The sequence below is a fragment of the Hibiscus syriacus genome, unplaced genomic scaffold, assembly GCF_006381635.1.
Source record: "Hibiscus syriacus cultivar Baekdansim isolate YM2019G1 unplaced genomic scaffold, ASM638163v2 tig00109978_pilon, whole genome shotgun sequence".
Lineage (NCBI taxonomy): Eukaryota > Viridiplantae > Streptophyta > Magnoliopsida > Malvales > Malvaceae > Hibiscus > Hibiscus syriacus.
Window position 1 is genome coordinate 55,180 of NW_024062545.1, and position 60,948 is coordinate 116,127.

The following is a 60,948-nucleotide window of genomic DNA, read 5'->3' on the forward strand; positions in this document are numbered from 1 at the left end:
TGTTATTGCTGTTACATTTTAGCTATTTAACTATTTTTTCTAAAATCATACATAATATTACGTTTTGGTTAGGCATCGTTAAAAAAATAAACAAAATTAATGATGTGATTTTTTTTTATTTTTTTAATGACAAATTGATATTACTTTATGCTGACTGTTATTCTTTTTAAAGACCATTGACCAAAACGTAGCATTTTGTATGATTTTTAAAAAAATAGAATAACCAAAACAGAATTGAGGGAATAAGGTGGCTGACTAAATTCATAGTTTACCCTAAAATGTTTTTTAATGTTTTCCCTTTATCCTTTATCATTAACTTTGTTACGTGTTTTAGAACCAACATTTTAAATTTTAAAAAGAAAATGTAAACTACAAGTTTAGTACCTCAATTATCAATTCTATTATGTTTTAGTCATTTAATTATTTTTTAAAATTATGCCTAATATTTAATTTTGGTCATTAACCTTTAAAAAATTAATGATGATACTGACATGTCATCGTAAGGTAGTGTCACATCATCATTGAAAAAAAATAAAAAAAGCCACGTTAATAATTATGTTAGTTTTTAACAATAAATGATCAAAATGAAACCAAAATGTAATATTATATATAATTTTAAAAAATATGAAGGTTGTAGAAGGCTGAGACGGTGACAACAACATAAGAGAAAAGCTTGAGATAGGAGACTCAATGAAGAGAGAACGTATTGAAGAAATCAGACAAAGTGGTTAGCAGATAAGCTATTAACGAGCCAGATAAATTTTATTATTATCATTTATAACGATCAGTGATTTATTATAAATAAATAATATTAATAATTGATTTATTATTTTTAAAATTTTAATAAAAAATAAATATTTATTCAAATATTTAATAATCATTTATATTAATAATAATTTATGTAGTTTATCTGTTCTTTTATCTCGCTCGATTTTATGGAAACTTTTCGCTCACAATGAGAAGGGTTTGCTGGATTGGGCTAATTGGATCATAAATGAACAAACTCGGAGAAGGCATCAATGGGTTTCAAAGTTGGGTTTCAGTTTTCGAAGACTGCGCATTTTGGGATGATCCTCTTTCTTCGTTGCTCGAAGGGTTTTGATTTCGAATTTTTTCCGCTCCTCCCTCTTCCATTTCGTTATCATCTACCTGCCTTTTAGGGAGAAAACTAAGAAAAAGTCTCTGTTTCTCTAAAACTAAGAAAAAGTCTCTGTTTCTCTACAACGATGGAGTCTTTGGCTATCCTACAGTGCCGTCCCCGCCATCTCCGCTTATCTTCCAATCACCACCGTCCGTATTTCCCGAAACCCATCTTTTCCCTTTCCTTCAGGACTTCGTCTTCATCGTCGCCGTTCAAATTACCCTCCATCAGGGCTTCATCTTCGTCCTATGAGCCCCCGAAGCCTTCGGTTTTCCAAACGGTGGCGCCTCTCCTCAAGGCTACTTGCATTTCTTTCACCGCTGCCGCCGCTCTCTTCTTCGCGCGCTTCCACGTCAAACCCGCGCTCGCCTCGCTGACCGCAATGCCCACCATGGGGACCTCCTCGACAGACACGGGTGTGTCCTTACAAGATCAAGAAAAAACCCTCCAACAAAAGTTAGGGAAGAACCCGAATGATGTTGAAAGTCTACGGTCTCTCATGGAAGTCCGTATCAAATTGAAGAAACTCCAACAAGCTACCGAAGTTATCAACCGTTTGATCCAGCTTGAACCCGAAGACCCCGAATGGCCAATGTTAAAGGCCCAAATTCACAGCTTCGCCGGCGATTTCGAGCTGGCCAAGAAGGAGTTCGAGGAAATATTAGCTAAAGACCCGAATCGTGTCGAGGCATTTCATGGCCTTGTAATGGCTTATTCGGATTCGGGTCAAAAATTGAAAGAACTCGAAAAGAGAATTGAAGGGGCGATGGACAAGTGCAAGAAAGAGAACAAAAAGAAGGATTATAGGGATTTTAAGTTATTAATTGCGCAAATTCGGGTCATTGAAGGGAGACATTCGGAAGCTCTGAAGGTTTATGAAGCTTTGGTTAAGGAAGATCCAAAGGATTTCAGGCCATATTTGTGCATGGGGATTATCTACACTTTATTGAAGAAGAAGAATGAAGCTGAAAAACAGTTTGACATGTTCAGGAAACTTGTTCCTAAAAATCATCCTTACAGGGAGTACTTTGTTGATAACATGCTGGCCACTAAGCTGTTCGCCGAAAAAGCCGAAAGGGAAGGCGCAGGGAAGCGTTGAGAGACCTTGGTTTTGTTTTGTTCATTCAAAGAGGTCTTTTCTGTTTAAAATTATTTCCTCGTATTTTTCCCTTTTAATTCTCTTTCAGTTTTATTGCAACAGTTGAGCTTTTGGCCTTCTTCTTTATTCAATGTTGCATTATATAAGTCTTTGGGTTTAGTATAAAGTTAAACATTGCTTAGTTGAGCTAATCTTTATCTAATATGGAAGTTAACTTCAGGCTTCTGTTATCCTTTCTAGTTGGTTTACAATCATGTATATAAATGTTTCTTCATCACTGGTAATTGCCCTTAGAAAAATGACAGTTTATAATCATGAATGATAATTACAAATCAGAAAACCTGCTTTTATTACTATCTTCACTACCGATCCTTGAATTCCCGGCTTTGTTAAAGTAATTACTTTCAAGTAAGGTTTCCCTGAATGTATGAAACTACCTTGCTCTCACTACATTTTAAATTAAGTATGATGATACTGATGCCTTTTGTTACATAACCTTCTTTGTTGATTATGTATGGCCATAGTAAAGATTTGATCAGTCATTTAGTGAGTGATTTCTGGTTCCCTTCTTCGGTGTGGTACTTATGGTCGTAAATGAAGTGATAAAGCTGCAGTTCATGAACAATATGAGAGTAATTCATAAGAGTTGCAGTGGCTAATGGAAGATATATAGATGTCTTTACATTGGGTTTTAATGGAAGGTTTGCAGTTAGCATGTGTGTATGTATTGGGGTCAATATTTTGTTGAGCATGATTAGAATGGTTAACACGGTAGAGATTGCTTTATGATAGCCATTTAAACTGATGTTACATCATAGTGGCTTTATCGTGAGGTTGCTGTGATTAGTGAGAATTTACCAGAAGTGATTTTGTTTAGATAAGAGGGCAGCGGGAATACACAAAATTTGGAATTCTTCCTGAAGAAGAAAAATGGAGGTTAGAAAATAATTGTTAATTGGCTGTGTTCATCTTACAGATTGTAGGAATTTTGAAATAATTCTGTTTATTTTTTGTGGTAAATGGCTCTTCATCTATCTTCCAGACTGCGATCCCTTTACCATTGCCATTGTGGCATTTTAGCGAACCTGTTGGTTAAAACCCTATTGATAACCTCGGATTAGGTTCAATTAAGCATGGTTTAGATATATGCAGGACATTCAGAAAATAGATTTATAAGGCCAATTTTCTTCTCTTTTCTTTTCCTGGTGAATGATGAGCAACATGAGGCTATGATAATTCTTGCTTCATGCATAATCTGAGAATCTTTGTGACACTTAATTGGTAATTCATTTTGTTTCCACATCAGTTTTCCTTGCATGCTAAAGGTTGCACTAAACTAACCAATTGCCTCAATATTCAATATTTCGTTCTTGTTGTTTTCCAGTTCGAAGATGTCATGTACAATGAGTGGAGGTTGCCAAATCTTAATCGCAGAATATATAGTTGTGTATGTTCACAGATTAGCTTGATTTCCGTGCGTTGCTAGATTATTGGTCGACCAAGGGAAATGCTCGATTTGCTCGACTGGTTTGAGTCCAACTTAGCTGTCACATATTCCCATCAAGTCCGTGCTCGATTAACCATTAGAACCGGCACATTCAACTCCGTAGATGTTAATCTTGTTTCTATTTCAATGCTGTGCATTTTAATGGACACAACATTCATACTTTGATTAATTCATGTTTGCTTGTTCGGAGCTAATATTTTTCTGCCTGTGCATGCTTTAATTGTTTGGTGTAAGGTTAGCCTTTTAGTTAGGTGGCGGGATGTGAGCGTTCAGTGCTGAATAAGGTACTATTAACTGCTTTTGTAAGTTGAATACAACAGCATTGGCATTACCCTCTACTTTTAGTGCTGCTTTTGATTTTCAGACAGATGTCTGTGACATGGCAGACTTATCTGAATTCTGAACCATACGAAGACAAATGATGTCTGATACGGACTGTAATTGGTACAAATATTCCCCTGTTTGCTTCAACATTTTCTTCTGCTATTTTTTTCCCTGCCCTCCTCTTTAGTTTAGACTTCATTCTGAAACAAAAGCATTGTTGCATGTAAGTACCGAGTTTTGTTGAAAAACTATCAATGTCTTCCCACAGTGAGCTGATTAAACTATTGTAGGTGACCGGGAAAGTAGGAGTGAACAAAACTCGATTCGACTCGAAAAATCATTTTTTTTCAATTTTGAGTTATTCGATTCAACTCGAATTATCGATTTGGTTTTAGAGTTTGAGGCGAGTTAAAATTTAAAAATTTTGAGTTACTCGAAAAACTAAAAATTTGACTGATTATTTTGACAGTTTTGTGATTTAATCCTTGATTTTTTTATTCCTTCAATTCCTCCTTCATTTTAAGTTTATTTTTTATCAAATTTGAATCACATGCTCCTAAATCATTGTAGAATACCTATGTGCTTTCAATTCTTCTTTTTGATAACAAAATTTTATTTTTCAATTTAGTCCCTCAACTTTTCATGATTTTTTTATTTCTTCAATTTATCCTTCATTTTAAGTCATTTTTTTACCAAATTTGAATCACATGCTCTCATATCACTATAGAATACCTATATAACTTCAGTTCTTATTTTTTACTAAAAATATACTCTCTTTTCTTATTTAGTCTCTTAATTTTGCATTTACTCAATTTGGTCTTTTGATTGCAATTGTTTGTAAATTCTTTCTTCACATCTATTCACCGACTCTTTTATACTCTCATCAATACTTTACCCTCAAAATATTTTCTTTAAAATATAATATTATAAATATATTTTATAATTTTAGATTGTATTTGATATATTAAATAATATTATATTGTTTAAAGAATATATATATATATATATATATATATATGGTTAGAGAAAAAATAAAAAAACTAGAATCAATCTTTTACTATAATACTATGAATAATTATAATAAAATTTGTACAGAAACTAGAATAACTCGACTCGACTTGAAAAATTTCAAATTAAGTTCAAGTCACAAAATATGGCTCATCAACTCGAATAACTTGAATTTTTTTGACTTGACTAGGCTGAATGCTCACCCCTACGTGGAAGGTACAATTTACAAAATCTACCATAATTTCGACCTCTAAATTGAAGGTAATTACGTTTAAGCGCTCTCAAACTTACGATCTTTTGAATGTTGCGACGACGACAACAATGTTAACCAAGTTAACAGGGAATGTCTCAGGAAAGGTGGGTTAATATACGGCTAATATACAGCATTACCGGATATATTAAAATGTATTTAATAAATTCGGTTTAGCGGTACCTATTATGTTGACAACTAATAATGTTTTAGGTAGAAAATATGAAAAACTATTAAAAAATTTGGTAACCGGTAAACTTTGGTTATCGGTAAGTATCTATCCTTTTTATAAAAGTGTCCATACTTTTAACATATCAAGTAAATTTTACCGGTTTTGTCATAATGAATCTGGTTTTGTCATATTTTTACCTGTTATATTGTAAATTATCTATCCTTTTTATAAAAGTGTCCATACTTATTTCACTGTGAAAATATATTTATTATTATCTTTAGTTAATATTGTTAAATTTAAAATCTAAATAATATTTTATAAAATATCAAAACAATCAAATAATTTTTTGTGTAAATGAAATTATTAAATTAATATTGTAGGTGGAAAACATGAAACACTATTAAAAAAATTGAAACATAAATTACATAACTTTCAAAAAAGTATATATCATTTTTATAAAAGTGTCCATACTTATTTCACTGTTGAAAACATATTTATTATTATATTTGGTTAATATTGTTAAATTTAAATTCTAAATAATATTTTATAAAATATCAAAACAATCAAATAAAATTTTGTGTAAATTAAATTATTAAATTAATATTGTAGGTGGAAAACATGAAACACTATTAAATAAATTGAAACATAAATTACATAACTTTAAAAGCAGTTTTAAATCCTAAAAAGTGTCGATACTTTTAAAAATATATCGATCCAAAACGATATACCAGGTAAAAATATGATAAAACCGGTAACAAATGATAAAACCGGTAAATTTAAAAGTGTCGATACGTTATATAAGGATCGACACTTTGTGAATTTAAAAGAGAAGCAGTTATAGCGCCTATAATGTGTCGATACTTTAAAAAAATATATCGATCCACAACGATATAACAGGTAAAAATATGATAAAACCTGTATCAAAATGATAAAACCGGTAAAATGATACCGGATATATTGAAAGTGTCGATACTTTCGTAAGTACGTGTAATAAATTATCGACACTTTCAAAGAAATAGGTAATTATCCTTTCGAAAGTATCGACACCTGACATAAAAGTATCGACACTTTTGTATTTGTATCGATTAAATATAAATAACATATCCGATGAAAATATAAAGGCCATAGCTAAATATCCTCTGAAAAAAGATAGAACGGACGAGTTTTTGAAATCGAAGAGTAATTGTTGCTGCATTTCAGAAGGCGTTTCTAAATCGAAGTTTGTTTGTTTGTTGCTGCAGTCGAATCGAAAAGTATGTTGTCGAAACCCTAATTTTTTATTATTACAGTAATCGCGATAGGGTTTTTTATGTGTTGTTTGGGGTTTTGGAGTAAGGAAGCATTTGGGACCGATTGCAGGTAGAAATAGATATTCAAGGAAAAATATAAATGCCGATACTTTTATTAAATATTATAGGTAGAAAATGATATTATAGGTTGTATAAATGTGCCGACACATTTTGGTGTGGCCATTCAAATTCTTTTGAAGAAAACCGTTTTACCACAAGAGTAGTTATCTATATTTGTATATTGAAAAGTGTATGTAACAAAATAATTTGATTTGCGTAAACTGATATATGAAGGAAAAATGGAGTCAATGGGTTGGAAAATTGTTGGTGGAGCAGATGACTTTGAAATTGAGGCCGAGACTCGAAAGCAACCAAAGGGTGGATATATGTACTTCTAGTAAGTATCAATGTCTTTTTGTTATTATTGTTGAAATGGTAATTGGATTAAAGTATCGATAAACTTTAAATTGATTACAAATTTTAAATGTTAACAGTATGGCCGAATGCAAAAGGATGAAGGGAGATGGCACACAGAGCGGTTCGGTATGTAAAATGAAATTGACATTGAGTAGTATTAGTATTTAGTGTTAATGTATTGATTAAGAAACGTTTATGTTTAATATTAGGTGAAAAAAGATGTGAGGTCCAAATGGAATTCAATGAGTGATGCTGAAAGGAACCTTACATCACACAGTCAAGGAATGATAGTAAAGAATACAAAGAACGGAGGAAAGCACATGAAAATAAGGTATTCATTAAACTTGTAAATACGTTGATACAAAATATATAAGAACTATAACATTATATATTGTTAAAAAATGTAGGAAGTGTCGACAAGATGCAGCATTAAAAGGGTGAATTTATTAATTAAACACCTTAAGGAGAAGGGTCAGTTGAATGTGCTGGGAGAAATAGGTTTTGGATCGTTGATCGGAGTAAGGGATCGACCTATTCGGAGGGAATTGTGTCGATCCTTGATGGCACAATTTGACGTCAGTCAATGTATGGCTAAGTATGGTGATTATTCATTCCCTCTGGGGGTATCGACTGCTGCAGCCGTATTGGGGGTACAAAACAAAGGCAAAAGTGTTATAGAAGTCTGTAGGAGTAAGAACTGGAAAGCACTTGCCTCCAAATATGGTTTGAATCATAAGGTGACATATGCTGAAGTTGAAGAGGATATCAAAAGTGGATCTTACTGGGGGGATGAGCTGAAGGCCCGAGTTCTATTGTACCTTGTCGGGATATTTCTTTGTCCAACGGGTGATACGTCAACGAACAAGGAATATATGAAGCTCATTTGCGATGAAGGCTTGAAGGGTGAATTCAATTGGGCTGAATATATCCATTCGAGATTGATTGAATCAATAATCACCTTTAAAAAGGGCAGCCAGAGATACCTCAAAGGGTGCATAGCAATCTTAGAGGTAAATGAGTTGAATCACTTTTTTGTGTTTTTATATAAAATATAAATTTTATTATAAATGCAGGTTGCACTGTTCGATTTTTGGTCGGGCTGTGAGGCAGTGCCGGCTTATGAAAGAACCGGAGTGGCACGCATCCGTGCATGGGGGAAGGAAGAGGTGGTTAGAGTGATGGTGAAGTTGAAGTTGGATAGAGGGAAGAAGCAAGAAATGGTAATAAATGTAATTAAATAATATTAAGAATATAATCAATGTCTTAATATTGTAATTTAATTTGAAGGTTATTGGCAAGGATGTAGAGGAGGCAGTGGAGGCAGAGGAGAAGAAAGGAGGGATGGTTGTATTGGGGGATGACGGTGAGTGGGACGACGGTGAAGCAAAATAGAGTAACTTCGACATTTTGATGTCTGAATTGGCTGATATCAAAAAAATCCAATTTGAAATCATGCAAAGACAATCAAGAGTCGAAGAGAAACTTGATCAAGTCGTAGAGAAACTCGAGAGAGTCGAAGATACACTCGAGAGGCATAAGGGGTAGTGGAAGGAAAAATAGATGGAGTGGTGAAAGAAGTAGAGGTGTTGAGGGGTGAAGTGGTGAAAGAAGTTGGGGTGTTAAGGGGTGATATTAAGATGGTGACGGGAGAAAAATTTGAGGGAGTGGTGAAGGAGGTTGTGGATTTGAGGAGTGAACTTACGGGGGTGAAGGGGGTGGTTGATAAATACTCGGATGAAGGAGCTCAATTGAAGGGTGAAATAAAAGAGATGAAGAGCTATGTAGAAAAAAAGTACGATGAACTGAAAAAATATGAAGAAGAAAACAGGGAGGAGGAAGAAGAAGAGATGGAAGAAATGAGGAGGAAGGAAGTCGATGTCATTTATACACCGGAGAGTGTTATAGCAACAGTTTTGGATTCGGAATGTCCTGCACCCCAGAAGAAGAAGCAGAAGGTAAGTTTAATAAAAGAATACTTAATTTGATTTTTATTATGTTGTTGTGACAAAAATTTGTATGCAAAATTGTAGGTTGAAAAAGCGGATATTCCAAGCGGAATTGATGACATCGAAGCTGCAATTTGTGATTATTTATGGAATAGCGAGTTAGAATCGGGGTAAGTGAAATATATTGTTTTGTGAGTGATATTTAAATATTTCATGACAACATATTACTCCTAATGATTCATACAGATATTCTGTAATCTCAATGGGAAATCAATTCGCTACTGTATACGACGTTGCAACGTTGAAGCCTACGGAATGGGTTGGCGGTGTGGTAAGTAGAAAGTAGAAAATGTTAAAACTTATTGAATATGTTCTGATTGTGTAATTAATTTTGTTAGGTTATCGATTTGCTCGCCTGGACCATATGCTACGATTCTCAAAAGTCACTCCGGAGGATTGGCTACCTTCCATACCTCTTAGTGGTGAGTTAAATTAATAAATATTGAAAAGTAGTGTTATAGACGGTAAATTAATAATGTTTGTTGCGTAATTACAGCAACAGGCGTTGGAAGCCAACAACAAAGAAAGTGTTGAGAGTATTTCTACCTTCTGGGGTGTCATATTGGATAACTATGTGAAATTCATCGACTGTGAGAAGGTAAGACACCATGCCAATTGCAAATGATGTTTTCGGATATAGAATGTTGAATTTTGTCAAATTGGGTGTGAAATTTGTTGCAGATCATGATCACAATAAACTACCATAATTCACATTGGTATCTGTTGGTGTTGGATATGGTAGATCATGTTGTAACAATATATGATAGTATGTTTACAACTGAAGCAGCTAAACAGAGAGTGAAGGATGCTAAGAGATTGGTATGTATGTTAGTTTGTTATGAAAGGACGTTATGTAAATTATAATGCATAATTTTTTTGGTGCATAACTTCTTCTATTTTAATGCAGATTAAAATATTAGATTCTTATAATAAGAAACGCATTTGGGTTGAGTCCTGTGGATCTCTAGGAAAGTATCCCTTGAAAAATTTCAAATTTGTGGAGCATAAGAAGAATAAGCAATTGAATGGGTATGAGATGTTATCACAAATAGAAAGCTTAATTTATGCAGTATTCATCATAATTGACATGTGTGGTTTTCAAATTTTGTAACAGATATGATTGCGGCATGTATGTGATGATGTGGATGGAATCGATCGGTTCTACAGGGGCAACTGGTGATTTTGTAAGTGGATAGAAAAAATCGTTTGTGGTAAAATTGTTAAAAGTCGTAGATTGAATGTTGTAGTTGACAATATTTAACGTTCTGACAATTTAAATATAGGTTGTTGGAGACTGGGATCGATCGCGAGTATTAAACGATCTCGTAAGCCACAATCAAAATGAACGAAGACAGGAGATAACAAAAGCTGCAATATTACATAAGAATAACAAAAGGATGCAATGATGTAAATGTAGGGTTAATTTTGTATAAGATTTATAATTTTGTATACGATTTATATTTTTGTATGTGAATATAATTATGAATGAGATGAGAAAAGTTAGCAGTATGTTGTTGTACATGTTTCTTATACACATTAAGGGTCATGTTGATACTTGGAAGTAAAAGGCAAATTTACAATATGGCCAACAGGGTGCACCCATAAAGTGTCGATCCATATATAAAAAAGTGTCAATCCCAAAAACATCGAAAACCAAAAGTATAATGTAATATGTAATTTTTCAATCTAACCGGTACAATTATACCGGTTTTATGAGAGAATATGTCTAAATAATGTGTCGACACTAATATAGTTTGTGTCGATATTTTTTTTCCAGAATGAATGGAAAACAGGGTGCACCCACAAAGTGTCGATCCATATATAAAAAGTGTCGATCCCAAAATCATCGAACCCAAAAGTATAATGTAATATGTAATTTTTCAATCTAACCGGTACAATTATACCGGTTTTATGAGAGAATATGTATAAATAATGTGTCGACACTAATATAGTTTGTGTCGATATTTTTTTCCAGAATGAATGGAAAACAGGGTGCACCCATAAAGTGTCGATCCATATATAAAAAGTGTCAATCCCAAAATCATCGAACCCAAAAGTATAATGTAATATGTAATTTTTCAATCTAACCGGTACAATTATACCGGTTTTATGAGAGAATATGTCTAAATAATGTGTCGACACTAATATAGTTTGTGTCGATATTTTTTTCCAGAATGAATGGAAAACATGGTGCACCCATAAAGTGTCGATCCATATATAAAAAGTGTCGATCCCAAAATCATCGAACCCAAAAGTATAATGTAATATGTAATTTTTCAATCTAACCGGTACAATTATACCGGTTTTATGAGAGAATATGTCTAAATAATGTGTCGACACTAATATAGTTTGTGTCGATATTTTTTTCCATAATGAATGGAAAACAGGGTGCACCCATAAAGTGTCGATCCATATATAAAAAGTGTCGATCCCAAAATCATCGAACCCAAAAGTATAATGTAATATGTAATTTTTCAATCTAACCGGTACAATTATACCGGTTTTATGAGAGAATATGTCTAAATAATGTGTCGACACTAATATAGTTTGTGTCGATACTAATTTAAATATCAAGTGTTTTCCACCGTTTACGATATATAGTACTCTTAATCGAGAAACCCTAAACATAAAGGCAAGCAGGCAGATCTTCCTCTTTCTTCTACCGTTATCATAAGTGACGATCAGATATTCAGGTAAATTTATCGATATTTTATGGGTTTGATTGATTTCTATATTGGAGTTTTTATCCTGAATGTGTTTGTGTTCCATTGTAATAGGGGTAGCATCCAACCAAAATGGCTCCAAAACGTCAGCGTCAGAAGCGAGGTTTTTCTCAAAGCTCTTCTCAACCCAGTTCTTCTCAACCACCTCCTTCTGTAACAAACGATTCTTCTGAGGAAATCAGGTCCTTCGAAACTCTGAACTTTAGATCCGACATGGAGAAACAAAGATGGCAGACGAGTTTTAAAGTAAGGAAGATTCGTCCCGAACGTGTCATTGACCTGGGTTTCTTGTTTGATGATAAATATGCATTTAGTTTTAAATCCACATTTACATCTTGGGGTTGGCTTGAATTCCTTGGTGTAGAACCAAGATATTATCCCAACCTAGTTAGAGTCTTCTACAACAATGCTTCCTTACAACACGAGCCTAATAAGACTAATATAATAGGAATTAATACACATGTCATGGGGAAGGATATATATATATCTCCATAAACTATTGCGGAGGGTTTAGGTGTAGCGAATACAGGGGATTCAGATGAAAATGGTGTAGATTGGTCTACAATTAAACGGGTTACTAGAAATAGCCCAATTCACCTCGATGTAGAGTCGAGAGTGTTTCACAAAATGCTCACATGGTATATCCGGCCTAGTGGGGGAAAACATTCAACGCTTCGAGACAGCGATTATTGGTGGATAGCAAAGTATAAATCCAAAACGGATCCAAACATTGCAAAACTCATATTTAATACAATTGTATATATGGTCACAAAGGGAGCAACAATTTCAACTACACTACCATATGGATGTGTCATCACCCATCTGTTGAAGAAGAAGGAAGTTGATTTTTCGCATGACGCCCCTGTTCGATTAACCCGCAAGATTGACATGGTATTTATTAAAAAAGCGGGATATGATTTTGTTGAAAAACTCGGTTGGAAGCGTGTCAAGGAGTTCGGATTAGATCAAGAGAGGGAGGAAATGGACCCCGTTGGCCATGAAGAAGAGCAACCAAGTGGAGACGCAATGATGGAAGAAGCTCCAGTTGCAGAGGATGTCACAATTAAGACCGTGATGGAATACATGGTCAATTTTCGGGAGCATATTGATTCCCTTGTGAGTGGAATGCGATCCGATATTTCATCATTGCAATGTGAAGTCTCCATGTTGCGTAACGAATTACGTCAACGACATCAAACGAGTTAGGTAATTCATTATCTATGTTTCTTAACATTTACACGTTCTAAACTTTATTTTATTTTCTTTTAACAGATGTGGACAACCAAGCGGTCGCAGAAGATGAAGCTGACGATGAAGATGACGATGATGATGACGATGAAGCTGGCGATGAAGATGATGACGATGATGATGATGATGATGAAGATGATGATCCAAACAAGTATATCGTGTCTGCAACGCCGCCTTCAAGAAAACTTTTAATTTTTGATCTCAATGGTGTCCTTGCCTACATCCCAAGACTGCCGGCAGGTTTTAATTCTATTCTTTTGTATCCATTATTTTAACATATAAGCGTAGAACTTTAATCTCATTTTCTTCATGTTGTAGATGTTGTCCTCAGAAGAGGATTATTTGAATTTATGCAATTTTGTGTCGACAATTTTGTTGTTGCCCTTTGGTCTTCAAAGATGAGGTTAGAACATGTTTGAGGCAATTGAATTACTGTAGTCAAAATCGTTAATATACATTTGAATGTTAACATTCAAACTTGATTACAATCTCAGGCATAACGTCGACCGTGTACTTGAGAAACTACCTGTATTTTCCGAGCATTTTCTATTCGTGTGGGTAAGATGAATGTCATTACAGTTTGCTGACTTTTCGTTGTCTATGATTCCTACATATTTATGTTCGACTGTTTGTGAACAGGATCAAAAAAATGCAAAACATACGATTCTGTTACCTACTGTAAAGATCTCAATGATGTTTGGAACGCGTGTCCAGATTTTAACGAGCTAAATACACTTTTGGTCGATGATTCAGCGGAAAAAATGATTTATAATCCGGTAAGTTGCATTTATGCAATATGTTTTTCTAGTTGAACAGGTGTTCAGACATTGATTATTTTAACAACTTATGTGTTTATATAGAAATACAATTACATATGTCCACATACCTTTGACGCTGCTTCCCATTCGAACGACAAAGCTCTAGGTATGACACAAATTTATTCATGCTTATGCGAATTTAATTTATTGTTAGTAAAATTGCACCTCATTAGTTTGATAATTGAAATTATTTATGTATGTCCTCAAAAAAAGGCGGAAACATACGAGAGTATTTGGAAAATTTGTTGAAGGCCTCTAATGTTCCGGACTTCGTTAGAAACAACCCTTTTTCATCGGATTAATTTTGTTTGTCGGTACATTATTTGAACATTCTTGTGTATTTATATTTTGGTGTGATTATATTGTGTATATACATTTGAGTGTCTATATTTTTTTAATATATTGTAAAGTATCTATCCTTTTTATAAAAGTGTCTATACTTTTTCCACTGTGGAAAACATTAATTTAAGGTTATCTTTTGAGTAAGTTTTAAGATATTAATTTAGTAATTATAGGCGTCTAATGATTTATTTTTTACGTTACGGTATATATTATTATTAAATTAAAAATTCTTAATATTATTTTATAAAATATCAAAACAATCAACTAATTTTTTGTGCAAATGAAATTATTAAATTAATATTGTAGGTGGAAAACATGAAACATACTTAAAAAATATTGAAACATAAATTACATATCTTTAAAAAAAGTATCGATCCTTTTTATAAAAAGTATGGACACTTTCAACATATTATAATAAAATAGGTAAATTTGCAATATAACCGGTATAAATATACCGATTTTATGCTCGAATAGGTCTACAACCTATATCGACACTTTTTAATATTGTGTCGGTACTTTATGTCCATATTGGAAGAAAAATGTGTCGATACGATTTAAAAAAGTGTCGACATTTACACATCGGAACCCATAATTATAATGTAATAGATAATTTAGTAATATAACCGGTATAAATATACCGGTTTTATGCGCGAATAGGTCTACAACCTATATCGACACTTTTTAATATTGTGTCGGTACTTTATGTCCATATTGGAAGAAAAATGTGTCGATACGATTTAAAAAAGTGTCGACATTTACACATCGGAACCCATAATTATAATGTAATAGATAATTTTGTAATATAACCGGTATAAATATACCGGTTTTATGCGCGAATAGGTCTACAACCTATATCGACACTTTTTAATATTGTGTCGGTACTTTATGTCCATATTGGAAGAAAAATGTGTCGATACGATTTAAAAAAGTGTCGACATTTACACATCGGAACCCATAATTATAATGTAATAGATAATTTTGTAATATAACCGGTATAAATATACCGGTTTTATGCGCGAATAGGTCTACAACCTATATCGACACTTTTTAATATTGTGTCGGTACTTTATGTCCATATTGGAAGAAAAATGTGTCGATACGATTTAAAAAAGTATCGACATTTACACATCGGAACCCAGATTTATAATGTAATAGATAATTTTGTAATATAACCGGTATAAATATACCGGTTTTATGAGCGAATAGGTCTACAACCTATATCGACACTTTATAATATTGTGTCGGTACTTTATGTCCAGATTGGAAGAAAAATGTGTCGATACCATTTAAAAAAGTGTCGGTAATTTTAAGTAACGCGGTTTTTCTTCCTTCATTCAAAATATTTATATGTACATACAATAGGAGTCATGTTGATACTTACGATATATTATATGGAGATCGTTGTCATTCCATTCCGTCTTCGAAAAATCAGTTGATGTAGGCTGTGTGCTTGTACTCAAACTGAGCTTGACTTGAGGACATGTTAGTTTGTTATGCCCCTCACCGTTGCAGTACCCACATCGCCTAATTTTCTTCTCGACCTTGTTCTTCGGCACTTCTTTTCGCTTGCGTTGTTTTCGTTGAGGGTCACGAACATTGTTTACTACAATGCTCTGGTTGACTGAATGATTCAAACCAAACGAGTTTTCTAATTCTTCTATTAGTTTTTTCATCTCATCTCTTGCGGTTTTGAAAGACTCGTCTGTCTTTGATGCAATGTAGCATAACCTACTTGACGTTGAACGTATAGCAGCGAACCTTGCCATTTGCATCACTTCTGGAGACACATTCAAATCAACATAGCTGGGTGCAGAAGCCTTCGCATCATTAGTCCACCTACTTTGAATCAAAGTCCCGGGCAAATATGTGTAGTCCAATTGCTTCAAAATGTGAAGTTGATGGTGACACGGAAGTCCAACGGTCTCGAATTTTTTGCAGGAGCAAATTAGAGTTTTCGTACGAGAATCAAAACTAATTTCAAATTTCCTATTTTTTTCTGCGTACTTTGACAAAATATAATGTTGACATTCATCTGATAAGGACTTAATCTCTGCCTCAATCCGGTACAATGTCTCCCGTATAAGTTCATCTTGGAACACACGAAAAGATTCGCGGGTAAAAATCGCAGCGGCATGGCTTTCAAGGTCGACCAGTTTTGTGATCTGGAAGGGCTTCATATGGGAACTTAAGTAATCCGCTTTCAACTCGTTCATACGCATTCTACTAATTCCATCTTCAATTGCACGAACAACATCTAAATATGTCTTCTTGTGTTTCAGTGCAATAGCTAGTGAAGCATTCATAGACTCGCACCTTTGTGTTGAGCGAATATTGGCAAAGAAATGACCGGTTAGATATGCTTGTGCACATAAGTGTCGTGTATTTCCCTTCTCAATCACCCATGGATGCTTTTGGACGTTGAATTCTGAAACAATCGAACGCCATTGAATATCAAATTCCTTGGTTGTCCACCAGGAAGCCATGCATTTTGAGAATGCTGTTGTAAACTTTGGGTCACCAATGTTAGCTTGTGCATTGCGAGAAAGATGCCAAGAACATAATCTGTGCTTAGCATAAGGGATAACAGATTTGATAGCCCTCTGCGTTGCCCTATCCCCATCGGTTACAACAGAAATTTCGTTTTTGTGGGTACATTATTTGAACATTGTTATATATAAATTTGTTGTGTAAGTATGTTTTGGTTTGATTATATTGTATGTATATTTTCATTCAGTTGAGATGGGTTATGTATAACAAAACAATCTATCTCGCATGTGAGTACTTTATTCCAACCATGTGACAAGTGTGACAACTCCATCAACTCACAACTCAGCTTTGAACTCAATCAATATTGCCTTTTAGCTTGATGGTTCATAAAGCATGTTACTTGAACAGTATGAATCAATTATGCAATTTTCATGTTCAATTTAACACTGCATTTCAAATTCATTTCATATGTAATTGGAGTTTGAATTTAAATTTCAATTTGAGTTTGAATTTCAATATATATTTCGGCTCCACTATAAATATTAGCCCAAGCCAATATGCATGTTATCATTGATTATTCCTAATTTCCATTGTTTTTTTTCCAACGTATAAACGCGAGGGAAATCCCGACCATTTTATTTTTTGGTCAACTTTAAAGCGTCAGAAACGTTTTGGGCGTATGATCTGGGTGGTATACAAGAAATGTAACAAATAGCAACTAAAATCATAAGTTGAGTACCACCCAAATCATAAGTCTGAAATACTTCCGATGCTCATCAAAATCCAAAGCTCATATGGTGCCAAGCAAAAGGAAATCAAAATCCAAATCTCATATGATGCCAAGCAAAAGGAAATCAAAATCTACAACTTGAGTTTGAACATTGATATGATATGTTCAGTTGTTATCATGTTGGGATTTTCTCGTTTTTGATTGCTTGGATAGTTGTTCTCTTGCTTCTTCAAGTGTTCTTAAGGTTATCCTTTGAGTGAGTTTTAAGATATTAATTTAGTAATTATAGGCGTCTAATGATTTATTTTTTACGTTACGATATATATTATTATTAAATTAAAAATTCTAAATAATATTTTATAAAATATCAAAACAATCAAATAAGTTTTTGTGTAAATGAAATTATTAAATTAATATTGTAGGTGGAAAACATGAAACACTGTTAAAAAAATTGAAACATAAATTACATAACTTTTAAAAAAAAGTATCGATCATTTTTATAAAAAGTATGGACACTTTCAATATAATAGGTAAACATATGATGTAATAGGTAGCGCTTATATAATGTAATAGGTATCGTTTATATAATGTAATAGGTAGTGGTTATATTGTAAAGTGTCTATCCTTTTTATAAAAGTGTCCATACTTTTTTCACTGTGGAAAACATTAATTTAAGGTTATCTTTTGAGTGAGTTTTAAGATATTAATTTAGTAATTATAGGCGTCTAATGATTTATTTTTTTCGTTACGATATATATTATTATTAAATTAAAAATTCTAAATATTATTTTATAAAATATCAAAATAATCAAATAATTTTTTGTGCAAATGAAATTATTAAATTAATATTGTAAGTGGAAAACATGAAACACTATTAAAAAAATTGAAACATAACTTACATAACTTTAAAAGAAGTATCGATCCTTTTTATAAAAAGTATGGACACTTTCAATATAATATAATGTAATAGGTAAATTTGCAATGCTCACTGTGGAAAACATTAATTTAAGGTTATCTTTTGAGTGAGTTTTAAGATATTAATTTAGTAATTATAGGCGTCTAATGATTTATTTTTTTCGTTACGATATATATTATTATTAAATTAAAAATTCTAAATAATATTTTATAAAATATCAAAAACAATCAAATAATTTTTTGTGCAAATGAAATTATTAAATTAATATTGTAGGTGGAAAACATGAAACACTATTAAAAAAAATTGAAACATAAATTACATAACTTTAAAAGAAATATCGATCCTTTTTATAAAAAGTATGGACACTTTCAATATAATATAATGTAATAGGTAAATTTGCAATGCTATCGGTATAAATATACCGGTTTACTTATAAAATAGGTAAATATAAGCGCTACCTATTACATTATATAAGCGCTACCTAGTATGTTATTGTACTTTATAATATTTCCGGTTAAATAATATAACATAACCGATCTAAATTTTAACCGGTCACTTGTTTAACCGGTCACGCCATATATTAACCGTTTTTTAGGCGTCGCACCGCAGAACTACCGAAGTTAACACCAAGTACCAAAAAGAAATCAGTTAAGAGACGGTTGGAAAAGGGTAATCAAGACACTACCTTTTTCATAATTGTGTGGTTGGGAGCTCTTTAAAACGTTTTTTGTTTAATGACGGAGACAACAATTATCTTTTGCTTATTATGGTGCTTTTTTATACACTGAAATAAAGGTATTCAGAGCCAATCATGCCCTTGATGAAATATATGCGTGAGTGGTTGGTGAAATCGAAACATATCATATTTGATTTGACATTTTCCTTACTATTACATAACACCAAATTCATCTTATTATATTACCTAATCGACATAAAAATGGGCAAAAATATTTGAATATTATGGTCACAAAAATTACTTGCATAAGATGTTTTTTATGATCTAGGGCGATAGTTATAGTAATTGAAGAATTCGTCTGGATTATATGATGATTTCATGATCTTACATTTTTCCTTTTTTGTATTACTTGTTAAGTTCCTTGGGTTCAAACTGCATTGTTTGCATAATGGGGAAGTGGGGAAGTCGTCATGCATGCATGATGAGATCATGAAATCGTCGTGTAATACTAACGAGTTCTTCAATTACTGTAGCAATCATCTTATATCATGAATTTGTTTTGATACACCTTATTTAAATAAATTAAAAAAAAATCATCGTAATATTAAAAAAGTTTTATCTATGAAAATGATACACAATATATGAAAAATAATATAAAAATATAATATTTTAAATGTAAACACTAAAAAGATAAGAGTTGTAGTGATCTGATCACTATTACAATAAATAAAAAATATCAATAAATGTTGAAAATGACCATTGCAAATTTGCTCATATCTTTCAGCTTTCACACTATTTGAATGTTAAACAAATTTGAGGTCTCTTCCTTCTTCGCAGTAACCTGTCCTCCACGCTTTCTAACGGGCCGCTCTTTATTGCTCCTCGCCCTTGTCACGCTCTCCCCCCTCTCTCTCTCTTTCCTTTTTCCTTCATGTTTTGCTTGGATAATTTCTCTCTCTTCACAGCTACATTTCTTCTGCATTATATGTAAAGCGTTTGCTTTTGTTTGTCGAAAGAGCGAAAATGGATATGTTTTGGCAACGAAGCTTCTCCACTTCAACTGCCTCTGCTTCCTATGGAGGTTTCTGTTCTCTTTTCTTCTTCTTCTTCTGTTTTACTTTTCGATTGATTTTGGTTAATTGGTTTCTGATTAATCCTACCTAAAAGGCAATCCTTTAGATTCCGTGTTTGCTTTTGCATTTTCAAAAAGAGAAAGAAAGAAAAGAATGACACACTTTATTCTGTTGCATTTGGCAAGCAGGGGAAAGAAAAAGATAAAAAGTTGATGATTTAAAGCCCTTTTTTCATATTTACTTTTGTTTTCCTACATTTTCTTAGTTACCAAACACAACCCATTTTTTTTTTTACTTTTACTTTTCTGTTCCCGCTTCTATCCTTGGCTTATGCTTTCATTAAAGGCAACTCCTTTTTGCTTTTTCTATCTGAAAATCAACATGATTTTGCTTGTTTTTCTAGGATCATGAGTTGCTTGTTTTAATTTTGTTTTTCTATGTTGCTAGCTGGTCATAATGCTTTTATTGGGATTCATTTCCAGGTAACAAGAAGCGGAAATTTCCAAAACCATCTTCCTACAGTGGTGATACTATAGAGGAAGATCAGGTGAGTCCATTACTGTATTATATTATAAGCTATTCCTCTAAGCATTGTACATTTTTCTCTTTAACTTTCCGAATTTTCATTTGGATACGTCCTGGTTGTTGCAGTTAAGGTTTCAGTTGAGCTGGAGATCATCAAAGCAATCAACTGGAATCCCAATGAAGAAGTTGTTGGCCGAAGAGATGTCGAAAGAGAATGAATCCAGAAGACGATCACCAAGTGTTATAGCAAGATTAATGGGACTTGATGGACTACCACCTAAGAAGCCTCACCACAATCAGCGAAAAAGGACGGAGACCAGTCGACCGAAGGTTCAAAAGAGTGGTGTGTTCTATAGCAGGCGATCTTCTAGGAAAAGATCGAATGATGACCAAGAATTCAAAGATGTTTCTGAAGTATTAGATGCGTCGAAAGTGGAGACCGGTGGTTACTCGTCACAGGGGACTGCGAATTCGATGCTTTCTGATGTTGAAGTGCCCTTTATCCAGCAGAAGTTTATGGAAGCTAAAGGTCTTTCAAAGGATGAAAAGAGTAAGGGTTCTGAGGAATTCAGTGATGCCGACTCGAGCACGGATATTAGGCTGAAATTCCTTCGGAAACCGGATTCATTATTCAGAAAGCATTTGGATGATCTGCAAGGTGCTACACCCCAGTCCCGTTGTGGTCAAATATCAGCTATGAAGTCATCACACACTCTGAAAAATCGAAATGATTGCTTAGGCCAACAAGCAGGGAGAGAAACTCAATTGAAGCACCACAGTAAATGCCCTCAGCAGCATCAAGAAGATTATTTGAGCCAATCTTATGGGAGATATACTGCTCACAGTCGCCTCAAGGTACCTAAGGTTCCATTAGCAGAGAACAACGGACCAGCTATTGTACCCACAACAATTGTTGTCTTGAAACCAAATCTTGCGCAGTCACATAGCACTACCAGAACTACTTCCTCTCCTTGTTCTTCTCATCATTATCCATCCGGTTGTGCTGGAAACTCTGTAGGTTTTGGTATCCGAAATGAGGAGGCAGAACTACTGGGGGAGAAAAATGTTCACCAAGATATTGGTTTTTCAAGGCATAATTCTAGAGAGTCCAGGAAAATTGCCAGAGAGATTACTAGACAAATGAAAAATAGGTTTAGCAATGGCTCAATGAAAATTTCGACCTCCAGGTTTAGAGGATATTTCGCGGATGCGAATTCATGTGATGTATCGGGGTCTAAATCTGAAAATGATTCAGATGTAACAACATGGTCTTACACGGATAGCATTGGCTGGAACAAGCAGCATAGGTGGTCATCATCCCTTTCTAGTGAATCATCTCTTATTAGGGAGGCCAAGAAGAGACTATCTGAGAGGTGGAAACTAACACATCGACCTCACGAGATAGACTTGCTTAGTAATGGAAGCACACTCGGTGAAATGCTTGCCATCTCAGAAAACGAAGTAAGTCCTGTAAGTTCCAGTAGTGGCTTTTGTAAGGAAGGATGCAGTGAGTTTCGTAATCATGTTAGGCCAGCAGTGTGGAATGATCCTTTAGGGATTAGCAGTAGAGATGGTTGGAAGGATGGACGTGTCCATACTTTTTCAAACTTTGGAAGTCCTAGAATAAGCACACTCGATGAAAATTGTTGCCGAGATAAGTATGTGATTCGAAAAGACAGTTCCAAGTGGAGCAAAGGCAAGGCAGCAAAAGGCAATCTTAATCAGCAGGAAGCTCTGTTGCCTAACGATCAACGATTCCATGTTGAGAAGTCTCAATTTCCAATTAGTAGTTGCAGTAGTAATGAGGAAAATAGTGATACTTCACTAGATTTTCATATCACCGCATACCGAGTACAGCAGAACACGGAAGCGGATACTCAATCTGAACACAGCCTTATGGTCTCAGGCTCATCCGCTAACACTGCCATGGATTCAATTTCGGTTCTTACAAATGCTGTGGATGCCAATGATGATGATAAGGTTGTCCTTTCTGAACCTTCTCACTACGAATTATCAGCTCCCACTTCGCTGAATGTTGTTGGTTCTACTGGTGACCTGGAGAATTTGGACTCCCAGGTATTCTACCTCTTTGGTATTTAGCAAAATCTTATATGATATTTGAGCATAATATTTGATGAATATAATTTTCTCTGCTAATTTCTTGCAATTATCTCCAGGAGCCATCAGAGGTACCTTCCAAACAAGCCACATTGCTGCATTGCCCTGTATCGGAACTAGAATCTCAAGTAATCTGTAAAGAAGCAGACCAACCCAGTCCGGTTTCGATTACGGAAGCTCCTTTCACGGAGGATTTTTCATCCGGTTCCGAATGCTTCGAGAGTATCAGTGCTGATCTCCATGGTAATTAGTGGCAGTTGTAGTTTCAATACCTTTATCTATAGCCTTATAGATTGTCATTATTACACTCTTATAAGTTCATCCGATACTTATGCTGCATGAAACATTCTGTTTCTAAATGTACATTGCATGAGATTCTATCTATTCTGTTCAACTTCTAGTTCTGTTTATGTTTTCAGGACTTCGGATGCAACTTCAACTATTAAAACTAGAATCCGAGGCGTATCAAGAGGGAAGCATGCTTCTTTCGAGTGACGATGATGGTGATGAAGCATCTGTCGGGTTTGCCGAGTACCAAGGGATACCCAGGGACGAGGAGAATTGGGAATCTATGTACATGGTTGACATCTTGGTCGATTCTGGAATTAACGGAGTCGACCCAGATACATTCTTAGCAACATGGAATTCTCCAGAATGTCCAGTGAATCCTTTAATATTTGAACAACTCGAGAAAAAATATCGCATTCTAAATCCTTGGTCGAGGGCGGAAAGGCGGTTGATGTTCGATATGATCAATTCAAAGCTACTAGAGATGTATCAGCAATATATGGACCAACACCTACATCCAAGTATGAAGCCTGCAAGAAAAATCGTTTGGAAATGGAACACCGACGAGCTTAAAGAACACCTGCGTAAGTCTCTAGTGATGCAAAACATGGAACTGCATACGGTTGCCGGAAAGATGGTGCTTGCAGGGGAATGGCAATGGCTCGAGTCGAGGGAGGATATTGATGTAATATGTAGGGAAATTGAGAAACTGTTGGTAGATGAACTAGCAGCCGAGGTAGGATTGTAAATGAACTGAACGTTCAGCGAACCGTTCATGAACCGTGCGGCGGGAAGTTCGTTTATGTGCGTTTATTTATTAAATAAACGAACATGAACAAAATTTTGTGTTCGTTTAATTAAACGAACGAACATGAACATAGGTCTCGTTCGTTCATTTACGTTCGTAAACATTCGGTTATGTTCGTTTATGTTCATTCATTTATGTTTAACCCAATCTTCTTAAATCAATTTTGATGACCAATTTGTAAGTGTAGACACTCATTTTCGCCCGGAGTTATTTTGTTCTATAGATATATATATTTATTATATATCTATATAGTAATATAGTTTGTGAAAATGTTTTTGACGAAATATAATATATAATTTCCAGAAAACGATTTTCGAAAATTTATATATTATATAGTTTTTGAAAATATTTTTAAAATATATAATATATAGTTTTGAAAATATTTTGAAAACATGTATATATTATATAGTTTTTAAAATAATTTTGAAAACTTATATAGTATATAGTTTTAAAAACATTTTTGAAATTATATAATATATAGTTTAAAAAAACATATTTTGAAAAATTATATAATATATAGTTTTAAAAATATTTTTTGAAAACCTATATAATATTTTTAAAACATTTTGAAAACTATATAATGTATAGGTTTGAAAACTTTTTTTAAAAAATATAATATTGTTTAAAAATATTTTTTTGAAATATATATTATATAGTATTATTATTATTATTATTTCTATTTACTTGCTTTATTAATTATTTATTAATTTTGCTTATTTTTTTCGTTTTTGTCCAGGTCCAAGAGAGTCCAACGGGTCCAGTCACGTTTGGGTCTGATCTAGCCCAGAGTTCAAGTTAGGGTTTTCAGATGTTCAACAGGCGCCGCGTAAGCCAAGGAGGTCAAGGGTCAGTTACACCGGCCATCGAGATTTCCGGCCGAGGAGATCGGGATTGACCCATCTCGAAATCCCCAGCCAACTAACCACGAGCACGTTACCGTTATCATCGGAGCAGACCACCGGTGGGGTGGGTATAAATATCCCACCACAGTGACAACAGGGGTACCAAACGGGGGGGAACAACAGTATACTGAGAAAAACAATCGGCCAACAACCAAAATACCAACAACAGTTCATAGTAAACAAAACCAGCAAACCCACAACAGAAACAAATAGTAAGCCAAAGACCACAAACAAGATAGCCAAATACACCAACAACCGAACAGAGAACCCAAAGAAAATCGACAAACAGTAAATCATTGAACAACACAACAAGCCAAAACCAAAAGCAGAGCAAAGAAAAAACATCGGAGCACGTATCAAAGAGGCCATCAGAAAAGCGAGAAGTCGCCGGAAAGGTAAAACCCGAAAGGGTTTTCGCTAGATCTACGCCAAAAGGGGTGGCTTTTGGTGTTTTGGGTCTTGGATTTGGGTGTACCAGGTTAAGGGGAGTATTTTGCTGAGGGCTAGGTTTTACTGGTCGCCGTTCGACTGCGTCGACAATCGGCAGTTGGTGACCGGAGTGGCGGTCGTGTTTCCATCAAGGTTTGAGAGAGCTTTGAGAGTTGAGAGAGATAGGTTTTCTGATATATGGTGAGAATAAAGGGAATAGAAGTGTTTTTGGGCATTTATATACGGAGGACCGGAGTGCAAATAAAGGATTTTTAAATCCTCTCCGTAGTCCCTCATACTTTGATTCGCTTTGCAATTCAGTCACCAATTGTAATTTGGCCACTGAATTTTCGATTGATTCAATTCCGTCCCCATTTACATTTCACATTTTTTGCAATTTAATTCCTAAATTCTTATTTTATTTTATTTATTATTATTATCATGCTTTTTTTAATCATTATTTATATTTTTTCTCATATTTTTTTCATTTTTACTTTTAAAATATTTTTTTCTATTTAAAACTTCTTTATTATTTATATATATTTTTTATTTTATTTTATTTCTTTAGTATAAATTTTATTATTATTATTTTTCTTCCTTTGGTTTATTTCTTTTAGTACCATTATATATATATATATATATATATATATATATATATATATATATATATATATATATCATTTTTATTTATTTATTCTTTCTATCTAACATTTTTTTGCATTTTTCAGTAAAAATCTCAACCATTCAAAGGTAAGTAATTAGAATCTGATTTTTAAATTTGAATTTAAATTTTTTAATTTTCGCGATTAAAGATAACCGGAAAATTAATTGGTACCGAAAGGGCGGGTCAAGAGTGCTAGTCATTCCTTGACCGTAACCGACTCCCGAACCCGACACGTTTCTGGTACAACGCAGATCAGGTAAGATGGTGTCCGACCCACCTAAATTCGTTTTAAAATGGTCGGTGGCGACTCCAATCCACATTTTCCAAGTCGAAGCCCAATTCCGGGGCCCAACCGAAAGACGGCCACGACAGTAAGTATTTTAAAAATATTAATTAATCTGATATTGTGATGACCAACTCCATAATTAACCTAATTTTATTTGGAGATTAAATCCAATATGTTAACCCGTGAGGCATTTCGCACCTATGTTCATTTTCCCCTTTTTTCCCCAAATCCTAGTGTTTACTAGAGAGTGGAGACGATCGCTGAAAGCTTCAAAACAAGTTATATTATAGTGCAATCTGAATTTTTACAGGTCTGTTTTCATCTCTTTCTTTGTTTTATTTGGCTTAATAGTTGATATGTAAAGTTATTGCGGGTATCTTCACATCTAAAACTCAAGAAAACATCATACTTCTTTCTAGAAATAGATGGGAATATAAATGTAACAATCGGAAGTATATGAGCATCAGTAAAGAGAAAAATATATAGAATTTGTCAGAAAACAAAACAAAAGTTTCTATGCAATTTCTGAAAAATAGTAATAGCGAAAGTAATGGGTTTTCTAGGAAGAACCCATTAATAAGTAGAAAATACACTTTGATAATGAACTTTTGTTTTCATAGTTCTTGTGTGACCTTTAGTTGTGAAGTAGGCTTTAAGTACGTTAAAATTTTGAATGGTGGTTTAGCGATAATATCAGTTACGATATGTAACATCGAAGGGATTTCAGATCTATGTTATTGCCTTGTAGTCCAATTTGTTCCGTTCGAAATCTTTATGCTGTTAAATTTTCTATTCTGCCAATGGAAAGAACCATTATTAACAAACCTCACTAAAGTCTGACATTAATGTCACAAAATTTTTAGCCGGTGAATTTATTAGAATAACGTAGTGGAAAATGATTGTTCATATGTAATCATGGACCATTAAGATAAATGTTATAGCGTTAAATTAAAGTCGTGTGAATCATTTAATATCTTTAAAAGATCGATCGAAATATTTGATATCTTCAAACATTTCATCACTGCTAATAAGCTCTTACGCTATTTATCACTGTAGATTTGGTTGATTTGCATTGTCGACTATTTTTCATGAAAGAACAATGGAATGTAGGGTCTCCAACGTTTATGTTCGTGTTCATTTATGTTCGTGTTCGTTTATTTTTGTTTATTTATTAATTGAACGAACATGAACAAGTTATATTCCTTAATAAACGAACATGAACAAAAAAATTTGTTCGTTTATGTTCGTGTTTGTTTATTTATTAAATGAACGAACATGAATATACCTCTGTTCGTGTGCGTTCGATTCGTTTACAGGCCTAAACCGAGGTAATGGCAGGATAGTAAAGATGCTTTTGGTTTAGTGAGTTCATATATACGAAAATGACGGGATTATCACTTCATGGATGTATAATAAATTCTGAAACTTTACAACACAGCTAGAATTATCAGAAAAATTGGATATGTTGTATGCGTACAAGTAGGGTGAGCGTTTGTCCAGTGAAAAAAAAATTGGGTTAGTCTAGTATATAAGTATCATTTTATCATTTAAAATTTATTTTATTTTTTTCGAGTCAAGTTAAATTTATTAAATTCGAGTTATATCAAATTGTATATATTTGTTTGAGATTATGTATATTTTTTCTATTTGAAAATAAACTTTTATCCATTAACCATAAATGGTGTCGGAAATAACAATGTCACAAATACAAGATGGGATGTCGGTATCTAACTTTAATGGTGAAGACATTATTAAAGCATAGCGAGCGAGTGCATTCGCCGTACCATCTGCAGAACAGCGCACATAATGAAACCGGAAGTCTGCATGCTTGTCGAGCTTACTATTTCGGGTAGTTATGCTCTACGACAGTTTTAATATACGGTTAAGGAAAGACGTTATCATAAATATTAATATTTTTTAACATTTTCGGTAAAATGCTATCAAAAACATTATTTTTTTACCGAAAATATTAATTTCGCTACCTAATTTCCGGTAAAAACCCAATATTAACATTTTCTGTAGAAAAAAAATAATGTTTTAAGTATCGCTTTACCGGAAATGTTAAAAAAATATTATCATTTCCGGTAGCGTATTTCCTTAGTCGTATATTAAGACTACCTTACTTTAGACATCCCCATTTCGAGTAGTTCTGCTGTACGGCAGCTTTAATATACTGCTAAAGAAAGACGCTACCGGAAATGTTAATATTTGTTTAACAAAGTTAAAATTTTCTTTGATAAACAAAATCAGCAAATTCACTATTCTTACTCTTATTATGGAAGATTGATTTTTATATATATATAATTTGAAGAACACTATGAATCATCTATTTATATGAATTTTCTTAAATTTTCTTTTAAAGAGACATGTCCTATACGATCGATTATAAATTAAAATTGTATGAATTTAATAAAATTTTAATTATTTTTTAATTAAAAAATTAAGAAACCTTAATGAAGTAAGGGTTAATTGTAAGTCATTGGATGTTAATTTGTCTAGTTGATATTATTTGTTATGTTTGAAATCTTATAAATTTGTATATATTTAAAAAATTATTTATTTTTATTGTATTTGCGTAATTTAAATACGTATTCTTTTTAAATATCTCATTTGATCATTATTTTCACATCATTATTTTGTTATGTTAGAATTTTTTTAAATAATTGTTCAGAGAGAAGCAAATTAAATAAGATAACATGACAGATATATTCTAATACATATAATATTGAATAGTTGGTAATTCTAAGCTGCAAAATATGTAAAAATAATTGAAATTATACCATTAAAAGTGAAAGCTACTAAACCATGGAAGATAACATCATAACAAAGCAAAGTCTTAACATTAGTAAAACAGAAGACAGAATGAGTAATCTAAGAAATAAGAAAATGGAAAATGGAAAAGAAGATCAAATATCAAAAGGTCCGGTGGGATCCAATTGCTTGCACAATTCCACATAAGTGAGATAAAGCACTCGATCTTTAGCACCCGTCTTATGATTACAGGTATGCTTGCAAAAATACTTCAAGTGCGAAAGCTTGCAGCACCCCAGCATCTTCCCCAACAGCAAGAACAGCCAATTTATCGATCTTTTCTTCGTAACGACCGGCTTGACGGGACTACCACACGTTTCACAGCTTGGCAGATTCGGACTCGTTCATTCCGATGGTGCTCGGTCATGCAAAGAAACATGTTTTCTCTTATGAAATCCGATATCTCTCGAAATTTCTGCTGCAAATCGTATTCGATCGTGTAGATCCTGTCACATCTCTTACATTGAACTTCACCACTAATAGTGGTTATGTTGTGTGACAAGAGATAATCAAGGGAATGGACTGTGGCACGCTTGCTTGTGGCCCAAGGGAACGGTCGTGGGATGGTTTCGGTCGTGCCTTATCTTGCGGTCTGAGAGGACTTTCTACGGTTACGAGGGGGACGCGAATGACTCACAACTTCTCGAGAAACCACATTGTTGTTCGGGTTAAGTGTGGTATGAGCTTCGCGGTCCGAGTAAATCGGTAATGGTGATGGTTGTGGTATTGGGACAATCGGTAGTACAACCGGATCGTGTGACAATGGTGGCGGCGGCTGTGGTAATTGAATGATTTGTTTCTCTGATGACGACGGCAGTGATGTTGATTTTAGCTTTGACGACTACATCGTCATCGATGATGTAGGGCCTAGTGATAATCTTAGAGTTAGCAAACTCCCGGTATCTTCTTCGCCATTAGTATGAGAACTTGGAATATGAGAAAAGTTCATGTTATCCATGTCGAAGTCGCCATCAGTATCAGAACTTTGAAAATGAGAAGAGTTCATGTCATCCATGTCGAAATGAATCGAAATGAAAGAGAAAGAAGAAGAGAAATTTTAGCTTGAAAGAGTGAAAACAAAATAGAAGAAGACAAAGTTAAGGAGATGTTCTTAACAGATTTATGTAATTTTTCTTAACCCTAAAGTGCCAAACTGAAATTCAAAGAGAAAGGAATATGTCCCTAAACAAAATTATATAATAAGAGAATTTTAAGGAGTTTTTCTGGGGATTAATATTATTCTATTTGATTCTTTTTAAAGTGGAAAATATTCATGCAATGTTAGTTTGGATATTCTTTTAAGTAAATATTTGACTAAATAAAATCTTATTTTGAGTTTTACTGACTTCAAATTTTTTATATATTTCAAAGCAAATTCAAAGAATCTCATGCTTAGCGACTTTTTATCATTAATTTACTAAATCATAATATCTACAAACAACTGTTTTTTCTCTTTCAATGGAATCATTAATATATGGACATTACATGCTTAATATTTTTTTCTTATTAGTTTTATATTATTATTATTTTTAGTATTGTCCGAATCGAGTCATATTAATCGATTATTTTGATAATATATAATAAAAAAATAAAAGTTAAATTGCTATGAAAATTTTTAAGAAAATAAGAAAAAACAAACGGTTCAACCAATTAAACCTTTTCATATTTTTTTTTTATTTTTATTAATATTTTACAAAATATTGTTGATTTTATGACACACATATATATACATATTAAAAACATGGAATGCTTGCAAAAATCAAACCAATTAAATCTTTATTATATTCTATCTAAATTAATAAATTCATGAATTAATAGTAATAATTATAAAAAAAATTCTATCAAAAATCAAACCGTCAATCTGGACATAATTGTTTGCATAGTGCAATGTAAGCAAGATAAAGAAGTCGATTCTTCGCAAAAGTACTTCAGTTCCGAGAGTCTGCAACATCCCAGCTTTTGTCCCAACAGCAAAAACAGCCAATTGATATCCCTTTTCTTCGCAATAATCGGTCTCATATCGCTCCCACAAGTCTCGCAATTATCGAGCCTCGGATGCATCCAACAATCCGGTGCTCGATCGTTCATCGTCAATATGTTGGCAAATACGAAATCTTTAACCTCATTGAATTTTTCCATCAAGTTGTATTCATTGTTTTGAAAACCGGACCGGACCGGCCAGTTCAACCGGGAACCCGAGCGAAGTCAAACTTGAGTATTGCTGAGCTCGACTCGAACTTGAAAACTTTAAAAGTAAGTTCAACTCCACTCAAACTCACAAGTTAAAAATTATCAAGTTCAACTCGAACTCGAAATATAATATTAAAACTTGAACTCAAAAAGGCTTGAACTAAAAAAAAAATTAGAAGCTCAATTGAAGCCTAAAATTCGAGTTTGATTGAAGTGAAAGAATAGTTCACTCAATGCTCACCAAAGGGCTCCATGATTTTGAATGCCAAATTACCTCTATTATTTATAGAAGTTAGTTGTGATGGTATTCTATGTTTCTTAGCAATGTGAGATTGTTTTGTTCTCATATTTTTACTCTTTAGACTTTTGGGATGCTCTTCCATGTTTCTTAGCTATGTGAGATTGTTTTTTTTTTAAAAATTAAACCAAACAATATCATTTTGTTATGATTTTTTAGCCCCAAATTTATTTTTTAATTATAGTTATATAATTATATTTATTATTTAATATGTTTTACCTTAAATATTATGTTGTAGTTAATTTGAATCAACTTGATTTTATGGTATTTTTATTTAATTTTTTAAATAATTATGACGTCGTCTGGTTCTTCCGATCGGTCGGACCGATTCGACCGGTTGAACCAGTGAACCGGTAGCATGGCCGGTTCGCTAACCGGTCTGGTTCTGAAAACCATGGTTGTATTCGGTCGTGTGTCTTTCTTGGCACCCTTTGCACTCAACTTCACCACTAATGGTATGGATGTTTTGAGATAAAAGATGGTTAAGATGGTGAACCGTGGCTCGTCGTGTTGTAGCCCATGGAAATGGTGCACCTATGGTTTCACTTTTTCCTTGTTTGAGTTTCCAAATCGGGTTTCTTCTAGACCGATGTTGATAAGGAATAGGGTCGGCCGGCACCTCCATCGGGTTAGGGTTATGGATAGGGCTAGGGCTACATGGTGGCCCTAATGAAAGATCAAGAACGAGCAGCTCTTGATGATGTTCTACTTCACCGCTAGAGGTATGGGAAAACAAGCGTTTTCTTGAATTAAGGTTGCTTGGAGAAGAAGAAACTTCATATTGAGAATCCATATCTAAAAAGTTATAATATGGAAGCTGAGGGTTTTCTTGCACTGATGAAGATTAAGATGAAGATGAAGACGAAGACGAAAAAACCAAAACGAAGACAAAAGAGAAAGCTCTTATCGTTTTGGGTCCATATGAAAAAAATAAACAAATATTGAGAGAGAATTGTTGGTGGGAGTAAACTGAAAAGCAAATAACCATAGGCAATAAATATATAGTAAAATATGTATATGTTTGTGTAAAAAATATACAAATTAGGTCAGTCCAACTCTTATATCCAAATTCAAATTGCCTATGCGGCAGTCTTCTGTCTTACAATTTCAGTTTAATTAGATTTTAAATTCAACACTGTTTTTTTTTATAAAAAAGTATATAAAATATATTGATATTTTCCAACTTTTAACATCAACTCGTAAGATAGGATAAAGTTTAAACTAGTTTTAAACTTGTGCTATGTACGAGACATGTTAGTTTGTAATAAATTTCTTAATATATAAATATAAAAAAGTCTAGATAATTTAAAGTATTGTATATAAATATATGAAAATAATTATAATTGAAATAAATCAGATTTAAATAGTGAAATATATATAACACAAAAAATTAATAATTATGAATCAGAATATTTTTCTTTGTTACCGATAATGATTACAATATATATATAATGTTATCTAATGAAAAAAAAACATATAAAAATATTGGCGACTTTCCCAAAAAATCACCCTAAACTTTTTTATTTCCATGTCAGACACTCATGCAGGTATATTTCCCGATCTAACACTCTTTGTAGAAAAGCGCGGCCCATGCACCGTGCCTTATGCTGACATGGTGCCATGCTGGGTAAGGCGCGCTGCATGGGTCGCGCCTTCCTGACATTCTGACACGCGTCAGAATGGCGCGGTGCATGGGTCGCGCCTTCGCTTTAAATCCGACCCCCACCCGACAGTTCACACCCATATCCCACCCCTTATAAATACCTTCATTCTCAATCATTTTCATCACACCAAATCTTCCCAAATTCTCTCAAATGCTCTTAAATTCTCTCATAGCTCTTTAAGGTATATTTTATTATATTTAATATTTTGTTAGTATTTTATTTAATTATTTAAATTTCTAATATTTTATTTAATTATTTTTTTTGCAGTTATAAAATGGAAGTCGATATGCTTCGTTTGGATGGAAATTATATATCTAGACATTTTGCTGATACGGTAACATTTTTACATTTTAATTTAATTTTAATTATTAGTAATAATTTATTTATTTAATTTTTGATTATTAGTTTATAAATTAATTTTTGTAATTATTAATATTTTTAGGAGAGCGACCGTATATTATATCATTTTATCCGGAACCTTAAGTTATCGATACCAACCCATGTCTGGCCGTATTTAGTCGAGGCTGGATTCGATCACATAGCTAGATATGAAGTCCATTATAGGATAGAACCAAACCTAATTTCTGCATCGGTGGAGACCGGAGACTCACACATTCCATCTTCCGTGCGGAGAGTGCACGATTACGCTTGAGGATATTTCTATGCACTTGGGGCTTTCGGTGGATGGAGATGTGCTTTCAGGGATGGCGTACGATAACTGGAATACTTTGTGCCAGGAATATCTAGGAGGTGTCCCACAAAATTTTAACGGTGATCGGATACCGTTAAATTGGTTAGATGCAAATTTTCAGAATTTGAGTGAGGGTGCCTCAGAGGATCAAGTTAAAAAGTATGCACGGGCATGTATACTACAGCTGATAGGAGGGTTGTTGATGCCGGACAAATCGCGCAACCAAGTTCACTGTATGTGGTTGCGACATCTTGGCGATTTTCATCTGGCTGGATCACTGAGTTGGGACTTGGCAGTTTTGACATTCCTGTATAGGGAGATGTGTCGAGATACTGACTACATGAAAAATGCTATCAGTGGATGTCTCCTTTTCCTACAGTCTTGGGCATAGTATCGCTTGCCCTTTTTATGTCTTGTTGTGAAGAACTCATTCGTATTTCCGCTACTATTAAAGTAATTACAAAACTAATTTTGTATATTAATAAATTTATCTAGTGTATAATAAAAATTATTTCCTTGAATAGGTGGTCTATTGACAGGAAAAATCATCGGGATCTACTTGACGAATTAGAAATAATCAGGCTACTAATCGATCAGAAGAATGGCACAGAGGTATGTATTTTAATATTTGAAAATCTAGTTTGTATTATAGTTAAATAATTAGAAATAATTATTATTTTGATAAGAATTATATATATTTGTTTTAGTTTGAATGGGGTCCTTATTGTAAAGATGATATGAGGATGTGCATCCCACCCGAGTTAAGGGGCACATTAGATGTTTGGATGGTGGTGGTGCCTCTGATCTGTTATGCGATTGTCGAGTGGCACCCCACTGATCGCGTGCTCTGGTAATTTGGTTTTGTATAACCAATTCAAGAAGTACCTCGAAATATGGACCAGTTGTATAACACAGATCGACGCGGTAAGAGGGATATAGATTGGCTGGTGAAGCACTATGAGTGGGTCATGATATGGGAGGATTGACATCGGCGCATTCCCCATAGGAACCCATTTATGTTGACCATTTGACGGTTGCAGATGGTTATTATGAGTGGTTCAACAGTAACGGGAAACCGTTTCTACTTTCCGAGAATGCACGAGGACGGAGTATTCATCAACATCGACAGAGACGTGCACCGTCACAACCCCATCGTCCCCCGACTCATGGACAGAGAGCAGGTACTTCCAGTTCGTCGTCAGCTACACCATCGGAACCTTCACAGCAACCACCGTCTACAACGATGTACACCCCACAACCATATCTGATGTTGCCACCGCCTTTCCCTTACAAGATGTCGCCGCCGCCACCGTAACAGAGTTATATTACCCCTCATGGAGGATATTATGGTTATATGTTTGTAGATCTGACTTGGGGTTCATATACTAGTTATTTGGCGGGTGACACCTCATCACCGATGGCCACCGCACAGATACATCCTGTATAGTTTTCTCACTCATCGATGTATGTGTTTTCTGAGTTTTCCCAGTTTTCTATGAGCGGTGGGATAGTCACTCATACACCTCCAGTGTCCTTATTCTATGGAGGTGCTACATCGTCATTAGTTACTTATCAACAAAATGTATCTGCTCATGACGACAACGACGACGACGATGATGGTGATGGTGATGATGATGACAATGAGGAGTCAGAACCAGTTATATTAAGAAATCCTCATCGAGACAGACAGCCACCGCCCTGCGAAACACATTCGCACCACAGACATTGATAGTTTTTGATATTTTATTATATTTGTATTTACTTGTTTATTAGACTTTCTTTATTGTAATTATTATTATTATTTACCATTTAATACTTAATTTATTTTGTTAATTTTGTTTATTACTTAATTCAAGCGAATGATGGTGATTATTTAATGCTTTTTAATTGTTTTTATAATAATAATAGTAAATTTATGTATCAAAAACATTTGTCTTTTAAAAGTTTGTTGTATTTAAAATTATATTCAAATACCAAATTTCTATTAGTTTGATAAAATTTAATAATTGTGTTCGATAACTTTCTTAATTTTGTCACTTATTATCTCTTTTATTATAATCACATATAACACCAACGTCGAATCTCGTTTTCTTGTATTGTTTTTTTAATTAATCAGTGGTTATCAAATGACATTAACTTTAAGTAAATGTGAATTAAACTACAAGAACTATTATTTGATAAACAACTACTACATCAGTTCCTCATTAATGGTTACTTGATGACAAAAGAAGTGGACATGTTTTTCTAGTGTGTCCTGGGTTTCTACAATGCCCAAATCTTTTGTCTTATATAGATATTTCTCGAATGTCAATATCACAATGAATTCGAGTGGATTTTGGCCGACCACGGTCCCTCAATAAAGTTGGATCTGGTACAATCAGAACCCAATTCTGAACCTTGTTAGGGTCTTTCTCATTATCTATGGGGGGAACTCAAATTCGTATACCTTAAACACTTATAATAGTAGGTATACGGGATCCACAAAACGGTTATAGTCTTGACGGGTATGCGAGCAAGTTGCTATCACATGAGAGCATGGATACTTCAGAGCTTGAAAAAACCCACAGTCGCACCATCTGTCCCATAGATTTACTCTTAACGAGTTAGCTTCAATCCCTTGAAGAGGTCGCGACAACTTTGTGACACGAAACAATTCATGCGTTCTAGAGAAGCTTATTATAGACATTCCACTTAATGCAACAATTTTTTTTGTAGATCTGTAACTAATCTAGGGTGATAGACATGACTTCCTTGCATCCATGTTTGAGCTTGTCCCCCAAGCTTCGCAAAAAGCGCCCCAAAACAAAATTATGTAGTTTTTACCAAAGTCGCTACAGGTAAGTGATGTGCTCCATTTAAGGTTGAATTGATTGCCTCAGCCAAGTTGGTCGTCATGTGTCCATATCGATATCCACCATCATATATATATTTGTCAACATTTCTTTATTGATGAGGCTGATGTAATCGTATCATTCCTTGTTATAAGCCCGTAAATATTGAAGCATGAATTCAAATGTTTGAGGTAGTAGTTCGTAACCTGAGCATAAAATGTAGAACTTACTAACTTTGTTTCTTTAAAAATGAAAATGATCGAAAGAAGAAAAAAAACTACAACAGTTTCACTTACCCATGCACACAAGTAATTGGCGCTCATCATTCTTCTTGAACATTCCATGGTAGTTCGCAGCAATATGTCGGATACAGTACATATATTGGACAAATAGTGGTTGTCACATTGGACCCAAATACTTCATTGCTACTTGATCCCAGCTCCGCAATATGAAATGACATATATATTTTCCCTCGTGATAACATGTGAACATAAGTTTCGGATGAAAAAAGCCCAAGAATCTATATCTTCTCCTTCAACAAGGACAAAAGCAACTGGAAGAATGTTGTGATTACCATCTTAGACAACTGTCAATAGTAAAACTTACTTGTATTTTCCATACAAGAAAGGCCCGTCGATCTGGACCACAAGCTTGTAGTATTTCAAAACATTAATGTACTATGGGTAAGTCCAAAAAACCGGGTAGAATTGGCATCGATCGCAAAGAACTCGATCATTATGGTATGCATGGTAGGTTTCGAAGTCCACAATTGTCCCAGGATTCAACCTCCACACCACCCTAAACCAACTTGGAAGTTCGTTATAAGATGCACCCCATTCACCGTGAAGTTTTTTAATGGCATTATGCTTTTCCTTCCATGCCTTTTTATATGAGACGGAATACCCATACTGCGATTATATAGCTGAAATCAACACATCAATAGCTATATGGGAGCTTGCTTTTACCATGGACATCATGGCTTGACATATCACTTCAGAGTCCAAGCTGAGATGATCTTGGTTGATCCCTCCAGCACAACATGTGTGAGGACCGTTGTATACCGTTAGTTCTCATCTATTGTTTTTCCTCTTCCTCTTCGATACGCGAACCATCCAATTGCATCCGTTTTCACGTCGGACACAGTGACATACATACTTTTCTGTCGTAGAGCGGTCGACTCTGGACTGAACATAATTACGGATATTGTAATTTTTTATAGCCATTATCGCTTCTTCTTTGCTTGAAAACTCCATGCCTAAAGATAACTCACCATTATTTATTGATGAGTAAATCCATAGTCACTGAGATTAGGCATATCCGCAAATTTTGGCCTGTATATTACACCATAGTCAGCTTCATACATGTGTGCTAGAGGTTCAGTTTATGCTATATTTGTGGGAACTTCATCTACATCATCATCATCATCAGAGTTGAACTACGGTGATTCTGGGTGAATGAATAGTCCAGTCTCAGCACCATCTGCACCTGGCTCACGAAGCGGTTCTTCTGGTGGAGATGATGTTTCCTCCATGCTCTCCATATTTATGTCGAATAACCTACTACTTCCATGCCTTCCCCTTGAACTAGAAGGCATATCGACATTGAGATTGAAAAAGCTGGCAGTAAAATGCCTCCCCTTGGAGCTTGAAGCCATCGTGTCAAATGAAAACTGTACAGATTGTTACGTCGAGGATATTTCTATATTAAAGTCAAAGAAATTTTCAGATGAATGCCTTCCCCTTGAACTGGACGCGATGTTGTCATACGGATTATTCGTGGACCCACTTCGGTACAGATCGTAAGAAGTTACTAATGAATGTCTCCCCATTGAAGTTGATGGGATGACACCATGATGCGGATTTCCCATTATGACATTAAAATCATTACACATTACTGTAGTCGGGCTGTCAACTTGATCAACTTGTTTAGCCAGCCCATAATGGGAGCTTAATGACAGACCCCTAACAACACGCACTTCAACAAACTTTGCATACATCTCTGTATCGGCATCTGAACAATGATTTTGAGAATCAACCATCATTTCAACATCATCATTGTTCGATAGTTCGAACGTTGTATAAGTAAATGGAAACAATGATGTTGGAAATCTGTACTGAAGCGACGACATTCTTCTAGTACTTCCAACATGAACCTTCCTTGAAATCTTCGTTATCAACTCCTCAAGAGTTATGTTTCTCTTGAAGGATATTTTAACATAATGATTTGATACGAAAACAAAATCGGTTTCATCTTCCCAAATTTCTCCATCTTAATAAACAATAGCTGAAATTGCATCATTCTTAGAGTTTGAAAGTGAGACAATCTTATATCTGCAAAAAAAAACCTGAAACAAGCCTAATTAAATAAATAATATATGAATTAAAATATAACACAATAAATTTTTGACACATAAACGTAAATAATTTAAATAATATAATTTTATATTATTACCATATCTGCAAAAATATTTCGACGTATGCTCCCGCTTTCCAATTTTACAACCACAAAAATTAATTAAAACAATTAGTACAATATTTTTTTCTTCAAATAATCATATATAATTTTAAAAAAATATTGTAAAAAAATTAACTTACAACGAAAGATCGAATGAACTTCTGAATCAAAGATAAGAGGATTGTAGGGTGATATTTACGGGTTGAGAGGTTGTTGTGTGAAAGTTTACGGGGGAGAGTGTTTTATTTATAGCCGAGAGGAAACACTCTAAAGCCGAGAAGTGCATATACAATTATACATGGCGTGGCCATACATCGCGCCATTCTGACGCGTGTCAGAATGTCAGGAAGGCGCGGCCCATGCACCGCGCCTTACCCTACGTGGCAGAAGGCGCAACCCATGCACCGCGCCTTACCCAGCATGGCACCATGTCAGCATAAGCCGCGGTGCATGGGTCGTGCCTTACCCCACGTTGTGCCACATCAACGTAAGGCGCGGTGCATGAGTCGTGCCTTTCTGCAAAGGGTGTTAGATCGTGAAATATACATGCATGGGTGTCTGACAGGAAAATAAAAAAGTTTAAGATGCTTTTTTGAAAAATTCGCAAAAAAATATTAACAAAAAGTGCGCACACAAAAAAACCCTAAATCCCCTATGTCAAACCAACTTTTCAATATAACTATAAATTTTAACAAAAATGTATGTATATTAAAAATAGAATCGTGATTGATAATTTTGAATAAAAAATGACCAATTACGTATAAAATTATTTTTTATAAATTTTTTTAATTTTTTTTGAAAAATAATATTTTAAAAAGACCAAAATCCAAAAACAGAATAAAAAAATTATGAGAGTCGATTTTTATACTCGAGTTTAATAAATTTCACTATCTATAATTTCTTTTTACAAAATTAGATTGCATATTATTAAGACAACGTTGGAAGAATAAAAAAGCTAATTCATGTGCAAGCTCTGGACCTACGAAACCTGGTTTAAATGCAAACATTTATTATATTTGATTTTCATTACGAAGATAACTTATAACTATATTGGTATCGATTTTGGACGTTGCGGGAGTGTTCATTATTCTTTACACTATCATACGTAATCGATTATCGAACCCCTTTTAAGTGAATCTCTGGTAAGATGTAGATATTGTGAAAATGTAATATTTAAGTATACGACCATGCTTAATCAAAAAAATCGATGACGACTCTAAAAATATAAAATCTTTCACTTAAATCGAATTTTGATTTAGACTTGAGAGCTATTTCAATAATCTCATATTTTTACAACAATCCATGTTAAATATAAAATAGAGAAAAATTCTATAACATTCGTCGAGCGTGGATGAGCATCATTAACGATGAACACCATTAAATTAATCTATAAAACGTTAAATTATAAAGTACTAAACGTATAATTATAAATTAGTTAAAAAGCCAAGTGTAATTTAATTAAAATATAATATTTATAAAACATTAGTTTTTAGGGTAAACTATATTATTAACCACCTAATTATTTACCCCTTTTATTTTAACACCAATTTTTCAATTTTTTCAATCGGGTCACCTATCTATTTAAATATTGTCAATCAAGCCACCTTCCGTTAAATATTAACGAAGGAGATGATGTTGCAGTTAATAAAATTTGTATAATTACACATTTGGTCCTCATTAGTTACACATTTTATTAAATTGGTCCTAACTTTTATTTAATTCAAAAAATTTAATCCTCAATCCGATAGTGACACATGTCACTATGTGATTGGATGTTTTTGTTTTTAATATTTTTATTTAATAAATTTTCCATCCAATCAAATAGTGACATGTATCACCAATTGAATGGATGGAAAATAAATTAAATCAATAATCGCTACTGGTGGGGATTGAACCCAAGACATGAGAGGTGTAACACTCATTTCCCGTATACGTTTCCGTACACAAGTCACAGATGTCACATGACTTTTAAAAACATTTCCGCTTTTGAAACCAGTAAAATTTTATTTCCATACATAAAACATTTTAATGTAATAATAATAAAACGTTCATTAACTTTTAGTATGTAAAATAGTCTTAAAGTTCTAACATTTTAAATATTACAATCATCATAAGTCAAATACATTCCAGAGCATTTATCATAAGTCTATTACATGGCATCTAATAATATCAATAGTAGACATAATTTTCATATAGTTACTGATGAGGCAACCTTTGATTTATGATGTTAGCTACACTCCTTACTCCGCTCGTACTAATACCTACGTGTGAAACCAACACACGCTAAGTTTTCAATTAGTGATGCATAATAATATAAATGAAGTGTAACCAATACATAAGTATATCATAAACTATCCAAATATGAATTAAATCGTACAATTCATAAGACTAATTAAAACTGACTTAGTAAACCAAGTTTCTTTCACATACCCGACAAAACTATATTTAGTATGTCCAACATACCTATCAATCAATATTTTCCAAATTATCATTTTATTTGCCCAATGTATGTTAAATGAGAATGCAAGGTACATGAGTTGCACCTAAGTGTCGAAATGGTAATTCACAAACTCATTATGAATTCCATGGATGCATACATAGTGCCGAAATGGTCATTCATAAACTCATTATGAATACAATGGGTGCACACATAGTGCAGAAAGTACATATAGTACTGATACGAAAATGCAACATATGCATTAAACAAAATCGATCGATAATAATCATACGAAAATGCAACTTATGCATTAAACAAAATCGATCGATAATCATCATACGAAAATGCAACTTATACATTAAACAAAATATGTCGATACCCATCATACACAAAGTATGTCGAAATGCACCTATGAATATCAATGCACATACAATGGACCTTTAAGTAAAATTCAAATATTAAACATTTATTTGAACATCGATAGCTGTTAAAATAATATAGAAATACATACATCTATTTTAGAGCAGTTCGTACTCTAAAATTTATTCGTAAAATCATTTTCATAAACTTTATAAAAATATTTTAAGATATGGTAAAACATTCTTTTATGAAAACATTCGAGGTTGAATCATTGCGAGTCATCCTCATATCATATAAGTACATAATAAATGCACTCACCTGGTATGTCTCACTATTATGCCTTAAATATGTCTGACTATTATGATACTTTATCCTTGCCTTTCTATTTGCTTGACTCAAGAGTTTGATTACGATCTACACAAGTATCCATCATCACACATACAATATAAATGTTAGTATACCTACACTTCTTTAAATCGGTATACTATCTTTCTATTTTCACCTTGTAGTATCGGTATTGTTCTCCCAGTATAGATACCCTTACCCAGATTTTACGTATTTCACTTCGATTTTTACCCAAATTTCCCCTAAATCTCTTACTATTATCTCCAACCATGCCATCAAACTCATTGTCACTTATCCAAGTTAACTTACATCCATAAATCTCCTTATAACATCCAAACTGTCCAAAGAACACTTTAAACTAAAAATCACACTCAAAATTCAAACATGTTTTCAATCATTTCTAAGGCTCCAAATCTCTTATTTACATCTTTGACAAGTCAAAAATCTCTTAAACTCCAATAACTAACCATATTTCATCAAATCACTTAAAAACTCATTTTATTAAATCACACATAAATCACTAATCTTTTAGTTTTATTCACTCTTAAGTTTTCCTTAAGTTTCTATATCATTTAAGGCTTCAAAACCAACTCAAAAAATGAAAGGAAAAATCAACTTGAACAATTCTTACCTTTGCTATGGAGATAGGGGACGAGAAGAAGAAGAGTAGAGAACCAAATTGTTTAGCTTATCTTTTTTCTCCTATTTATCCCATAATAAATATCCCTAAAAGAATGAATATTAAATTCATTTCCTTCTAAAAGACCATAATGCCCTCCATTCTTCTATTCTTAATAATAAGTCTTAAACACAATTTCCTAAAGCAATCCTTATACTTTTCAATTTATTCAAATTAACCCACCAAATTTTACATCCTTTCACTATAGTCACTGACCCAATGTTTGGGGTATTACAAGAGGAACCAAACGCCCCAACCACTATGCTACAACATTCAAATGACAAACTTATCGCGACATAATATATATAGTTAATGGCAATAAAAAAAGGGAAAATGACCTAATAAGAGCTCCAACATGGAATAGTTGAATAATACGAAAATATGATATATATATATATATACACACACACACACTAATATTATATCTGGTTAATATGTGATTGTATTTTATTTATATTTTAACTCATTTTAATGAAAAAATAAAAATAATTTTAATATATTATAATTGAAATAAAACAAAGAGCTTCATTGACTTAGAATTTTTCAGACAGTTGAAGACTTAATGTAGTAAGAATTTTAACTTATGCATTGACTTGTTTATATCCTGGTTAGAGTATAAGAATTTTATATTTTATTATTTATTCATTATATATTTGAAGAAAATTTTAGGGGAAACTTGATTTTATTGAATTAGTCTTTTTTAATATAGAGTTGTTAAATAAAATTAGAATCCAATCGAAGTTATAATATTTTAAAGTATAAGATATGATATATTTATTAATTTAAAATATGTAAAACGATACATTTCAATTCATATTAAATTCACTTTTTTGCATTAAATATGATTTAATTTATAAATAAAACATATTCATTTATTAATCAATTATAATATTTGTTTATATATTTTATATTTTCATACTATTCAATTATTTCATGTTTGAGTCCTTATAAGGTCATTTATTATCATTAACTACATTATAAAGTATATATATTATGTTTTGTATTCTAGACAAATTTAGTGGTATGTCTTAGTGGTTAGGGTGCTTAATTTTTTATCTTGCGTCCAAGGTTTAAACCCACTAGTAGCAGTTATTGATTTAATTTATTTTTCATTCGTTCAATTGGTGACATGTGGCACCATTTGATTGGATGAAAAATTTATTAAATAAAAAATATTAAAAAAATCCAATCACACAATGACACATGTCACCATATGATTGAGGATTAAATTTATTGAATTAAATAAAAGTTAGGACCAAATTAATAAAATGTGTAAGTAATGAGGATTAAATGTGTAATTATACAAAAACTTTATTAACTGCCACGTCATCTCCTCTGTTAATATTTAACGGAAGATGGCTTAATTGACAAGATTGAAATAGTTAGTTGACCCGATTGACAAAATTGAAAAACGTTGGTTAAAGTAAAAGGGATAAATAGTTAGGTGGTCAATAATATAGTTTAATCTTAAAACTAATGTTTTATAAATATTGTATTTTAATCAAACTACATTTAGATTTTTAATTTTTAATTATATATTTAGTACTTTATATTTTAATGTTTTATAAATTAATTTAATGGTGCTCATCATTAACAGTGTTCATCCGTACTCGTCGAGCGTGACAGCATCATCCAATCTACACCGCGTTCATTTTTATATATCTAAAATTATCATCAATTTCTATTGACTTTTTAAGAATAAACTAAATTTTTATTAAACTTTAATGTCAATAATTTGTTCATTCATATATTTGTGGTATCTTAATGTTACCTTTTATTTTAGCACAACATCTTAATTCAACTTATATCTTATATAATTTATTTAAAATTATATAATTATACGTTAATGCAAAACATTATATTTAAAATTTTAATTTGATTTCTTCAAATAAGTGAGGGGTGTTTTCTGGTAATAACTAAAAAGAGTGTCCTTTGCCTTGTTCTCCCTTATTTTACTTTTTTTTCACCACATGCATTTGTGTTGTTCCAGGACTGCATTAACAGTTGAGAAATTTAAAATTGGGTCCAACTGTCAGATACTTCAATGGCATGCAAGATCAAAAGTTGAAATAGTAATATTTTATTGGGTCAACTACATAAATATTCTCTGAAGTATGAATACATTTCATTTTTTGATAATAAAGTTTCAAAAATAACGAAACGATTATTAACGTTATCATTTTGTAACAAATTAATTGTTTATTCATTAACGGTTGTTATCGCAGTTACAAAAGTTTAATGTAGCATGTTTGGACGGTTGAGTTGACACTTTTGATAAGTCCCTTTGACTCTCACTGAAAAGCTACACTCATGTGTCAATGTATGTCTTTGACTATGGAGTTAAAAAAACAAAATGTTAAGGTTATGTGTCTGGATTAGGCCTGTAAATGAACTGAACGTTCAGCGAATCGTGCGGTGGGAAGTTCGTTTATGTACGTTTATTTATTAAGTGAACGAACATGAACAAGATTTTGTGTTCGTTTAATTAAATGAACGAACATGAATAAAGGGCTCGTTCGTTCATTTACGTCGTGAACGTTCGATTATATGTTCGTCCATTTATGTTCGTTCATTTATGTTCGAACAGAGGGCAAGTTGAATATGTTACGAAGATTATTGAAGTTGTTTGGATTTCAAGAAGATTGTTTTGTTGAACAAATTAATTTTAACACTTTATTATGTTCATATAACTTATTTATGATTTATGTATGTTTTTGTCGTATTCGAACAAATTAACTCTAAAGTTGCAGGGTATATTAATGAATTTTAAGTTGTTGTTCTTGTTGTTTACTTTTTTTTACATTCGTTTGTTGTGTTCGAATAAGTTTTTTTTTTTGTTTGTGTTGTTCGTTTATTATGTTCGTTCGTTCGTGTTCATTTATGTTCGTTTATTTATTAAATGAACGAACATGAGCAAGCTATATTCCTTAATGAACGAACATGAACAAAAAAAATTTTGTTCGTTTATGTTCGTTTATTTATTAAATGAACGAACATGAACACACCTCCGTTCGTGTTCGTTCGGTTCGTTTACAGGCCTAGTCTGGATAAGACAAGGTTCTTGTAGTCCATCTTGTTGGGGTGAACACCACCGAGACAAAATGAGAAAAGATTTGGTTAGTCTAGTAGTGCATACATTGCCAGATGAAACGAGCATGAATTTATCGGAGGTTGTTTTGCTTTCTGGCCATGGAGGAAACTAAGGATCTTTCACTCCACTGCTAGTGAACTCTTCGATCTTGTTTTTTTCTTCAAAAAAATGATTTATATTTTTTAAAGTGTGAGCTAAAGTAGCTGGTCAAATGGTACAAGCTCAAATAAAGTCAATTCAGTCGCTCGCACCAAACTTTCGTGATCAAGATGACGATTGTTAACGATTGAGTGACAAATTTGATATACAACGATAAAACTAATTATGGTTTTGTGTTAATGTTATCTTACAGGGAAACTGTTAAAAGACATTGAAACATGTACCAAGAAATAGCCTCGAGTCTGTAACCAAATGTTTGTTTTTCTTTTAGAACTCCTAAACCCCAAACTCATACTAACAGTTCAATTCATTATTTATGCTGAAATCAATGTTATCTTATAGGGAAGCTCTGCAGTATCAAAAGCATGGGGGAACAAACTGAGAGAATGGACCATCATGGCCTAAAAGATGCTTTTCTTTTTGCCCAAACAGTCCCATAGAAACATAGTTATTACACAAAGGAGACCCCAAAATGATTTCCCCACTACTTTTGTGCTAACATAAAGTTATTCTGATTCGGCTATCACATTCAAAGTTCCATAATGTACACATGCTAAATAAACAGTTTTCTTTTTCCATGAAAATGATGATGATAGCAAGATTGCTCTACTTGTTTGTAGTATTGCAGCCATGATGGATGTCCAAAACTGTGCACTCTTAACCTTTGAAACACTGGCCAATACGCCTGACGGCGTTACATCTCCGACGATCGTGACCTTCTTGGTTGGGAAGTCGATGCTGAAAGATGAAACGCCTAAAACAAAAAGTATAGAGGTTAAATATTGAATTTTAGTATAGTAGAGGGACTAAAATTGTAATTAGACCTGGAGAGATGAAATTACCTTCCATTCTTGATAAATGTTTCCTCACTTTTCCTTCACATCCTTTGCAGTGTAATGACACTCTTAACACCACAACCTGAAGCCAAGATTGATAATGGTTTTAAGATTTTTTTTTTTGGATAAATAATGATTTTAAGATTACAAGGTAGTATTAGTTCAGAATTTTTCATAATTACTGACAATGTATGACCCTCAAAGCTAGAACAATATACTTTTCTTTACCCATTGAAATCGCTAGAAGAATTGTTAATGGTGATTAAATTATGACTTATGAGGCATAAAAGGAGCAAAACAAACCTGGTCTTTAGTAGGCTTCTCTGGGGAAGATGGTGGAGACTGCTTGGAGAAAATGATTTGATCTTCTTTTAAAGCTTGAATCTGTTTGCTTCAGCAGGAAGATCATAATCCGATACTCCATCAAAAAACCCAGAATTATTATTATTACTATCACCCAACAGATATCTAGAGGAACCAGGAGGGGTGACAAGATCAATCGCTTTGGTGGTGAAACTTTTCCTACTAGTTTCTTCAGCTTTGGTATCAGTTGGCTTCAATAACTGTTCTTAGATGAACCCTTTTTCTTCTTCTTTTGACCATTCAACTTAGCAGAAACTGAAGAAGAAGAAGAAGAAGAAGAAGAAGAAGGACCCTTTTTTGCATGATCATTGCTTGACTTGCTTGAACTCTTTTTTTGGTTCTTCTTGAGCTGATGGTAAGGCACAGGGTTGATTGGCGGTGGCTGAGATGTGCAAGGGTTGGAAGGTAGAGTTCTGCTGAACCTCTTGGCGTCTCGGATGATGGGGTTGTGGCGGTCGATGGCTTTACCGCCGAGTTGGACGGCGGATGCGGAGGAGCAAGAGGAGGAGGCCACTTTATCCATGCTTAAACACACGGCTGTTGAAGCTTGGGATGCACAAAAAATATCCATTCTTTTCATTTTCGTTTCTGAAATTTGGATGTTGATAGCTTTGAAGGAAATAACTAGTGGTTTAGAGAATCTGCAGATGATGAGAAGCAAGTTCCAAAAGAAGGTCAGTTGTTTTGCTTTTATCTCAAATCTAAGACGAGGGAGAACTCTATTTGAAAATTTGATTTTTTTTTTAGTTTTGAGTTTTTTGAGTTGAGTTATTAAAGTTATTCGAGTTAACTCAAATTATTGAGTCAATTTTCAAATTAGTCGAGTTAAAATTTGAAATTTTCGAGTCACTCATAAAACTAAACATTTGGTTGAGTTTTTGACAATTTTACTATTTGATCTCCGATTTCATTATTTCTTCAATTTCTCATTCATTTTAAGACTAATTTTTACTAAACTTTAACCATGTTTTCCTAAATCATAATAGAACACCTATTTATTTTCAATTCCTCTTTTATTTTAAGTCTATTATAAGTCAATAAATATCATCTCTTAAAATGATTATACGAATACAGAATTAAAATCGAAATTATGTGAACTTTAGCTAGAAGGATATGGAAAAGTTTGATTAAATTAGGGTCTTTCACTAGAAGGGCCAAAATACAAATGAAGAATCTGGTCTTTAATAGATGCAACCAACTCTTATGTAAAATTAAATCTTAATGAATGAAAAAGACCTAATGTAGGGGAAGGCTGGCTTGTTCTTTTATGAGTAATTTAAAGCACTGCATTTAATATATACACGGCCTTAATGAAAGTTTTCTTTTCACAAATCTTTAATTTCTGCACTTACTTCCATGGATGCCATGTACTTTTGGCCAATTGGGAACTTTTAAATTCATGTTAATTAGTAATTAGATTTGATTGTGGGAGACAAAACTAAGAGTTCAGGGCAAAGATGTTCATACGACAACATTGGTTTGATCATTAACTGTTGTTTAATTAAAATTGTTCATTGTTTTCTGTCTGTAAAATAAATAAATAGATAATGAAATATGTCTTTTCTGTATTGCAGGTGCGGGCGGCCTACATTATCAGAGTATTATTGTCTGTGAATTCAATGCTTTTGACATGAATCATATGAGACAATCCAACGGTAAAATCATGCAGCAGCATTGAAAGAGGTGTAAATACATAATTCTTTGTATAAGAGTTATTCAGTAGAAAATCAAATTAATTCCAAATTAGTTGAGGTTTAATATCATGATAATGCATGAGGTAGTTGAGGATGAATTACACACATTTTGTGGTCCATGGAAATGAAACCATGGTTTGGATTGTATTGCATTCTTATTTAAAGTACAAACCCTAGTGAACTCGGTAATAATGAATTATTGTTATTTTAGAGGTTTCGGGTTTGAGTATTAGCAATGCGAGGAGTACGAGCGTTCAATGTCAAATAGTTGAGAATTATTTTTAAACAAATACTTATCCCAAATTAATAAAAAAAATACAATGTCAAGAATGACTCAAAATATTTGATTAAATAATTATTTTAGTCTCTATTTTTTTGTTTTTAGCATTTTAACCCCCTAATATTTCATTTTAAGACGATAGTCACTTGAGCTCTTTTTTTTTTTGGGAGCATTTGGACTCTCAACGTTTCATTTTAAGACTAAAAAGTCTCAATTTTGGAGCGTTGGCCATTTGTTGACTAATTATTTCCATCCACATAAAGATTTTTATCTCAAAATGAAATGTTTGGTAAAAATGACTATTTAATCAAATGCTAAGGATATTTTTCGTCATTGTCTTATTTAAAAACCAAAGTAAAAAAATGGCCATACTCTACTGCAATAAAACACAACAGGGGCAGGACCAGTTATGTTCATGGTGCAATACACAATTTATTATGGAACATGTAACATTAATGCTTTTTATTCAGATTCTCATGGAACGTATTCTCAACTATTAAGTGGAATCAGATGCTTGGAAATGACTTATCTTTTTGATGCACCAAAGTTAAAAAAACTAATGAAATTTGTGAACTTGTGTGATGCCTTCCAAGAGAAGTATGGCCCCAGTTGCAGTTCTCCTAACAAAATATTTAGGCTTTATGCAAACATATAAAGGTACAGGTAGAGTTTTCTTTGGGATCAACGTCTGTGAAAATTATGGAAGGAAAAGAATGCTAATTATTAACCAATAATTTGATTAGGAAAAAGGAAGTGAAGTAAGAAGCAGATAACTTTTATTCATGGTCCCCGACCCCAAGTGTCGTTTATGGCATGTGAGTTGTGTCCCAACTTTCCCTATTGCAGAAAGATACACACCAAAAGGAACTGATATTTTGTTCTTACTTCCGCAATTCTTGTAGGCAGGAAAACATGATGGAGACTTGTGAATCCAAGCTGTGTTATAGATGTCGAAATCCGAATTTATTTACATACAGAGACGATAACATGATCGAGCTATTCAATACAAGTTTAACCACTATTCCTGAGTGAATTCTCTAAGCATATAAGCTTGGAAAGGCATAAAAGGGTACTTCTTTTTACTTCTTTATTTTATTCCTAGACCTTGAAAGAATACAAAATGAGCTAGTCTGCTCGACCAGAGCCTAAAGTGCAAGCCTTTCAAAGGCATTATTGCACCAAAAACAAGCCAGACCATCAAAGGCCTTCAAAAAGCAATCAATACAAAACTCAACTGCAAAATTTAGATGTTATAAGACTTTGAACTAATAATATCATAAAAGGAAGAAACGACTCATCTTCCTATAGAGGGGTGGGTTGAGAACTGCAAAATTCCCAGCTACTGTAGAGCAAGGATAATAGTAATAATAAAAAAAGAACGAATGAATGAATCGACAAATTACAGATGCTTGTCACACTGTACATACTTGTTTAGGTTCTTTTCTGTTTAAGTCCCCTTTCCTTCATCTTCGTTCAAAATGCATTGCCGGAAATCACCCACCATAAGAGGGAACCCCTCTCTTAGAGAGATTTTAGGTTCCCAGGTCAGCAGATCTTTTGCTTTGCTGATATCAGGTTTCCTCGTATGTGGATCATCAGTAGTATTTGGTTTAAATTTTATTGTTGCAGTTGGATCAATCGTTTCTTTGACAACCTCTGACAACTCAAGCATAGTGAACTCTCCTGGGTTTCCCTGGTTAAAAGGCCCTATGTGCTCACCCTCCATTAAAGCAACAAGTCCATCCACCTGTCATTTATGAGCTCCAATATGAACATCTTCGATTTGCATGTATTCATTCACATGTTCTTAGCTTCCACATTGTCTGATTTTTAACTGTTCGAGTAAAAGAAGGCATATAACTAGTTTTTCTACCCTGCTCTAATCCAAATGAGAGAAAATATCGAAACTCTTTCCACTTTGTGCTTCTCTCCAGTTTTCAGAATTCAAATACAAAAGAAAAATGTTCAAACCATTATCTATTTGCAAATTTCAATAAGAAAAAGGAATCATAAGGAAATGTACACAAGGTAACAAACAGCCATACCAAATCAGAAACGTATTGGAAGCTTCGTGTTTGTTGGCCGTCACCATAAACAGTCATTGGCTGCTTCAGGATGGCCTGCAGAACAAAGCTGCCATTATAAGAAAATATATATATGATCCAAATCTCAACCTATTACTTTAAATGAATGCAAGAATTAGAAGGATGAACCCACCTGAGCAAAAAAATTGCTAACAACACGCCCATCATCCAAGCACATACGAGGCCCATAAGTATTGAAGATACGAGCAATTCGGACCTGTCAATAGCAAGAATCATCATTTGATCATCGCATGTAAGATTTTTCACATGATATAGCACCTTTTTTTTATCCTCCCCTTGAAAGTTAATCTTTAAGCTTTAGCTAAGGATCGGATGATCACTTCGAACCTGAAATTGACAGACCAATATAGGACCTTGTCAACCTTGATTATTCACTACCATTGTGAGTTTTATATACACTTCTGAACTCAGTGACACATTCATTTAGCATATCGCAAAAAGAATCTTTAAAATTACAAAATTAGATTCACTTTCTTTTAGAATTGTATTCTTTTAGCAAATTACTAAAAACATTTGTAAATTCATCTCCAAAGTCCATCCTTTCCTACAGGTGACTGGTTAAGAAAGTACAAATAAGCCAACTTTTGGATCTATAAATCAGCTAAACCATCGCAACTCTCACCCACACTAAGCATCAAAGGTTATATAACTTCGAAGTAAACACTACGTAATGCTAGAGAATAGACATACGCTAATGTACTAGCAAAGAATGTGATAGAAGAACAATTAACTAGACATTCAATGCTAATGTGGTTGTTGAAAGAAAACATAGCTATAAATTTTAGAATATGATTATTTCTAGAGTAGGTGATTGATATCCTATTATCTTGAACATGTAAAGCGAGAAAACTATACCTCAACACCGGCACCTCGATGATAACATTACACAACATAATAGAGAAACATGCAACCAAAACCAAAATTTTTTGAAGTTACCAATTGGATTGACATTTCCCCAATAGGTCTCTTTCCGAGGATGCTGAAACGGATCACCATAAACCTCACTCGTGCTCGTGAGTAAAAACCTGGCCCAAACTCTCTTTGCAACCCCCAACATATTAAGAGTACCCATCACATTAGTCTTGTAAATTCACAAAGTCAAGGTTCTCAATATTGAAATTACTGAACAAAATGCAAAAATAAAACTCATTCTATTGAAAATAATGACAGAAACAACATCATAAACGAGAAAAATGGCATTTGCTAATGCGAAAATGGAATAAACTAGAGCAAAGGATATGATAGTCTTAACATGATTGTATTTATAATGAATAGGAGAAACAGGGCAAGCTAAATGATAGATACGATCCACTTCCAAGAGAATTGGCTCAACAACATCGTGACGAATCAGTTTGAACATGGGAATCTCGAAAAGATGAACCAAATTGTCTATTAGGATTTTCGGAAGCTCGAAACGACAACCGGAACGATTTGCAAAGAGGGGTCGGAACGGTTTTGTGTTTAGGGAGTAAGGAGATTGAAAGATAGAAAATTGCACAACGATTTAGAGTGGTTCGACTTTCTCAACCAAAGTCTACATCCACTACCTTAGCTCCTCACCAAGGATTTTCCAACAAATTCACTAATTTGTTCTTTCTTTTGAGGACAAAGAGATAACCTTACAACTCCCTAGTTTTTCCGGGCTAAACTAGAACCTTTCCCTAGCTTTTACACGGGATAAGCTAGAACCTTTCCCCTTTACAATAGGATAAAAGATGTAAACAAGAAAACCTCTCTAAGGTAGGTGTTTACAAGATTGAGCTCACAAGAACAAAATATTTACAAGAGAAAGATGAAATAAGAATGAAAAACTCTTCTCTTGTGTTTGATTGCTTGGATAGTTGTTCTCTTTCTTCTTCAAGTGTCCTTAGGTTGTATTTATAGCTTGGAATGTGTTTGAAGTCATATCTAGCCGTTGGGGATATTTTGGAGCCGTTTGGGAATGATTTTTCTGCAAAAATAGGCTGCCCAGAATGGGGGGAATCGGTACCCCTTCATAGGGAATCGATACCCCTTAAATTACTATTCATAAAAACATTTTTGTGCTCAATTTTAAATTAAAAGAACTTTGAATTATTTTTGTAAATTTTGAATAAATTCAATTAAGTCCAAATACATTTTGTAAATTCAATTCAAGTCCAAAAACCATTTTGCCTTAAATTGTTATATCGAAACATAGTTCAACATTGTCCTTCCTCCCGGTGAAGAAATTATCAACAACTATCACTTCATCGCCTCTTGTGATCAGCTTATCAACAAGATGACTCCCGACGAACCCGGCCCTACCCGTGACCACGACCCTCATTCTCCGCAGTCCAATCCCAACAGGTACTCGCCCTGCCTTGCTAATAATGGGTTTGTTATAAACGGAGGAATAGGAACCGAACGACGAGTCATGGTCACGGGAAACGACGGAAACAACAGTGGTGATTTTGTTGTCCTTGGAGAAAGATCTGCGGATCGAGGAAGTGGCATCGGAAGGGCCCAAACGAGAGAGAGATGGTTACAGGATGAAAAACGTGGAACCTGTTGAGAGTTATTGTGTGCTCGTGCAGCTCTCGTGCTAGTGCAGCAGCCTGTGCTGTAGTGCATGCATGTTCATGCATGTGAGGATTCTAGAAATGATCTAGAAGCTAGGTGGTTAAAAATTTGTTATCTTTAACAATGTAACAGAATATTGTTAGATGATTCTTTTGAGTAGTTAAGCAATGTAAGGGTCCTTTATAAGGTGATGTAGAGAAAATGTGGGATATACTTCTTGAAATGAATAAAGCATACATACATACATTTCATGCATGAGTTCTTGAAGCATTCCCTGCAGTATTCAACATGGTATCATTCGCTTTCGGTCCTAGAGAGTTTTGCTAGCTACGATGGTTCTCTTTTCTGATTCTTATTCCTCACAAGCTCGGATGTTTACCAACAAGCGTTTAAATATAGTGTTTGATTAGATGAACTTCATTTTGTGAAAGCAGCATGTTTTACTTACAGTTCGTAGTCACCATCTTGAACGGTTGCTAAATGGATCCTTACCAATTCCACCAGAGATGGTTGTCAATGAGCATAGTGAAACAATTGCTAATGAAGCTCGTGAAGATTTTATAGCGCAAGATAGTGTGCTTGCGTCCTAGCTCCTATCCACGATCAGTGCTCTACTGTTGCCACAGTTCGTTGGTGCTGAGTCAGTTGCTGCCGTTTGGAATATGGTTCTACAGTTCTTTGCTAATCGATCCACAACTATAGTCATGAATCTTCATTACAAACTCTAATTTATGAGGAAATGTGATGATTCGGTCCGGGTTTATCTCACCCATGTTAAATAAATTTATGATACACTAGCTTCTTGTGGAAGTCTGGTGTCTTAAGTTGAACATATTGAGAGCATTCTCAAAGGCTTACCAAGGGAATATCAGTCATTCATGGTAGTAATTATCACCACACGTGAAACCCTTTCATTGGATCAAGTTTACTCTATATTGGTTGATGCTGAAACGCATATTGATGGGTTTGATTCTCAGCCTGAGAACTTTCCAATGAGTGCTCATATTGCTCAAGGAAGATCGGTGGTTGGATCGACTGAGTCAATTCGAGGGGGTCGATCTGGAGGACGTGGTCAAGGTCGTGCTCGTCTCTAGTGCCAGCTATGTGGTAAGAATGGGCATTTTGTTGATTGGTACTGGTATAGGTTTGATCGAGATTTTCCTGGTGCCAATGCGTCTTCTGGTTCATCATGGGCCAGGGATGAATCTGGAATTGTAAATTGTGCCACGCTTGATTCATCAAGTTGTTCTTGCTGCAGTGCTAAGACTGGTATGTCTGCTTCTAATCAACCTCAAGTACATGTGGCTTCAGGTGAGCATTGGGTTGTTGACTCGGGGATGACCCGTCATGTAACCCCAGATGCTTCCAAGATAATGCAATCTTCTGAGTTTACCGGTCCAGGTAATATTCTAGTGGGTAATGGTGTGTCACTAGGGGTACACTCGATTGGTATATTTGTTTTACATGCTTCTTCTCAAGCTTTAATATTGAGTGATCTCTTGCAAGTACCAAAAATAACAAAGCATTTACTCTCGGTGTCCAAGCTTACTAGGGACAACAAAGTCTTCTTAGAGTTCCATGTTGATGAGTGCCTTGTTTGAGATTAAAATAATGGTGCAATCGTGCTTCGAGGACAGTAACATGAATGCCTTTATACGTTTTCTATGGCGCCTAAAGTTTTTCCATGTAATAAAGTTAAAGTTCATAATGTTGTTGGTTCTAGTGTGTTTGATCTTTGGCATAGGAGATTATGACATTCTGCCTTTCATACCTTGAAGGATATGTGTAATTCGAAGAATGTTAACATTTCAAACAAACTTAATACAACGTGTGTTGCTTGTTGTATGGGAAAGAGCCACGTGATGCCCTTTGATTCCTCTACTATTGTGTATGATGTTCCCTTTCAACTTATCTTTACTGATCTTTGGGGTGCTGCACATATTCCTTCTTGTGGTTATCGGTACTATGTGTCATTTGTAGATGCTATGCTAAAGAATAAATCCCAGGCTCTTGATGCATTTCGGTTATTTCAAACCATGGTTGCAACTCAGTTTTCATTGCCCATTAAATCGATTCAGATTGATTGGGGAGGTGAGTATAGGCAGTTGTCTTGTAATCTAACTCGTGCAAGCATCTCTCATCGAATCACATGCCCTCACACTTCTGAACATAATGGTTTTGTAGAACGTAAACACCGTCATTTGGTTGAGCTAGCTCTTGTGTTACCTGCTCAGGCTGCTCTTCCATTTTGTTTTTGGTCCTATGCTGTGGCTACAACATCATATTTAATAAATCGATTACCTATAAGAGTGTTAGGTAACAATTCACCATTTGAAAAGTTATTTGGAGCAAAACCAGACTACAAGACACTACGTGTATTTGGTCGTCGTTGTTTTCCTCATTTGAGGCCCTTTCAGCAGCATAAGTTAATGTTTCGTTCTGCACCATGTGTATTCTTGGGTTACATTTCACAACATCGAGGGTTTCAATGCCTTGATCAGGATGATCGAGTGTATATTTCAAGGTATGTTAAACTTGATGAGGATGTATTTCCTTTTGCAGATAAACAACAATCTACATGTATACCTAGTACTCATGCATGGGGATCATATCCCTTGCAAGTTTTTTTTAATGCGTGAGCACAAGGGTTGTGACTGGTTCATCGATACATCCTAGCGTGTCTTCACATGCTCGTAAAGGTGCTGCTAGTCAAGGTGGTACAGATTCCAGTATTCAAGATGGTGATGATAATTCAGCTATGTAAGATAGTACAACTGAGTCTACTGGTCTTGAGTCTCAACAGTTGCCTACTGAAGTACCTGAAGATTTACCTAATGTTCACATGCAATCTGTTCCTGAGCATAATGTATCTTCTGCAAATCAGCATCCCATGCTAACGAGAAGTAAGTGTAGGATCTTTAAGCCCAAGGTTTTGATTACTTCCTTGGATGAATATCTTCCTCCGTCTATTGATAAAGCCATGAAGTCCAAGGAATAGAAGGCAGATGTGCATGCTGAGCTTGTTGTGCTTAAGAGTAATGGCACGTGGTCTCTAGTAAAGCTGCCTGAGGGACGAACCATTGTTGGTTGCAAGTGGCTTTTTAAAATAAAGCGTAACTCTGATGGGTCGGTTCAAAGGTACAAGGCTCTTCTGGTGGATAAGGGATATTCTCAGGTACCTGGGCAAGACTTCAAGGAGACCTTCAGCCCTGTTGTTCGGTTCTCCACGTTGAATGTTATACTTGCCCTTGTTGTTTCTAGAGGATGGCCATTGAGACAGGTGGATGTCAATAATACATTTCTCCATGGTGATTTGAGTGAAGATGTCTTCATGCAACAACCACCTGGTTTTGAGCAATACACTCATGAAGGTGGTAGATTGGTTTACAAATTGAAAAAATCTCTTTATGGACTACGCTAGGCACCACGAAATTGGCATCCTAAGTTGAAAGGTTGTCTGGTTAAGCTTGGTTTCAAAGAATCTATAGATGATGATTCTCTGTTTATTTTGACAGAAGATGGAATGTCAACATATGTTTTGGTCTATATTAATGATATAATAGTTACAGGACAGTCATCGAGTGGGATTGAGAAGATGGTTATGCTGTTGAAGAATCATTTTTCCTTTAAATATCTAGGTGAGCTACACTATTTCTTAGGCATTGAAGTCAAGCGATGTGATCAACTGTTAATGCTTAACCAGAAGAAATATATATTGGAACTACTTGAGAATGCAAAAATGGTCAAGGCTTCATTCACTTTTACTCATATGGATGCTTCCTCTAAGCTGACCAAGGATAAAGGACACTTGCTTTCTGATGCTCAAGAATTTTATAGTTTAGGGGGCTACTCTATATGTGTCACATAAGGCCTGATATTGCCTTCAGTGTGAACAAGGTGGCTCAGTATATGCATGCTCCTAGAGAGCAACACTTTCTTGCTGCTAAGCGCTTTCTGCGTTATTTAGCTGGGACATTGAACTATGGTCTTGGGTTTATACCAGGCAAATTGCATATCTCAACCTTCTCAGATGCTGATTGAGGTGGTTGTGCTGATGATAGGCGGTCAATGTCTGGTCACTGTGTTTTTGTTGGAGAAAGTATGGTGTCGTGGAGTGCAAAGAAACAAAAGGTGGTGTCACGATCAACCATGGAAGTTGAATATAGAAGTCTTGCAGATGCTGCAGCAGAAGTAGCATGGGTTGATACCTTGCTTGCTGACTTGAAGGTGCCACGGTATAAGCAGCCAACAATATGGTATGATATCACGAGTGCAATTGCATTAAGTGCTAATCCAGTATATCATTCGCAGTCCAAGCATTTGGACTTAGATGTGCATTTTGTTTAGGAGAAAATTGTTGTAAATCAACTTTGTGTGAGTTATGTTCCAGCAGTCCATCAAGTTGCAGATGGCTTGACTAAGTATTTGTCAAAGACAGCCTTTACTAGCTTTCGTGATAAGTTTAATGTTTGTTTAATTACTGAAGAAGGGAAGAAACAGGGAGAATGTTGAGAGTTACTGTGTGCTCGTGCAACTCTCATGCTAGTGCAGTAGCCTGTGCAGCAGTGCATGCATGTTCATGCATATGAGGATTCTAGAAATGATCTAGAAGCTAGGTGGTTGAAAGTTTGTTATCTTTAACAATGTAACAAGATATTGTTAGGTGATTCTTTTGAGTAGTTAAGCAATGTAAGGGTCCTTTATAAGGTGATGTAGAGCAAATGTGGGATATACTTCCTGAAATGAATAATGCATACATACATACATTTCATGCATGTGTTCTTGAAGCATTCCCTGCAATATTCAGCATAATTAGAATGTCAACGAGGATAAAAAGAAGGCGTTGTTCCTTGAAGAGATAATTAATGGATCGAGGGAGAGATTTATGTTGTTTCAAGGACTTCGGTGAGTAAGCAGGGATTTGGGTCGGAGGGATCTCCTCATCCCGCCTATGGTTCATGCTCGATTGTTTGTGTAACTGTTTTATGGCCTTTTTTTTGGGTTTTTCGAATTCAATGAGCTGAACTGTTTTATTTTAATGGGGATTGAATGCTGAAGGTGGAAGGCTGAAACACGTTTCAATCATTTACTGGTTTTTAGCCGTAAACGAAAATGGAGATGGAGGAGAGAGCCAAAGAAAGAAGGAAGGGGTTATTTTTTCAGCTCATTGCTTATATTTATTTGAATAATTATTGAAAAACGTAGTAATATGATCCATATTTTTCTCTTGAATTTTGTGGACGTGACTCAGGAGCCAAGGCCTTCCCTAAATTGAGTATTTTACTCATCGGGCTTAAAACACATGCATAAATGAAATAAAACACTTTGATTGAAATTTATCTATAATTTTAGGGTAAACTATGTATTTAGTCACCCAACTATTACTTCAGTTTCAGTTTGGTCACTGAACTATTATTTTTCAAAATCATACCTAAAGTAATATTTTGGTTACATTTTAGTCACATGCAATTAAAAAAATTAACGATGATGCTGACGTGTTACCAAAAGATGATGACATATCATTATTGAAAAAATAAAAAATTCCTTCACATTAGTAGTTCTGTTTATTTTTTAATAGTGCTCGATCAAAACATAACCAAAATATAATGTTATGTATGATTTAAAAATAATAATTGAGTGACCAAAACGGGGCCAAAGTGATAGTTGGGGGACTAAATGCGTAGTTTACCCATAGTATTAATATGAGTAAAATATAAATTTTAGGATAAATTGCATAATTGACCACTAAAGTATAAGTAAATTTTATCAGTATTGAAGTTTTAAAAATAACAAAACGATAGTTAATATTGTCGCTTTGTGACAAATTAATCACTCGACTGTTAACAAATCATTATCGTAGTTACAAAAGTCTGATATACCACATTTATGCGACTGAATTGACACCATTTAACAATGTTGACACCCTTTAACTAAATACTTTAGCTAACAAATCGTTACATTTCTCTTTGTACATATTGATACTTTAACATTAAATTTGTATGGCAATTGTAATTTTTGTTAATGAATGAATGATAAAACGATCAATTTATTACAAACAATAATGCTATTCACCGTAAAAAAATTCCTTATGCGTAATATTATCAGTTAAAAAATTCAGATTGTAAGATTGTTTACATATGTAGAAACCCTACGGATATGTTCATTTCCTGTTGGCAATATTTTATTGACATGCAATCCTATCACTTGATGAAGCTTTTGACAAGTTACGCCTTTGTCACTAAAATCTCTTTTTAGTTTTATAAATAAAATTGACCAAAAACAGTTATTCAAAGAGATGGAGAGTTTGTGGTTTGTAAATTTTTTACGGCACATTTTTCTAATGCACGTGGTATAATGGTATGGAATTTCTAAAACTCGTTTCTTTATGAAGCAGGGGTTGTACAATTTTGAAGGAAACAATGCTCCATTATAGTGTGTGGTTTGCTTTTCATTTTACTTGTTGCTTTTTCAACGTCCATCGTCATCTCTGACCAACCATACACACTTCCATCTGTTTCATTTCAACGGAACGCTTGAAAATTATGTAGAGCATGAGATTTTCTTGGCTACCAAACAATTCTCAGTTTCTCTTCAAAATATGCATGGCAATTCACATGCTCGTGTCTGAACCGTACGACCCCCTATCATGTATATCATTGTCAGTAGCGGAGATTTGCATTGTGGAAAAACTGAATGGGAACGTAAACAAAGTTCAGTGCATGTTTCGGACAAATGTACACTTCATCATGCAATCTATGATAGTGAGAGAAACCCAAAGCTCTTGGTTTTTTTTTATCCATGGCAATTACTGGAAATTTGTAACATCCTCAATACCGGGTTAGTGATCAGATTGTAAAGTTTTAGAATTTGGTG

The 60,948-nt window shown here is 34.0% G+C and overlaps 2 protein-coding genes and 2 pseudogenes across 2 annotated transcripts; 2 read left to right on the forward strand and 2 right to left on the reverse strand.

Annotated features, from left to right (window-relative positions):
* Positions 1 to 1,036: 1,036 nt before the first annotated feature.
* LOC120211627 (protein SLOW GREEN 1, chloroplastic-like) lies at positions 1,037 to 2,516 on the forward strand. Its single transcript, XM_039210120.1, has one exon. It carries the CDS (start codon positions 1,227 to 1,229, stop codon positions 2,238 to 2,240), a length of 1,014 nt encoding a protein of 337 aa, XP_039066051.1. The 5' UTR covers positions 1,037 to 1,226; the 3' UTR covers positions 2,241 to 2,516.
* Positions 2,517 to 20,176: 17,660 nt separating this feature from the next.
* LOC120211612 lies at positions 20,177 to 27,683 on the forward strand. The gene is made up of 6 exons (XM_039210110.1): positions 20,177 to 20,234; positions 20,682 to 20,773; positions 20,878 to 22,827; positions 22,941 to 23,112; positions 23,289 to 23,893; positions 27,575 to 27,683. The coding sequence occupies exons 1-6, from the start codon at positions 20,177 to 20,179 to the stop codon at positions 27,587 to 27,589; spliced, it is 2,892 nt and encodes a 963-aa protein (XP_039066041.1). The 3' UTR covers positions 27,590 to 27,683.
* A 19,052-nt stretch (positions 27,684 to 46,735) lies between these two features.
* Positions 46,736 to 47,978, reverse strand: LOC120211613 (annotated as a pseudogene).
* A 2,645-nt stretch (positions 47,979 to 50,623) lies between these two features.
* LOC120211614 lies at positions 50,624 to 60,560 on the reverse strand (annotated as a pseudogene).
* Between the last annotated feature and the right edge of the window lie 388 nt (positions 60,561 to 60,948).

What these genes read in the sequence shown, in the direction of transcription:
- LOC120211627 (XM_039210120.1), top strand. Translation starts at nt 1,227, where the DNA reads ATGGAGTCTTTGGCTATCCTACAGTGCCGTCCCCGCCATCTCCGCTTA.
- LOC120211612 (XM_039210110.1), top strand. Translation starts at nt 20,177, where the DNA reads ATGGATATGTTTTGGCAACGAAGCTTCTCCACTTCAACTGCCTCTGCT. An exon ending in ATACTATAGAGGAAGATCAG is followed by an intron (nt 20,774 to 20,877) that starts GTGAGTCCATTA and finishes TGGTTGTTGCAG; the next exon opens with TTAAGGTTTCAGTTGAGCTG. An exon ending in TGGAGAATTTGGACTCCCAG is followed by an intron (nt 22,828 to 22,940) that starts GTATTCTACCTC and finishes GAGCCATCAGAG; the next exon opens with GTACCTTCCAAACAAGCCAC.